General features: G+C 37.9%; 1 protein-coding gene across 2 annotated transcripts; it reads left to right on the plus strand.

The window, feature by feature from the left end:
• The first annotated feature begins 31,829 nt into the window (after positions 1 to 31,829).
• On the plus strand, positions 31,830 to 35,623 carry LOC145063208 (uncharacterized). Of its 2 annotated transcripts, XM_079010797.1 has the most exons (5): positions 31,830 to 32,122; positions 32,537 to 33,779; positions 33,857 to 33,917; positions 34,645 to 34,868; positions 35,408 to 35,623. In XM_079010797.1, the coding sequence occupies exons 1-5, from the start codon at positions 32,005 to 32,007 to the stop codon at positions 35,460 to 35,462; spliced, it is 1,701 nt and encodes a 566-aa protein (XP_078866923.1). In that variant the 5' UTR covers positions 31,830 to 32,004; the 3' UTR covers positions 35,463 to 35,623. The 2 variants fall into 2 exon arrangements, with proteins under 2 accessions (XP_078866923.1, XP_078866924.1); XM_079010798.1 differs by lacking the exon at positions 35,408 to 35,623 and having other exon boundaries at positions 34,703 to 34,860.
• Positions 35,624 to 72,089: the final 36,466 nt, after the last annotated feature.

The following is a 72,089-nucleotide window of genomic DNA, read 5'->3' on the forward strand; positions in this document are numbered from 1 at the left end:
GTTTTGTCTTATTATTATTCAAGGAATTTTCATATGCCATTTTTTATGCCATGAGCGATGTTTAGAGGGTTTAGGATGTGTCGGTTTGGACTTTTGTCTGTTTGCAATGTCAGTTAGTGGTAGTTCAAATCCTTAGTGGGGGAGAGCTTGTCACACCCCCGAACCAGACGACGGAAACGTCTGTAGGCTCGCGTGACTCAAATTGAATATCATCACAATGAATATACATGAAACATAACATAAACTTCACCATGCATTAATACATTACAACTGACATTGTTCACATCAAGTACATTGTTTAAGCATTACATATCCATAGCATAAATTGTTTGAAAGTTTTAAAAAGCATAACACCCTAACATACTAGGTATTACTCCTCAGCTTACCTGTTACTTGAGAATACAAGTTATTTTGAAAAACGTCAACATATGGAATGTTGGTGAGTTCATAAGCAGGGTTGTTTTGAAAATGTTTTGTGTAGTTTATAAAAGCCAGAAAATCTGATATTTTCTGAAAAGAAAATTATTTATACCAAAGTGTGAAGATCCGTAGTTTTATGCGTGAGTGATTTCGAAGCGTGTATAAACGAGAAGTTTTGCATTATAGTTATTCAAAAGTACAAGTGAATGATGTTGATTTCCTCAAAAAAAACCCAATGTTTTCCGATAATATAATATAATATAATTGTTTCGAATTGTTATACCATCATAACGAATGATTATGATTTTCCTTGATTACTCGGATAGTATTGGATTTATTTATGCGAGTCGTTATAACCATGCATGATAATGACTAGTTTGTCTGTCTTGGCGTTCTAACGAACACCAGAATTGATCTTAAGATTTTGTCACCCTATACTGGCCGAGTCTAACTATAGCGAACAGCTGAGGTGTGGGGGAGTCACCCCTGTATACATCTATACACAAACTTCCGCTCTCCCCCCAGGAGACTTTGATTATAACTACAGACTACAAATGACCCATAAAGGTGCTACCCGTTATTACTCACTGAATCCAACATGAATTTGATTACCATTTATTAACGATATGTATTTGTTTACTTGAATTGATGGTAAGCCTAACAAACGAAAAGAAGAGGATTACAAGGTCCTGCTAATTCCGTGTATTAATTAAGGCTATTGGGTATACGAAGGACACATTGTCCCATTTTACATTTGATTCATTTGGACCTTACTAGCAATGATAATGGGCCACTGAGGCCCAATAGCACGTGAAAGCCATTGAGGGTCCCTTAAGAATGTAATTGGGTCACAGGAGGCCCAATAAACATTTATTATTATCGTTGGGCCCAAAAGTTATGTTAATAGGTCATGCAGGCCCAATAAGCATGATTAGAAACTTTCAAGCCCAAAGATTTGAATATTTACTTGTTTTAGGTATAGTATAATTGTCGGAAACTTTGATTGAACGATTGTTAAATTCATAACGGCACGAGGCTGGTCGGTTGTTTATAACGATATTTGGAAATATATGTATATTCATCATTCTATTTTCATAAGTAGTAATTTGGTATTTTTGACCCAAATATCTTAATAATAAAATAACTGACTCAAAATATTGGTTTGACCTTTTCAGCCTTTCTTTAATAAAAATGACAATTTTAGTCCCTTATAAAAAAAGACATTTTAGGCCCTTGAACAATTTTCTTGACATTGTGACCCATAGACTTGTTTAAGTAATGTCTTTAGCTCAAAATTTACTCTTTGGCAGTTTCAGCCCCTTCAGTAAATAGTTTTTCAGTTAATGTCCAAACTTTTCACAACTTTTACAATTTTGACCCAAACTTCAAAAACTTTACATTTTTTTATCCTTTTTGGAGAAAAATCATTTTTAATCCCTGTAACAGTTTTTCTTACGCTTTTTACCCCCTGTTTTGAGAAATTTACCATGTCAATCCCTTGAAAACCATATTTTCGCAATTTTTGGGCCTATGGGCCGAAAAGCCTAAAAATTGGCCCATTAAGCTACAAATTACATTTCTAGTCTTTTAAAGAGCATAATATTCATAAAAACATTTATTTTAACTATTTTGACTCTTTTGGTCCTTAAGAAAACCGTAAATGATAATTTTTAACCCAACTTTTGTTTATTTGACAAATATAGTCCAAAAATGAGTTTTATGTTGCAATATGTTTATTATAACCTTAGAGGGTAATTTTTCTTGATTGTTTAGTGCAATATAACTTAGATCATGTTTATTTTCCTTCTTGTGCCATAGATCATGAGATTTCTTTCCTTTTTGTTACATATTTACCACATAAACACATAAAATCACACATACATACATGAAAGCACACATAACATACGCATACACATAGATCTACACATTTTACTTGTATTTTCCCCCATAAAACTTGTGAAAACCGAAAAGAGAGGGGCATGAACTCACCTTTGCTTGTTGTTTTCGATTTGAAGAAGAAGGGGAAGAGTTTGATGCTATTTTTCGGCCCTAACAAGCTTTCTTGGGTTGATTTCGAACTTAAGAAGCTTCTAAGGAGTAGATCATGAAAATTGTGTGAGTTAGGAAGAAGTTTTGATGAAATAAAGAGACTAGGTTATGGATCTAAACAATAACTTACCAATGATGATGATTATTATGGAATAACCTTCTTGAAAATCCCTAACTCTCGAAAATTTTGAAGGAGAAGTGAAGAAGTTGTTGTGAGTTCTTGAGAGAAGCTTAAGTAAATTGTGTGTGTGTGTGTTTTTCCTTTAGCCAAGAGATAAGAAGAAGAGGAGGAGAAGAGAGAGAGAGAGAGAGAGAGAGAGAGAGAGAGACAGAGAGAGAGAGATGAAAGGATGGATGCATGGAAGTATGTGAGATTTGCATGGAATTCCCATAGGTAATAAGGAGGTGGCTAATCATCCTTAATCCCCTAATTTCTTTTTTTTTTCTTCTTTCTACTTAGGCCGAGAGAGAGAGAAGAAAGAAGAGGATTTGGGCCTTTTATGCTTAAGTCTCATAATGTGAAGCCCAAGTTAATGGTTTTTGGCCCATTGAGCTCGTATGATGGCTTACGACCCAATTTGTCAAAAAGAATGGGTTTTATGGCCCATTTAGGTTAATTAGATTTGTTATGACCCAATAAGGGTATTTTATTTCATTCTAGGCCCATTATGGCCCAAAATGTTAAAATAAATGAAAGTGGGTCCAATTAGAGCCCATTTAAGAGTTCTAAGCCCAAAATAGTCAAATTGGAAGCTTATTGGTCAATTAGGCCCAAAAAGAAAGTCCTAGTCCAAAATGGACTTAAACCGGGATTTTTAGGGTTTCCAACTTTTGTTGACTATTTGAATGTTTGTATAGGGTATTTGATGGAATTTTGTTGTCATTGAACAAACACCATACATGTTTACAAGGTTTAGCTACAATGTCATTCTTTGTTAAGTGTTTACAACGTATCAGAATCCATAGTTGTGACATCATCCCCCCGTTAGAGGGAATTTCGTCCCGAAATTCTTTTTAAAGCTAGATTCGAGAATGCGAGAATATGTGAGGGTACTTCTGCTTCATCTGGTCTTCGCATTCCCATGTGAATTCTGGTCCACGTTTTGCGTTCCACCGAACTTTCACAATCGGAATGCAACTTTACTTAGTACGCTTCACTTCCCTGTCCATGAGTTCGACTGGTTCTTCGATGAACAGGAGATTCTCGTTGATTTTGATTTCTTCTAATGGAATGACGACAGTTTCGTCGGATAAGCACTTCTTTAAATTGGAAACATAGAACACGGGGTGTACACTGCTGAGCTCAGTAGGTAGCTACAGTCTATAAGCCACTAGACCAATTCGGGCAAGAATCTCGAAGGGTCCAATGTATCGTGGGTTCAGTTTTCCCCGTTTCCCTAAACGAATCACCCCTTTCTAGGGAGAGAATTTTAACAACACCCGATCCCCGAATTGAAATTCCAAGGGCTTTCACCGTTTATCAGCGTAGCTATTCTGTCGGTCTCATGATGCTTGTAGTCGAGCTCTGATTTGAATTATCTTCTCTGTCGTTTCGCGTATGATTTCTGGTCCTGTTAATGCATTTTCTGGTGTCTTTCCTCTTGCTAGCTGAGTGTCACCTACCTCATCCCAACACAACGGTGATCTACATTTACACCCATACAATGCCTCGAAAGGAGCAACTTTGATGCTTGAGTGGTGACTGTTGTTGTACGAGAATTCGATCAAAGGCAAGTGGGTATCCCACGACCTTCCAAAATCTATCACACATGCGCGAAGAATATCTTTTAGTGTTTGAATTGTTCGCTCGCTTTGACCATCCGTTTATGGGTGGTAGGCAGTGCTCATGTCAAGTTGTGTTCCCATAGCTTTCTGAAGCAATTGCCAAAAGCGTGAAGTAAACCTACTATCTCTATCTGAGATGATAGATATTAGCACTCCGTGGAGTCTCACGATTTCCTTGATATAGGTCCTTTTCAATCGTTCCATCTTGTATGACTCTTTTATTGGCAGGAAATGAGCGGATTTTGTCAACCTGTCAACTATTACCCATATGGTATCCAAACCATCAGTCGTCTTGGGTATTTTGGTCACAAAGTCCATAGTAATCCTTTCCCATTTCCACTCAGGAATTACTGGTTGTTGTAGTAATCCCAAGGGCTTCTGAGATTCCACCTTTACTTTAGCACACGTGAGGCACTTGCTAACGTAAGTGGCAATTTCTGCCTTCATGTTAGGCCACCAATAATGTTGCTTGATATCCAAGTACATCTTATCTGAACCCGGATGGATGGAGTATCGTGTCTTATGGGCTTCATTCATGACTACTTCTCTGAATCCCCCAAGTTTAGGGATCCAAATGCGGTTCATGAAATAATATGCTCCGTCCTCCTTCAATTCGAAATTCTTTTCCATTCCACGTAACGCTTCGCTTGTTTTGTTTTCTGCCTTCATGGCATCGAACTGGGTTGCTCTGATTTGCGAGTTCAGGTGGGATTGAATGGTTATGGAGAGAGTCTTCACATGACGATTCGAGTATTCTTTTCGACTCAAGGCATCAGCTATCACGTTAGCCTTACCTGGGTGGTACTTGATTTCGCACTCATAATTGTTTAGCAGTTCAACCCATATTCGTTGCCTCATGTTCAACTCTTTTTGATTTAAAATGTGTTGGAGACTCTTGTGATCCGTGAAAATGGTGCACTTTGTACCGTAAAGGTAGTGCCTCCAAATCTTCAAGGCGAAGACCAAAGCTCCCAATTCAAGATCATGGGTGGTATAATTCACCTCATGTGTCTTTAGTTGTCGGGACGCATAAGCTATCACCTTCCCACGCTGCATAAGCACACAGCCTAAACCCTGATTCGACGCATCACATTAAACTACGAAGTCCTCTATTCCCTCTGGTAGTGATAGTACCGGTGCACTGCAGAGTGCTTGCTTCAGAGTTCGGAATGCAATTTCTTGCTTATCTGTCCATTCAAAGGGTACACCCTTTTGCGTAAGCAAGGTAAGTGGCTTGGCTGTTTTGGAGAAGTTCTGAATGAACCTCCTGTAATATCCTGCGAGACCTAAAAATTGATGAATTTCTGTGGGTGTCGTTGGGATCGCCCATCCTTCAATAGCTTTGACCTTAGAAGGATCCATATTTATCCCTTCTTGACTAACAACATGACCCAAAAAGTTCACACTACGGAACCAGAACTCACACTTAGAGAGTTTTGCGTATAGCCTTTCGGTTCTTAGGGTTTCTAAGATTTGCCGGAGATGTCGGCCATGCTCCTCTTCACTTCGAGAATAGACTAGAATATCGTCGATGAAAACGATGACAAATTTGTCGAGGAATGGTCGGCAGATTCGATTCATTAGGTCCATGAATGCGACAGGGGCATTCATTAGACCGAAGGGCATTACGACAAATTCATAATGTCCATAACGAATTCGGAAAGCGGTTTTAGGGATATCCTCTTCCCGGACTTTGAGTTGGTGGTATCCAGATCGCAGATCTATCTTAGAGAAATAGCTTGCTCCTTGGAGTTGGTCAAATAGATCGTCGATTCGCGGAAGTAGATAGCGATTTTTTATAGTGAGCTTATTTAGTTTCCTGTAGTCAATAGACATCCTAAAGGTACCGTCTTTCTTCCTAACAAAGAGAACCGAAGCTCCCCAGGGTGAGAAACTAGGTCAGATGAATCCTTTATCCAAAAGTTCGTTGAGTTGGTTGGACAGCTCTTGCATCTCCGCAGGAGCCAATCTGTAGGGCGATTTGAAGATGGGTGTAGCTCCTGGCACGAGGTCAATTCGGAACTCGACTTGTCTTTCTGGGGGTATCCCCGGAAGATCTTCGGGAAAGACATGCGGAAACTCGCAAACCGCTGGGATGTCTCGAATATTGACCTCTTCTTTGGACTTATCCACAATATGAGCCAGAAACATCATGTCCTTCTTTCATAGGTACTTCTGTGCCTTAATGCATGAGATAAGGCGAAGGTTCGTGTTGGGTTTGTCTTTGTAAATAATTAGGGTTTCGCGATTTGGGAGGTGAAGGCGAACAACCTTCTCATGACACATAATTTCAGCATGGTGGGGGCTTAACCAGTCCATGTTGATGATCACATCAAAACTCCTAATGGATATGTGCATTAAGTTTATTTGAAAGACGTGTTGGTTCGAGGTCAAGGTACATCCGATGTAGATTTCCCCAGTGGATTCTTTTTTCCTATTAGCCATTTCCACCATAAAGGTTTCATTGAGCTTCTGGGGTTGTTGTTTTAACAAGTGTTTGATTCTATTACTCACAAAGCTTTGTTCTGCCCCAGTATCAAATAGGACGCATGCATAAGCGTGGTTTAGGAGAAACATATCGGTGACAACGGCGGGATCCTGAACCGCTTCTCCTTGACCCATGGTCAACACTCTCCTTGTTCCTCCATTCCCAGGGTTGTTGATGTTGGGGCAGTTTCGACGGAAATGCCCAGTCTTTCTGCATCCATAGCAGGTGTGACTTGGTCCCGCATTGTTGCCGCTGTTGTTGGTGTTGTTGTTGTTGTTGTTTCCTTGCTGTTGGTTCTGGGGAGGATAGGTCCTGCAATATTTTTCCGTGTGACCCTTTCGATTGCAACTGGTACAATGCATCTCTCTGCATTCGCCATTATGATGGAGACTGCACTTGTTGCACTTTGGGAGATTCCTGGAATACTGCCTAGGGGCACTTGGAGTAGCTGAGACTGGAGCATGTGGTGTGGAGGGAACTTGGGTGGTTGCTACATTGACTGTCACTGTTTTTGTTCTTTGACGACTCTGAGCCTTGTCTCCCTTTTCTCGTGTGATTCTTTCCTTTCTTGTTGTCACTCTCCTTCATGCCTTCAATTTCCCCTGGCTTTTCGCCCTTCTAGTTGTTGTGGTCATACAGTTTCTTTGCCAACCTCTTGGCACTGTCGAAGGTTTCAGGATTTGCAGCTATCACATTTCCTTGAATTGGGGAGGTTAATCCCCAGATGAATCGTTCGATTTTATTTCCTTCTGAAGTAATCATGTCAGGGCACAACAGTCATAGTTCGCTGAACGTTGATATGTATACATCAATGTCGGAGTTTCGGACGATGATATTTCATAACTCTTGCTCCATTTTCTGAATTTCGCCTCGCGGGCTATACTCGGCCATCAGCATTTCTTTCAACTCCACTTATGGCATGGCGTTGGCTATGGGGAGAGTCATGGCTTCTACGTGTCCATTCCACTAAGTGAGAGCTTGGTCAACGAATGTGTAAGCGGCAAACTTCACTTTCATCTCCTCGGGGCATTCGCATATCTCAATATCGATTCCACCTTTTCGATCCATCTTTTTAGGGTTATCATTCCACCTGTTCCATTAAAGGTTCATGGCTTGATGTTGGTGAAATCTTTGTAAGAGCATGTCTTGGTAGGTCCTTGATTTATTCTGTTGTTCGACTCGAATTGTTGGATCAGAATGTTACACCAGTTAAAGATCAAGGCTAGAGCACCATTAGAGAAAAAGCACAGGAGAAGGGAGTGATCAAAATCGTCCAAACCATCATCGCAATGATGACAAGAAGTATTTGAAATATTAACCTTTCTTTTAACAAGGGTCACAGTCGTAGGGATCCTGCCCAAACAAGCTCTCCAAAAGAATCAAATAACATTAAACGGGGCCACGCGAATCCAAACAAGCTCTCCACGATGTGTGACACTTCTCATTTTATGAGTTTATGACTTGTGAGGTTGGACATATAAGATTAATTTAGGAAGGGTTAAAAACATATTACATTGAATCTACTCTTTTATGATTAAAATGAAAATATTTTGGTAATGACTAAAATGAAAATATTTTCATAATAACTAACGATATTTTGATTATGACTACAATCATGATATTTTGGTTTTAAGTAAATGGTGGATAATGTGACAACCATAAATTTTGATCAAGCAAAGTTATACAAAGTCAACACAACTAGCATTAAGATTTCAAGGCAAAAGCTAGGTTTCCTAATGTACGACTTGAAATTATAATACAATATATATATATATATATATATATATATATATATATATATATATATCTTTAAACACTCTCTATCTCAAATCTCTCCCAAATCTCTCTCTATATCTCAATTATCTCCCAAATATCTCCCAAATCCCCCTTGATAACAAAAAAATAACACTTCTCAACCCGGAATCTCCTGATCTCGGAACCTTCTGACTCCGGAACTTTTGATTGACTTCGGAACCCTCTCTTGCTATTCTGGAAACCTCCCTGACTTCGGACCATCTCAAAACCGGAATCCTTTGCATCTCGGAAGGTTGTACTCCGGAAACGACTCACTTCGGAAGATCAAGCGACTCCAGAAGATTTTGCACCGGACAATCTCGCAGTCTCGGAAGGATGCCCACTCCAGACCTGCTGACTGACTCCGAACCCCTCGCCACTTCGGACTTCTCTCCGGAATTTTGACCATTTCAGACTTTTCTTCATTTTAAGGGATTTTGACGTCGGGATTTCCATCAAACTCATATTTGTCACATCTTAGACCCTCTAAACTCATATTTTAAGCACATCTTGAAGCTTTATTATATAAAACACACATTTACTTAAAATAATATCTAAAGATCATTAAAATATTTTATAGCAAGTGGGTCTTCATCTTTTCCAAGACACCTTTATGTCACATCTCAAAACCCCATTGGTCATTCCTTGTCCCCTCATAACTCCTCCCATCCACTTGCTTCACTCCCTCTTTATAACCCATGACTCACCAGTTTGTTCTTCATTTTCACCATTTCTTCCACTAATTCACATTTACTCTCCAAGAATAACTCTCACTCTCTCTCTATCAAGGATTATCCCAAGATTGTTCTTGGAATCTTTTGGTAAGTATTTCCTTCAAACTCTAATGATTCTACATACTTCTAAACAAATCTTGAACCTCTTACCCATATATTTACGTAATAATGTCCGTAGGACCATCAAATCTCCAAGTTTCTTTCAAGTGTTCTTGACTTCAAACTCCTCATCCACAACCTTACACTCATTAGGAAAACACATAAGGTGAGTTCATACCTCTAAATTTTTCGAGACTTTTTCCATGTTTCTAGGGTGTGTGTGTGGGTGGGGGGGGGGGGGGATACAAGTAAACACAAGAAAACTTACGTCAAAATACAAATGTTTAAACTTGTGAACTTTTACATGCAAAGATTTGATAAAAACCTAAAGCTATGAAAAACGAGTACAGATACGTTATATTATTCTTATAATATATATATATATATATATATATATATATATATATATATATATATATATATAGGCTTAGGTTATTCTATTCAAAGTAATTATTGTGTTATTGTATGCATGAATGTGGGTCAATCAAAATTACTTATTTTAAGAAAGTGATTAATATATATTATTGAATTAAATATAATTGAAAAATATCATCTTAATTAATTACAAGTGTAATTTAGTCAATTAATATAGATTTAATAAAGGAAAATTGCATTTTTTAGGGATCATAGATTCTATTAATTTTAAAAATCCGATTGTACGAATTATAATTCTTTTAATTCGGACATTCTGATAGAATATGTTTATGAGTATATTCAAAAATAAAAATATTCTTGAACCATAAATAATACAAATATTCTTGAACATATTTCTTCATCATGACTTTAAAAACTTGTTGTAGAATAACAAATTCTTGAACAATCAATTGACGAATAAAAACAAAAAATACATTAGTTCTTATAGAATACGGGTAACAATTGTTAAGAATTATATTTATTGTTAAATAATAAAACTAAAAAAACTTTCAAAACGGGAAAGAAAACATCAAATCTGTAACATCCCTGTTTCTAGGCTAGACATTAATGATGATGTAACAGTCTAGGTTAACCTTTGTAACCCGTTTTGAAATAATAAAGATGTATTATTTGAGTATTATGTGTTTTGTGTTTAATTGTGTGACGTAAATGAATTAAGGATAAAAATAAGCGTCAAAATGAAATGTTAGATAATCCCGATATCTATGAAGGATGTGGTAGTGGTCGTGACGAGGTTTCCGAATATATAAAGAATGCTGAAATCCGAGTTATAATGAAGAAGTTATGACATGTCGAAGTTTCGCGACAGAACCGACACGACGCTGAATGACGTAAAATACGAATTTAAGATATAGCGATATCTAGCCATAGTGATCTAAACAAAATTCGTAGAATATGTTAAATCGAGAGCGTACATAAGAAGAACGTCAAAATCTGACTTCGTATGAGGAAGTTATGATTTTTCAAAGTTTCGACTTAGCAGTATGCAGCCCAAATCTCGAGATAGAGACTATGATGCATGGAAACGCCCAAAGAGGAGCCGTTCCCGTATATGAAACGGTTAGGAAACGGAAACGCTGGTGAAACGCCGGGAAACGTTTCCGGCAAAGTATCCGCTATTCTAGAAACGTTTCGTGTATGTTTCCTTCACGTTTTTTTTTGCATGGGCTTTTAATGCGCTAATGGGTAATGGGCTGTAGTCCTATATCGCATGCTATCTTGCTATTACCCTACAATTAGCCGATTAAAATTTACAAGCCTAATTTCTAAAGTCTAAAACGATGGCTTCGCTGCTGCCTACTGTCTCGGTGTCTCCTTGGTGATTGATAATTAGTTACTTTTGAAACATTTAGTATTTTGGAGTTTAAACTTTACATATTTTGGAATTTTTTTAATATATATATATATATATATATATATATATATATATATATATATATATATATATATATATATGTTTTTTCATATTTTTATATTGTCGTATCTGTGCCATATTCGTATCTTGAATTTTTGAGTTTTGCCGTTTCCCGTATCCATTTCCCGTTGCCGTATCCGTTTCTGTGCAACTTAGGATAGAGATCAAGTGATATTTGGCCGGAACAATCTAAACAAGAATCGAAAATATCTTCGATAGTAGTCCAACGATAAAAAGACAAACGAAAACAGAGTTCAGATGAAGGAGTTATGAATTTCGAACGGAGTTTTCCTGTCTCGGCCTACTAAAAATAATATATTAATAATAAATTAAAATTAAAATCAAAATTATCCAACAAAGTCTAAACGAGAGTTGTAGAGCATAATCTCACCTACGCGTGGATATAAAAAACGTCGAAAACGGAGCTCGTATGCGAAAGTTATAAATTTATGAAGTTCGGGGCGCAAACCCCAAAGCTGTGTCAGAGTTCACGACGTGAAAAATAGTGTTCACGACGTGAACTGACTTCTGACGCCTTCTGGAGCCTGACAGACGCAAGTTGCGATGACGCACCTGATGACGATTGAACTCACAACGTGAATATTTGAGATTCACGACGTGAATCCAGAAAATTAGCCCTATAAATAGAAATCGAAGGGCATCCGATTTAGATTGCTACTTTATCACTCTCTCACTCCCGATACTCTCTCTAAGCCCTATTTTAACCCCCCGAAACCTCGGTATCATTCCCGAGGCCTGAAGCCCGGATATCCCGATAAGAAAAGAGTTTCCGAGTCGAAGCTCTACCCTTGAGAAGTCCGGTGTGTGAAGTGATCTCGGTTTCACCAAAGAATACTACTCTTAGAGCCATAGTGTTGTCCGATCATCTTCTGGTCAAGTGAGTGTATATGTCGTTTATGCTTTCTGGTCTGTATCGGAACATGACATCCCGAGGTTTTGTTATATAATGAAAATACATTTCTTTATGAAATGCTTGGGTAAATATTATTTTATCATATTTTGTTTTTGGGAACAAATTCCGCAACTCTTTTTAAATCGATGGATTTACTCTTAAATTATTTTAAAAGCATAAATGAAACCGGTTTTTTCTGGCCGTGATTTTGGGGATGTCACAAAATCTAACAACGTCACTAATACATTCAAAAACAATAATGTTGCTTAGAATCACTTTCAATTTTGTGGTCTGTTCTTCAAGCATCAACTTCTGTGAGAACAAAACAAAATTGTAGTTTAAATTCCAATAATGCATTAGCAAATGAAAAATAAAAAACCAAATTCCTTTGGAAAAAGATGTGGACTTGTGAATTGCACCAAAACCAACAAACAAGAATTATAGAACATGCATAAATCAGTGAGAAAATATCCATACTCCATTCCAACAGAATTGGAATTCATGATTCCTTTTATCATCTCCATGACTCCATTCCAACAGAATTGGAATTTATGATTCCATTCCAACAGAATTGGAATTCACGATTCCTTTTATCTTCTTCATGTCAATCTCAAGAATTGTACCACACATTTATGTTTTCTTTCCGTTAGATCACAATGTACTCCATATCTATTAAAATTCACAACTATACAATAAGATCATCAAGAGAATTGATTTTTTTTATCTATTTAACTATTAAAACCCAACCAAAAGAAACATACCCAATCCAAGAAGAGATCATCACCATTGTTCTTCCTTCTCTTTTCTGTCAAATGAATCAACCAAAGCCTTCCCTGTTCTTCTCCTTTGTTTTCCTGCCAAAGAACCAGTAGAGATGGGTAAATCAAGAGAGGAACAACCCTCTCTTGGTCATCCTTGCTCATCACCGATTTCATAAGCAAAAGCCACTGATTCCTTGCTTCCATTACCACTAAAAATTAAACAAAAAAAGATGAAGAACGAAAGGGCTGCAAAAACAGCCTCCTGCTCACCTGTTTCACTGCAAATCCCCATTTCCCTTTCTGTTTCAATGATCAGTAGCCCCATTTTCATGTTCTCTTCCTTGTAAAAACAACAAACCAACACACCCATCTTTTCCCTCTATTGATTTCTGTCTAAAAAAAAGCAAAAAAAAAAAAACATAAACAAACCTCAAAAAAGCAGACGGAAATGCCGACTGCCACCACCCTAGACGACACACTGCCGCCCTACAACTCCCATTTGCACCCACCAAAGGCCACCATAGCTTTGTTGCTTCTTCCTTCGGTCTAGCCAAACCCTATAGGTCCTCCCTTTTCCCCTCGTTTTCTTCCTTCTCTGCTGTTTCCATCGACCGCATCGTCGCTCACCGTCGAAGGAAACCCACCACTCGTCGATCACCGTCGATCACCGGCGTTGATCGTCGCTGCTACGGTGCCTCCGTCGCCGCTACCGATTTGGTAATGGCATCTTCAACGACGGGAGTGGGGTCCTTCAATATATTCTTCATTGTCTCCATGAAATTAGGTCAGTAGCCGATTGGATGGTTGGCGCGAAGGAGTCTTCAACCGGTGATGAAGATTGATCCTACACCGTTGATGAAGATTGATCAGATCAGTCGTAGGCCTTATATAAAAGGGGGAATTAGGTTTAAATTAACGTAACTAGCAAAATTATAGGGAGTATTTGTGGAAGTTATTTGTCAAATTACCTAGTTACCCTTACTGGTTTATTTAATTATTGTTTTTTCTATTAATTTTTGATTGGTCCATAATCATGCATACAATAATACAATACTTAGTTAGAATACATGAATCTCTCTCTCTCTCTCTCTCTCTCTATATATATATATATATATATATATATATATATATATGTATATATTAGGAACAAATACTATAATGAGTTATTTAAATATAGTTTATGAACTTTTAACATTTTTGTAACCCGTTGAGTAAAGTGTATAATTATATAAAAATACATATATAATTATTTTACGCCGTTTTTATTATCCCGGAAAAAGGGATAGTTACATATACAAACGTTTTCATTACAAAAACATGTAAACCCGTTGAATAAATTTGAGACATTGTCTTCACCGTACCTATCAAGGTATACGTGAAAGTCTTGTTTTATAACAAGAGAGTGTGATACTTGTGTATAGATCTATACGAGACTAATGATCCCGCACCCTAACTGTTAGCTATAGTTAGATCAGCAAGTTATGGGTGACAAATGTCATAAACACTTCGATGCCCGAAGAACGTCGCAGGATACAATTCATTTTTAGCACGGTTATGACACTCACATGGGGAAATGATGATACGTTTATTTTACACGAAAACACATTTCTTCAAACGGTGTTATATACGAATAAAACTACATATTACTATTTTAAGTATGGAAAATACCGGTACATTTCGGTCTTGAAACATTTAAGACTACAACTCATTTTATGGAAAATATCTGATTTTCTGGAAACAAACACAATTATTTTATACGGAAAGGCTTAAAATTATTCATACAAACTCTTGTGAACTCACCAACTAAATTGTTGACATGTTTTCAAACAACTTGTATTCTCAGAGAATTTGTAAAACAAGTAACCACCAACTTTTGAGGATGAGGCGCTAAGAAGTCAAACAAATCTCTTTGTCATCATATTGTAATTGACTTTTGAACATGTAACACTTACAACGATGTAACTTTTTTAATTATATATATGATGGTCTTGTTTGCTTTGGTCATTATCATCCACTCCCGGACGTTTCCGTCATCCTGGTCCAAGGGTGTGACAGATAATGGCTATGACGTTTAACTTTTCTACATTACCGACTATGAAGGACTAAGGATTTTAAGAGTTTTCAATGAATTAAAGACTATTCTTTTATGTCTGATTAATGACTTAATTTTATTAAAGTATTTTGAAAATGATTTTCGGGATTTCTCATTAGTCAAAGGAATGTGCCAATCCATTGTGTGCATGTAACACTGTAAATTTCAAGACAAAATTTTCATGTTAAATAATCATTTTATTCTTAGAACACTTGTTTAAAATCTCATTCATAACCGAATTACAAAACATAGCTCCATTTTCACTTGCATAGAAAACCAGGATCCTCCAAAATATGACTCTTGCTCTGGTGTGTACAATCAAGCCGGTGCTGTACCGTGATACTGAAAGAAACCTGAAAACAACATAACACAAAACACTGTAAGCACGAAGCTTAGTGAGTTCCCCAAAATACCACACACATAACACATATAAGCCACTCGAGGCTATAACTCTATGGTTCCGTGCACCCAAACTCTGTGAACCCTCAGGTTCTAACTCTGTGAACCTTCCGGTTCTAACTCTAGGAACCCTTCGGTTCCAACTCTGCAAACATGCACAGCATAAATCACATAGAAATAATGCAGTACAACACATAACATACATAGCATACAAATACTCTGTCACATAACTCTGGTTACCTACTCAAGGAAAAGTATAGTGAGAAGACTCACCTGGCAAGCAGAAAGCAAATATCTCCATACTCGGATCTCGAACTCGCCACCGCCTAACACGTAAGACAAAACTCTCATGACTATAACTCTCGAGACTAGAATCAATCCTCTCAATGCACCCTCTTAAGGGTAGAAGACTATTTTACCCCTCTCTTGGCCCAAAGGCCACATCGCTGACCAAACCCTAAAAGTCAACGGTCAACCCTTGGTCAAAATCAAAGTCCTCAGTCAAAGTCAACCCCTGACTGACCCTACTCGCCGAGTCAACTCTATGACTCGCCGAGTTTCTATAATCAGAACTTCACTCAATCCGCGACCTAACTTGCCGAGTCACTCCGAGACTCGCCGAGTCCAACAACTCTGAGTCCACTCGCACACAACTCACCGAGTCATCCCTTGACTCACCGATTCTCGACTCAACCAGGGAATATCGGGACTCTTCGACAAGACTCGCCGAGTCCAAGAACAGACTCGCCGAGTCCAAGACTATCATCAACCTACTCGCCGAGTTGTTCATACAACTCGCCGAGTTCCAGGCCATCTTCATCCAACTCGTCGAGTACACCCATGTGACTCGCCGAGTACCACCGGTCTGAATCCATTCAGAAGCATTCCAGGGCATGCAATTGCTCCAAAACATAGATCTAGCCTCCTACCACTCATCCATCACGTAAAGTGGCAAACTTTACGTGAATCCAAAGAGATCTAGGCCATTTGCACATTGGGCTAGGGTTTGGGACATGAAAGCTTCACTAAACACTCCAACACAGGGACTTTCATGCTCTCTGATTCTTCTCCCTTCCAGATCTGAGGTAGCAACCTCAGATCTAACCTCTAGACTTCCCATTACATCCATAGGCAAGTTCCAACAAACCCCAAAATGAAGAAACACATAATAACAGCCCAAGAACGAGATATTACCTCCAAGAGATGCCCCAACTGCAATGTAATTCGAATCCAAGCAAAGTCCCTTGCTCCAAGCCTTCAATCTCCCAAAATTCCTTCAACAATTACTTCTCCAAGCTCCAATCCACTCAATAATGGTGCTTCTCCGCGATTTAGGGTTTTCTGGGGCTCAAGGGGTGATAAGGAGGCTGGGAGGAAAACATAATGTTCTTTATATAGGGCTCAACCCCGAGAATTAGGGTTTTCTCCAATCAGCGCCTACTCGCCGAGACCTCCTCACTGACTCGCCGAGTCGGCTACTTAGCACGCGACCCAGTCGCGACTCTACTCGCCGAGTCCATCCATGGACTCGCCGAGTCACTCTTTCACAACTTACTCTTTTAGCCCTTCAACTCTACTCTTGATATTTCGGGATGTTACAGTGCAAATGTGTGAAATCCCGATATTACTTACAATGATTCATAATTTCTAACCTATATTTTGTTCAAGTGATAGTACTAAATGGAAACTCTAGAGGAGGACTTGAATTTTAGAAGACCACTATTGTTGTAGTGGCTTTATTTGAACTTGTGTAATGATATTGTACTAATCCACCATCTTACTAATTAACCGTTAATTGCTAAACTTTCGAATGATTTTAAAGACTATGGATGGTACATACTTTTTTTTTTCGCAAATGATGATTTTGAAAAGATAAAATGATTTTAAATTTATTTTTTAACATAAAACAGGGGTGTTTCATATATGTTTCAATACGAAGATTGAAATCCTTAAACAACATGATTCTTATCACGTGACTAGCTTCCTACATCCTCCTCCTAATAGTCTTTTTATACCTTGTAGGCTAAGTTTATAGTAAGGACCAATTCAAGACCGTATAAGTAAAAGTATATGATGCGCATCAAAACCGTGACAATTTACTTTGCTCGAAAAAACTTCTCCATTTTGAATTTATTAATTTAACATAACACGCAAATTATTGTATAATTTGAGCAAACATTCAGTTTGTAGTGAAATTGCTTCACTCGGTAAAATGCATCCAGTTCTCCATTATTCCAACCCATCTTTCTCATAAATTTTATCGAACATGTCATTTGCATGGTTGTAACTAGATTGTTGTTACTTCTTCTTGACATATTCAAGGGCTTTGTCCAAACCCAATTTCATTTTTGTGGGTTGTTGTATTTTTGTGGGTTGTTGTAAGCACTTGAACCAAGAAAAATCATAAATTTTGTTAATTTAATAAGTGCATGCATATTGAGAGAGAGAGAGAGAGAGAGAGAGAGAGAGAGAGAGAGAGAGAGAGAGAGAGAGAGAGAGAGAGAGAGAGAGAGAGAGAGAGAGAGAGAGAGAGAGAGAGAGAGAGAGAGAGAGAGAGAGAGAGAGAGAGGGGAGTCATGAGGTGTGGATAATTTAGGTTGCGTTTAGTTGCGGAAAAATGGGCTGTTTTCCGGAATTTTTTTCAAAAAAAAAATAAGAGTTTTGAAAATATGTTCAGTTTGTTTATTTTTCTAAATTTTTCATAGAAAATGAAAAATTTTCGTTTTCTAAAATTACAAGAAGTTAGAAACTTTTGAAAAACCAATAATCATTGTTTTCCACATTTTTTTAATTCCAAATTTTTTTAAAAATATGAACACACACCCACTCCCACCTATACTTACCCATACATTAACACCCCCAACCACCACACCCCTACCTACCCATATTCACACCCACCCACTCCCAAGCCCACCCTACAAACACATACACCGCCTACCATCACCATCATAACACACTACCCCATCACCAACATCATCACCACCACCGCCGCCATCACCACCACTGCCACAATTTCCGTCGCCACCACCATCGTCTGTCATCACCACCGCCGCCACAACTACCACCACCACCACTGCCCCTACCCCCACCTTATCACCGCTACCATTTTCTAAAAATGAAAACGATAGAAATATACAAATCTAAACACGTTTTCTAATTTCTAACAATGAAAAGACAAAATTTCAAGAATGGTCCCTGTGATATGTCCAAAATTGCTACTTTGGGCCAAACGGGTTTTGACTAGCACTAATAGTCCAAAAGTTTTCATTTTGTTGCGGTTTTAGTCCGAAACAGTTTAAAAAATTTTAAATGACGAATTTGCCCTTCTCCATTTGTTTTTTTGCTTTTCTTTTTGTTATTTAATTATTTTCTAACTAAATAAATAAATAAAATAAAATCTCTCTCTCTCTCTCTCTCTCTCTCTCTCTCTCTCTCTCCATTTGGGTTTATCTATCCAAGAACATCTTCATAAACTAAAGAAGACTCAAAAACATCTTCATGAACTCAAGAACATCTATTGACACTACCACCATTCGACCATCGTCTGCCACCAGAACAGTCTACCACCACCGCCGTATGTCAGCTGCATCTCCACCTAAATTTTTTATACCACTTCATATCCATATAAAAATCATCCTAGAAAAAAAAACCATACACAAACACACTCATAACCTTACACCACCCAATGTCACTTCAATCACCCAAGACCTCCCTTATTCCTCCATTATCACCATCCTTAACAGTTGGAAGAGCGAGAGCGAGAGAGAGAGAGAGAGAGAGAGAGAGAATAAGGGTTTGTCATCAATTCAGAAAGGAGAAAAATGAGAGCTATCATCGAGTATAGAAGAAGGATAAGGAGGGTACGACTTTGGGTGACTGTGTTTGTCAAAGGAATTCTAATAATCGAAGGGGGAAGGGTCCGATTTCTAATTTGATACTACTGTTCAGTTCGTTGATGAAGAAAGGAGGTTGTCGACCACCACCAATGCATCCCCTCTCCGCCTCCCTTCGGTCGTGTAGCACCACCAAACACCTATCCCATCACCCACCATCGCCTCATTCGTAAGCGCCTCCTCCAAACACTATTCCTCTGTCACCTGATCTATTCCGATTCTTCATAAATTCGTGTTAGACAAAATTGTCAAAATGGTCCCTATGGTATGCAAAATTTTGGGGTTTTAGTCCAAACCCCATGTTTTTTGGATCCTTGGTCCTTTTGGAGTGGTTTGTATCTGGAATTGGTCCCTAGACTTAACTGCCGTTAAATAGGATCTGTTAACCCCCTTATGTGCCTCACAAGTGAGGGTAGATTCATCATTTCATATGTAAGGGACCATTTTTGTTGGAATAGTGTCTAAGGCTGCAACTATATTAGGCAAGTATTTGACCCGGTTGTGCATGGTCCTTTTGGGTTGCCTTCACCATAGCAACTTGATAGGATGATTTATTAAGAGAGAGTAAATGTTATTAGTATATTATGAGAATAATATAAAGAATAATATATTGTTATTTGATTAATATAAGTCATAGAATTAATTGGAATTATTTTGGTGACTTAAAGAAATTAATTAAATAAGAGGGTATAAACTGTCAATTGTTTGATAGTTAAACTTTAGACTGTAAATCCATATAGATATATGATGGACGGATTCTAGAAGCTAGGATAGCTTCAAATCGTCCAAGGAGATATCTATGGAATGGATTTGGATAGCCTTAAGAGAAGATTATCCAATTAGGGTTTAGGTTGTAACCCTTAAGGAGTCTACAAGTATAAATAGACCCCATGGCTAAGGGAAATCGGCACTTCATCTAAAGCATAGAAACCCTGGCCGATTTCCTCCCCTCTCCTCTCTCCTAAATCATCCTCCTTGCTATTTGGTGTTTGTAAGCCATTAGAGAAGTGACAATTGTGACTCTAGAAGCTCCAAGACAACAAGATCAACAAGGAATTCAAAGGTATGATTCTAGATCTATTTTATCATTGTTCTTATTCTTAAATAGTCATTAGAAGTCTTGGATTCAAAGCATGTTTAATTAGAAAGCCTAGATCAAAGCATTAGGGTTTTGCATGCGCACATAGGAAAGTTCTTATGGCTAAAACCCATCAGTGGTATCAGAGCCTAGCTTGGTTTTCATTAAATTGTTGCTTAATTGTCTGAAACATAACTGAAAAATTCGATTTTTGTGTTTCTGAGTCATGGACTCGGCGAGTCCCTTTGTGCACCCGGCGAGTCGAAGCGTTAGGAATGGCCAGATTCGGGATTTCTTCATGATTATCTTATGGAAACTTACCTTAATCATATTAGATCAACCCTAATCCGATTTTATGATATATATGACTATAATCTTGATCTAATTAAAGATATTTATCAACTAATAAAATATTTAATTTCCTTATATGATAATTAATTAATTATTTTGATTATTTTGGTAATTATCTTGCAAGAAATTTTGAATAAATCAAATATAGATAATTAGGAAATTAATTGTTAATTGGAATTATTTGTTATTTGATCCTCCATGTTTTAAATGTTTAAAACTTGTCCTCAAGTTTTGAAATTTATATTTTGTGATTAAAAGTTTTAATTTAGACTATTTAAATTTCAAACCTTGTTTTTTTAAAAGGTTTAAAATACAACCCTATACTAATATGATATTACTAGAATAATATATATATGTATAACTAAAATGCTAGTCTTACCGTTAGTAGGCCTCATTCACGAAGTCGATCTATAAGGTGGGTATAAGGTTGCGGTCTATAAAATGGCGCTTAATGGGTGTACACTCACACCCACCGCTTGCTTGATCGGTGGAGGATCGTTAGCCGAACGGGTAGGATAGGGCAACCTCATCCTCTCATTAAAAGTATAATAAGTAATACAAAGTAACTACACATTTTTAAAATTTCCCAATCTTAGTTACTTTAGGAAAAGTGAATTGATGCAATCCCATGAAATTACACTTTGCACCCTTGTTGAGAAGTTAGTGGAGCGTGTGTGGTTTACCGGCACACTAATTGGTTCTAAGCAAAGGTGGAAAAGGGTGATTCATTGTTTATCATAGTTCGATGGAGCGTGTGTGGTTTACCGGCACATCGAATAGGTGATCGTTACAATGAAGGCACCATGTGAATTTGCATGGTAATTCACACCCGCTTTGTGATCCTCGGTATCCCAGTCACAAACAAGAGGGGCATATCGAGATTTAAACATGCCATTGAATAGTTTCAATGAATCTCATCCGAACCTAGGAATTCTCAATACATTTAGGTCTAATAGTTAGGTTTTGTGGTGGAGAATTAGTGAATCGTCATTCACTTACCTTCAATTTATTTGCATGTTAGATTACGGCATCCCTTTTCTAGTATGTAAATGTTATTGTTGGATCCTAGCCCTAATTTTTCTTATTGGGTGATAATTAGGGATTCTTATTCTAATCTATCTTTGTCCTTTCTATTTGTAGATGTCGAACGCTAACAACGTTGCTGCTAGTTCTTTCACGTTGATGAGCCTTTGCCAAAAGGTCACCTTCGATGGAACGAACTTTAGCGAATGGATAAGATACATTCGCACCATTGCTCGCTATGAGGATAAGGAGTATGTCCTCGATGAGAAGCTCGAGAAGATCAACCCTGAAATCGCTACTCCGGCTGAAATCACTGCTTTTGAAACTCATGAGCGAGATGCAACGAAGGTACATTGCATCATGATTGCCACCATGAACTCCGAATTCCAAAAGTCCTACGAGGACATGTACCTGTACGAGATGCATTAAGACTTATTGGAGAGATACCACCAGAACGCGAGACAAGAGCGTTATGAGATTTTCACCAACATGATTTCCGCTAAGATGGGTCATGGAGAATCTCTTACCGTGCACCTGCAAAAGATGTAAAGGTATGTCGACCGCCTTCGCAAGTTAAATGTTGACTTTGGGGAAGACTTGGCGATTGATATGGTGCTTCACTCTTTGCCTCCAATGTACAACCAATTTAGGATGACCTACCACATGAACAAAGAGGAGGTCACCCTAAGCAAACTCCAAGGTCTCTTGAGGGTTGCTGAGAGCAACTTCAAAGACAAGTCTGTTGCACCAACTCCCAATCCACCTACTGCTCCTGTCTTGGCTATTGGTCAAGGAAAGGGAAAGAAGAGGAAGGCTTCGTCTAAGAACTATCGCAAGGTTAAAGCCCGAGATGGTGCCTCTTCTAGTGGGACCAAAGTTGATCCCGCTAAGCCCTGCCCTAACCCGAAGGAGGCAGAGTGCCACCACTACCACAAGATAGGACATTGGAAGAGAAGTTGCCCGGAATACCTGCAAGCCATCAAGGAAGGAAAGATCAAGCCATCTTTCGCAGGTATATATACAATTAAATCTAACGATTCTAATCATGCTATTTCTTGGGTTCTTGATACCGGTTGTGGTTACCACATTTGTTCTAATGTGCAGGGACTAAAAAGAAGTAGGGATGTGGAGCAAGGAAGAATAAATCTAATCATGGGGAATAGAAGATCGTCGCCTGTGACCAAGATTGGAGTGTATTCTTTAGTGCTTAGGAATAATTTATGTTTAGATTTGAACAATTGTTGCTATTCGCCAGAAATGGCTAGAAACATCATTTCATTTCATGGTTTATATAGACAAGGATTTAGATTTTCTTTTAATAATGAGAATGGTTCTATTTTGTCTTATCTAAATGGTGTCTTTTACTTGGAAGCTATACCATGTAATGGAATTTATGAAACCGTTATGATTGTTGATAACTTAGGAAATGATGTTTTGAATATAGATTCTTCCACTAATATGGATAAAGCATCCTTGTGGCATTGTCGTCTTGGACATGTCAACAAGAAACGCATAGCCCAACTCCAAAAGGATGGAGTGTTGGAGTCATTCGACCTTAGGGAAGATGACATGTGCGAGTCTTGTTTACATGGAAAGATGACTAAATCACCCTTCACGAGTACGTGTGAAAGGGGTGAGGGTCTATTGGACCTAATACATACCGATGTATGTGGACCGTTTAGATCAACCACGAAGGATGGGAACCGCTTCTACGTGACTTTTACCGATGACTATAGTAGATATGGGTATATCTATTTAATCAAGCAAAAGTCAGAAACTTTTGAAAAGTTCAAAGAGTTCAAGAATGAAGTGGAGAATCAATTGGGCAGGAAAATCAAGATGCTTCGATCCGATCGAGGAGGAGAGTACCTAAGTCTTGAATTCCATGATTATCTCAAGGAGTGTGGAATAGTTTCGCAATTGACGCCTCCTAGGACACCGCAGTTGATTGGTGTGGCAGAAAGGCGTAATCGAACCTTATTGGATATGGTTCGCTCTATGATGAGTCGTGCTTCACTACCTATCTCTTTTTGGGGGTATGCCTTAGAGACTGCCGCCCATATCCTTAACCGAGTCCCTACTAAGAAGGTTGCCAAAACACCTCACGAGATGTGGACAGGGAAAGCTCCCTCGTTAGCACATATCAAGGTTTCGGGTTGCGAGGCTTTCGTAAGACGAGATACTCACGACAAGCTCGAACCTCGAAGTGAGCGATGTATTTTCATCGGCTACCTGCAGACATCCTTTGGATATCTCTTCTATAGACCGAAGGACAATGTTGTCTTTGTTGCGAGGAGAGGAGTTTTCCGAGAGCGAGAACTCATAGGCCAAGGAGACAGTGGGAGGCAAATTGAGCTTGAAGAGATTCAAGAGTCGATAGATGAAGGAACCTCTACCGCTGGCACTCAACCCGAGGAGGAAACTCCGGTTGAACCGATTGATGAGTCCTTACCTCTTAGACGTTCCGATAGAGTTAGAGTTCATCCCCAGTTTTATGGTTTTCATATTACTACCGAAGGGGACACGTATATTAGTGATGGTACACTAATAAATCTTGATGAACCTAATAGCTATAAGGAAGCCATGGAAGGCCCGGAGTCTACGAAGTGGAAAGAGGCAATGGATAGCGAGATCCAATCCATGTATGACAACCAAGTTTGGAATTTGGTTGATTATGTGCCCGGACGTAAGACCGTTGGGTGCAAATGGATCTTCAAGAAGAAGACAGACGTGGATGGAAACGTACACACATATAAAGCACGATTGGTTGCGAAGGGCTTTACTCAAACTCCCAGAGTTGACTATGATGAGACCTTCTCACCAGTTGCGAAGATAAAATCTATTAGAGTGATGCTAGCAATTTCCGCATTTCATGATTATGAGATTTGGCAAATGGATGTCAAGACCGCTTTCCTTAACGGAAAGTTGGCTGAGGATGTTTACATGGCTCAGCCAGAGGGGTTTGTGGATCCGAAGCATCCGAATAGAGTGTGTAAGCTTGAGAAGTCCATTAATGGACTTAAGCAAGCGTCTCGCAGATGGAATCTTTGCTTCGATGAGAAAGTCAAAGAGTTTGGATTTGTACGAAGCGAAGATGAGTCTTGTGTATATGTCAAAGCCAGTGGGAGTATAGTAAGCTTCCTCGTTCTATATGTCGATGACATATTACTCATAGGAAACGACATCCCGACTCTGCAGGAGGTTAAGTCCTGGCTCGAGAAGTGCTTCGCTATGAAGGACCTCGGAGAGGCTTCTTACATTTTGGGAATAAGGATAGTAAGAGAAAGAAGTAAGAGACTAATTGGACTTAGTCAGAATACTTACTTAGAGAAGGTACTAAAACGTTTTAGTATGGAAAATTCGAAGAAGGGAGAATTACCGATACAAAGTAATGCCAAGTTGAGTAAGACTCCATGTCCGAGTACCGAAGCTGAAATAGCATAAATGAGCCGAGTAACATACGCTTCCGCAGTTGGCTCAATCATGTACGCTATGACTTGTACTCGCCCTGATGTAGCCTTCGCTTTGAGCATGGTTAGCAGATATCAAGGGAACCCTGGCAGAGCCCATTGGATTGCGGTGAAGAATATCCTTAAGTACCTTCGGAGGACGAAGGAATGGTTCTTAGTCCTCGGAGGGAGTGATGACTTGAAGGTGCGAGGGTATAGTGACGCCAGCTTTCAGACCGACAGGGACAACTACCGTTCACAGTCGGGCTGGGTCTTTACCCTAAATGGAGGAGCAGTCACATGGAAAAGTTCCAAGCAGGAAACCGTAGCTGATTCAACGTGCGAATCAGAGTACATTGCAGCGAGCGAAGCGTCGAAGGAGGCAATATGGCTTAAAAACTTCATCGGTGATCTTGGAGTTGTACCTGCCATAAAGGAGCCCATGGAGATTTTCTGTGATAACGAAGGAGCGGTTGCCTTGACCAAGGAACCGAGGGATCATGGTATATCAAGACATATCGACAGAAAATATCACTTCATTAGACATCGTGTAGAAGAAGGACAACTCATAGTGAAGAGGATATCATCAGAAGATAACCCAACAGATCCGCTTACGAAGGGACTGAGTAAGGTTAAGCACTTGCAGCATGCTAGGAGTATTGGGCTGAAGGATGATATTAGCATAGATTAGATAGTGTTAGAAACGTGTAATAAATAAATGTAATTAACATTTGATGATTAAATAAAGGAGTTTTATTTATGAGTAATGTTACTATCTTATGTTAATTATTTAAATATTGTTTCACTTTGCATGTTTTGACTTCCAAAATAATTGAATTTATTAGGAATAATCGAATTGTTCAAATTGTCCACAATTGTTCATATGTTGGAAGTAGATATGAATGAAGATTGTCATGAATTGGTGTATAGATTGTCTAAATGGTGTTAGACATAGCAAAGGGTTGCTGCAACATTCATGAGTGCTTATGAACTAGTTTTGAGCATTGGAACAAACCCGCGCTTGCTGGAATCACCTTATGGAATATGATATAAAAGGGTGATCGCAAGACGATAATATCATATAGTCTTAAAACCTAGATATATGGTTTGTTACTTGTTGATTGATTGTACATTGATAATGCGAAAACGCATCAGTAACTCGGTGTTATAAAACGCATTGTTGTGTATAGTTGGTTAATGAATAAGTAAATGCATATAAGTCAAAGTTTATCTGTAACTTTTATCTAAGAAGGTAAAAGCGATATCTCGGCCGCTCGATGATTTGATTTGACTTATGTGCCGGGCCCGATCAGAACTGAAATGATGTGTTCGATTAAGTTCTATGTCAAATAAATCAGAGATCGAGAAACCTAAGTGCTTGACTAACCATTCCATAGGATCGTCAGCATGATATCTAACAGAGGACTGTACGATCCCTTATCTAAAGGACAAGATTGATTAGATCAAAGTTTGACAGCGTCTTTGAGAGCTACGATTGCAAACCGAATTGTACTTGTGCATATAGTTACTAGACTTATCCAAGTGGGAGACTGTTGGAATAGTGTCTAAGGCTGCAACTATATTAGGCAAGTATTTGACCCGGTTGTGCATGGTCTTTTTGGGTTGCCTTCACCATAGCAACTTGATAGGATGATTCATTAAGAGAGAGTAAATGTTATTTGTATATTATGAGAATAATATAAAGAATAATATATTATTATTTGATTAATATAAGTCATAGAATTAATTGGAATTATTTTGGTGACTTAAAGAGATTAATTAAATAAGAGGGTATAAACTGTCAATTGTTTGATAGTTAAACTTTAGACTGTAAATCCATATAGATATATGATGGACGGATTCTAGAAGCTAAGATAGCTTCAAATCGTCCAAGGAGATATCTATGGAATGGATTTGGATAGCCTTAAGAGAAGATTATCCAATTAGGGTTTAGGTTGTAACCCTTAAGGAGTCTACAAGTATAAATAGACCCCATGGCTAAGGGAAATTGGCACTTCATCTAAAGCATAGAAACCCTGGCCGATTTCCTCCCCTCTCCTCTCTCCTAAATCATCCTCCTTGCTATTTGGTGTTTGTAAGCCATTAGAGGAGTGACAATTGTGACTCTAGAAGCTCCAAGACAACAAGATCAACAAGGAATTCAAAGGTATGATTCTAGATCTGTTTTATCATTGTTCTTATTCTTAAATAGTCATTAGAAGTCTTGGATTCAAAGCATGTTTAATTAGAAAGCCTAGATCCAAGCATTAGGGTTTTGCATGCGCACATAGGAAAGTTCTTATGGATAAAACCCATCAATTTTTGCATAATCCATTTTTTGGCCCCTCTTTCTTTATCTCGAATTTCTTCCTGGAAATTAAAGCACACGCACACAACTTCATCATCTTCTTCTTTGCTCTCATTTCTTATCCTCACTATCCTTGCACAGTTAGTTAATAAACACAGTTACATAAAGCCAAGTATCTGGGAATCGAAAAAGAAAATAAAGCCCCCAGGTTTTCAAATCTTCCTCCCAATCTAGAAAAAAAAACCCAAAATTTTCATAAAAGTCAAATTTAGATAAAAAAAAACATACAAAAATCCATGTATCTGGGATGGTTGACGACTTAAAGCTAGTCCCCCTGCACAAGATCGTATCTCTCAAACCGTTGTGAATTTACACCCAAATGCAGGTTTCCGGCGATGGGGTAATTATGGAATGTCTCTCTCTCTAAGAACTATTATGGCCTCTCGATTATGTCACCATGTTCATATTCAATCTAAACAAACTCGAAACTAATATGCATGTTAATTTTTGGGGAAATTGTTTTGATTTTGGCTGATAATCTGCTTCTATGAGTACATTTATAAGTTTAATGGAGGATGATGGATTGATTATGCCAAATTGGGGGTATTATGAACCTTCATCCCTACCACTTCAACCTCCTAAATTAGGACTATTAAAGATGCGAGGGCTGATTTTGGAATCCATTACAGATAATGCTGATACGATGGCTGGTTCATCCCAATGACATGATTTTGAAGTCTTTGATTAATCCAAGTTGCAGTAAGATGCTCGAACGAGGTGTTGTTGGGAATCTTTGGCCGATTTCTCTTCAAATCCACCCCTCGATCTACAATATGGTGACGAAGAACGTCAGAGCTAAGTAGCAAAATGAGATCGTGAAGCTGTTTGGGATCACGATGTATTGTGGTTTGACCTGGCAGCTCCGTCTTTGATAGTTGTGTTTATTTTTCTTAGTGGCTTGGTTATAGTTTAATTAGTTTTGTGTTTGTTAAGAGAGGGAGAGAGGGGGGGGAGGGAGGGGGGAGGTAAAGGTTAAATCAGCTAAAAAATGGATTATGCAAAAATGGTCCCTTACATATGAAATTACGAATTTACCCTAACGCGTGAGGCACATGAGGGGGCTTAATAGATACTACTTAACGGGAGTTAAGTCCAAGGACCAAAACCATATACAAACCACTCCAAAAGGACCACGGATCCAAAAAACTCGTGGTTTGGACTAAAACCCCAAAATTTTGCATACCATGGGGACCATTTTTGCAATTTTGTCTTCCTGTTCCAAATAGATGATTCGAGGAGCTTCACAAATTAGGGTTTCAGCCGTCACCTTTCTAGTTTCTAGGGTTTTAGATGTCGTTTAGGGTTTCAGAAGAAAATCTCACGATGAACAGATATGGGTAACACCTTACATCGATGATAGAACTTAATCTCTGTCACCGCTTTTTTTTCCCTTTCCCAATCTGTTGATACTCTCCGTTTCCTTCTTCTTCGAGCTTCATCTCCATTCTCAATGCTCGATTTTTCCGGCGACGTTGTGTAGATTACTACCGGTGGTGGTTGACATATTGACGAGGGAGTGGAGGGGTGCAAAAGTCACCAACATTTGTGTTTAATGTGTTGGATATAACGTCTAAGTCCATAACTTTATTTGGTATGTACTTGACCCGACCCCGACATGGTCCATTTGGGTTGCATGGCATTGCAATACTTGGATAGACAAAATGAGAGAAAGTACACTTGTGATTATTAATATATTATAAGTTCTAATATATTAATAATAGTATTATTTAACTAGTATTGATCAAGTATTAATCTAGTATTAATTTGGTGATCAAAGTGAGACTAATTAAATATATAGGGTTGATTATGACAATCATCAATTCTTTTATGGTGGATTAATGATCCATGGTTTATGGGTTTGCTTACAACCATATGGAGCTCCATGGATAGTCCATGGGAGTTACAAACCCATGGGTCATGAGAAATGAAGAGTCATGACAATTAGGGTTTACATTTGTAACTCCTAATTATGACACACTATAAAAGAAACCCTATAGCATGCAAAATCGGCACTAGAGTGTTTCTAGAGAGGGCATAACCGATTTTCAAGTGTAAAAAGTATTCTCTCAAGTTATTCCAAGTTTTGCAGTGTTGTGTGAAGCATTTGAGGCACAACATTTAGGGTGCTAGGCTCACAAAGTCTTGAAGGAATCCAAGCAACAACAATGTATGTATTTCTACTAGTTTTATGTTTTATATATTCCCCATGCCATGTTAGTTAGGAAATAACCTTGAAAAAGAAATTTGCATGTATATAGAGAAAACATAGATTCAAGGTTATTAGGGTTGCATGTACACTTAAGAAGTGTTAGAATGCTCAAAACTCATCATAATGGATGTGGAACGATGATACGCCACTAATCGAAGACGGTGATGTGAGAGAGAGAGAGAGAGAGAGAGAGAGAGAGAGATTTCTTTTTTTATTTATGTAAAAAAAATAAAATACAAAGAGTAAAATCGTTATTTTATAAAAAATGACACCAAAATGGACCAAAGTGGCAACAAAATGAAAACCTTTGGACCATGAGTGCTAGTCCAAACTTGTTTGACCCAAAGTGACAATTTCGACCTAACCACAGGGACCATTTTTGCAATTTATGAAAAATAAATAAGTTGTAACTAAATAGTTTCTAAATTTTACAATGAAAACTAAAAACGAAAAACGAAAAGTAAAAAATAACAACTGTTTTTCTGTGACTTACCGTAACCTTAATTATTTTGTAGACAAAATTGCAAGAATGGTCCCTATGGTTAGGTGGAAATTGCCACTTTGGGCCAAACATGTTTTGACTAGCACTAATGGTCTAAAAGTTTCAATTTTGTTGTGAGTTTGGTCCAAAACGATTTAAAATGACGAATTTGCCCCTTTCTATTTTGTTTTTTGCTTTTCTTTTTGTTATTTAATTATTTTCCAAACAAAAAAATAAAAAATAAAAAGAAGAAAGGAATCTCTCTCTCTCTCTCTCTCTCTCTCTCTCTCTCTCTCCAGTTTAAAGAATGCCACCGTCCTCACCCCTCCCCCAACCTTCACTCCCGTTGGGAAGCTTGAACACTACCGCCGGAAAAAGATAAAGGACACCATATTGAAGCTCTGGCAGCAAAACCCTAACCCTAAAAGTTTCAGGTGGCGGCATACAGATCGAAACTAAGGTTTCTAGCAGCGTCGGCCTCTAAAAACCCTAAGATTTAAAGAAAAGAGAATGGCGATAACCTCTAAAAACCATAAGGTCTCCTTCTTTCCTTCTTCAAACTCGATTGAAGCTCACCCGAGGGTCATTTGGCGTTCTTTCCTTCTTCAAACTCGATTAAAGCTCACCTGAGGGTAATTTGACGGAGCTAGGAGAGTCGAGAGACGGTGGGGATGTTTGGAAATGGTGGTGAAGAGGGGTGGCAGTAGGTGTTTTCAGGGGTTGCTGATGGTTTGGTCTTCATCGTTGTGCTTTGGTCTGTAAAGATGAAGCTCTTTGATTCTCAGGAGGGGGCGGATCTGAAACCCCCATTTACAAACCTTCGTTTCAGAGTTAGAACAACAATTAGGGTTCTCCCCTCTCTATCTCACAGAAGCGCGTCTGAAAACCATTGGATCTTTCTGAGATACAGATTAATAGGCAAAGTTGCTTTTGATAATGGAGATTACAATTAGGGTTTCTTTTTTCTGCATATCCTTAAGAAGAAGAGGACGATGAAGATATGGGGTCTGCAATGAAGAGAGAGAGAGAGAGACGGATGGGAGAGAGAGAGAGAGAGAGAGAGAGAGGGATTTTTTTCTTTTTCTTTTAATTATGAAACTATTTAAATAAATAAATAAACTAAAAAAAATAAAAACAAAGGGCAAAATGGTCATTATAAAAGAATTGAAAGTAAATTGGACCAAAGTGACAAGAAAATGAATACCTATGGACCATGAGTGCTAGTCCAAACCTGTTTGGCCCAAAGTGGCAAATTCAACCTAACCACAGGGACCATTCTTGCAATTTTGTCTATTTTGTATGGTTGCCGACCATCATCGTAACAAAATAGAACCACAAGGCAGACACAGTTAATATAACTGGACTGAAAGTGAACAATCATACAAGCAGAGGACAATTTATGTAGATAACTTTTTCTAAATTTGTTTGGAAAACTTTTACTTCAAATACCCAGATTTTGTAATCTTTTCAAAGTTGAGGATCATTTTTAATAATTGTGTACCACACTCCCCCACTTCCAGCTGAAAAGCATAACATTTTAGCTCTATTTTTTATTTTATTTTTATCGTTTTTACTTTTTCTCCCTGCCTTGGAAATATAATTTTGTGTCTTTCGTGGGCTTCTTTTCTTTTCATCTGCAAATTCTCAGAACAGAATCTTTATTCACTCTCAGAAAAGAATCTTTATTCACTCTTTGTTCAAACATTAAGCACACGCAAATGTGTGTATCGCAATCTTTCTACAGAAATATTTGATCTTTGAGCAAGAAAATGTCTGAAACCCCAGCGGAGGTTTGCTTGGTTCGCTGCCCTAAATGTGAAAGTCTGCTGCCTGAAGTTACTGATTACTCTGTTTATCAGTGTGGTGGTTGTGGCGCTATTCTTCGTGGTATAATTTCTTCACCCCCTCCCCATCTCTCTCTCTCTCTCTCTCTCTCTCTCTCTCTCTCTCTCTCTTAAATAAATAAAGAAACTGGAATGGCGTTTAATGACATGTTATTTTTCGTTCATAGATGTGATTAGGATGTAACGTACATGTTTTTTGTGGAAAGTATATTACGTTTTTTTACAGATAGGGTTTCATAATATACGAACTTTGATTTACACTATGTGTTCTTCATGATTGCTTAATGCATAGGTGATTTTGGGCGAAAATTGTACGTTTCTGTGAAAATTTTGATCTTTTTTTTTTTTTTTTTTCAGTTGCGTTTTCATATTGTATATGGAATTTAGCATGATCTGAGTTTTTTTAGTTTCCCAGCAAACTAATCGTATTGGGTTATATTGTTTTTATTATTAACAGCAAGCCGTAAACCCATCCACTCAGCAAAAGTTTCTAATGAAGAAAACGATGAGGTTTCAAACAATAAGTCTAAAGAATTACAAAATGTCAACTTCTCGAGTCAGAAAACAAAGAATTTAAGTTTAGACTTCAATCAAGATGATCTTAGATGTAACGAGAGCATGCAGATTGATCAAAAGATGGAGAATTTGAACATAAATGGTGAATCGGGAAACTTGGAACCCCAAATAAACACTTCACGAAGACCTTTTCAGTCCTCGATTAACCAAGATGAAATCTTACGGAAATTAGACGAACTTAAGGATCAAATTGTTCAGGCTAAAGAAAAAACTTCATTTTCTAACAATCTTATTAGATCACGACCTCCAATTCCATCCCCATATCAACATCCTTACTTTTCCAGTCAATATGTTAGTAAAGATTCGGATGCTCGTATGCAATTTCACCATCTTTTATGTTCTTGTCTGATTTGCTACACCAATCACCACCGTCCCCGCCCTCCACCACCACTTCACTACCGCCATGACTATCGAAAACCCTACACACAGTGGTCAGGCAACCTTCATCGTCCCCGGAGATGGATTTTAGCTGCCGGAGGGAGGCGGTGCCGCCTGGTAGCTGGCGGCTCTCCGTTTATAGCTTGTTGCAATTGTTTTGAATTGCTTCAAATACCCACGAAAAGCTATGGAAAAACTCTAAAGAAATTGAGATGTGCAACGTGCTCTCAAGTGATCTTGATTTCTGTTGTCGACAAGAAGCTCGTTAGCAACCCTGAGAAGATCGGTGGTAAAATTAACAAAGAAAATATGCATAAATGGCGTGTCAATACCATGGAGTTTTCATCCAATGATTTTGATGTTTCGGGTGATTTTGATTTCAAATGGTTAGATAGAAGTTTATCTTCACCACCTTCCGAATCTTCACTTCAAGATCATTTTGATTATTCAACATCGGTTTCCCGCCAAAGCTCCATGAAAGATGTTGCCACTGAGATCAGAATTTTGTCAAACGAGGGTAGTGTTAACAATGGTACATCTCAAGAATCTTTGGATCAACAAGATGATACAGGAGGACATGAATCTTTCTTGTTGGGTATGATCAAGAAAAGCTTCAAGCTTTCAAGATCTAATGATCATGTTGACCCTGGAAAAGTCAACGTTACGGTCAACGGGCAACCGTTGCCTGATCGGGTGGTCAAGAAAGCTGAAAAGATTTCTGGACCGATACAACCAGGGGATTACTGGTAAGTCCTGCATGAAATTAAAACACACAAATGTTCAACATGTTTTGATGGAGTTGTTGTTTGTTTTGTTGCACCAGGTATGATTCCAGAGCTGGATTCTGGGGCATGATGGGTGGCCCATGTCGTGGCATAATTCCGGTAATTTCTTCTGTGAGTCATTTTTGCAAATTTGTTAGAGGAGTTAGGACTTAATGCATGGGTAAAAATTTAAAGTGTTATTTATCTGACTTTATTTATTAAAACGTTCTTTCATTAAGTCAAAAAGAAACTTAAATATTAGCTTAAGGGTTAATAATCAATTAATCCGGTGTTCCCTCCCTCCTTCAGGTTGAGGGTTCAACTCCCGTCGTGGACATAGTTAGATTTAAGGAGTAGTTTAGATTTGTCGTTTAAAAAAAAAAAATAATCTTGATAGCTATACATTGGCCGAGTCTTTTTGACTTGACCCGTACATATTGACTTAATGGGTTAAACCCCCCAAAAAAATAACGGCTTATTGTTTTAAGACACTAACCCTTTATCCATTTTCTCTTTTTTCCATCCCAACTCCTCACACGTTAAAATTTATAAATACTGAGAATTTTGTTTTTTAAGTAAATTACATTTTTGGTCCATGAGTGCAGCGGACTTTTGCTTAGGTTCCAAAAACTTCTCTTGCAGTTTTGGTCTACATTTGAGATTCTTGTAATGCTTTTGGTTCCGGTTTCAATTAAAATGACTATTTTTGGTCCTGAGTATAGCTGATTTTTGCAATTTTTGTAAAAATATAGTCATTTTTTGGAACAGGGACCAAAGTCCAAAAACATTAAAAAGAAGATAAAGAAGGACCAAAATTGCAACTTAGTTGTTCATTTTGTTTTGGCAGCCATTTATCGAAGAATTCAATTACATGATGCCTGAAAAGTGTGCTGATGGGCATACAGGTGTTTTTGTGAATGGGCGGGAGTTGCATGAAAGGGACTTGGATTTGCTTGCAAGCAGAGGGCTGCCAACCGATACAGATCGATCCTACATAATTGAGATATCTGGGAGAGTGCTTCAGGAAGGATCCGGTAGCGAGCTTCAATGTCTCGGAAAACTTGCCCCTACGTAAGTTTTTGTTTATATATATATATATATATATATATATATATATATATATATATATATATATATATATATATATATATATATATATATATATATATATATATTCCCATTTTACCCTTGGCATAAAATAAGGGGGTGTTTGGATTGGGAAAAAATAGGTTGTTTATTGCTTATTGCTTAATCCCACCGTAATAAGCAAATTTAAGTGTTTTGATAGGAGTCTTTAAAAACCAGCTTATTGCGGTAGGAATAAGCTAAATAAGCTGATTTTAATAAGCAAGGGGGGAATGCTTATTGTTTATTGCTTATTGGTCATTTTACTCATATAAGCTGTTTTGTTTGCCAAACACTTAAAATGCTTATTGTTGATTGTTTATTGCTTATTCTCACCGTAATATGCTAATCCAAACACATTTTAAAAAAATGTTTATTCCCACCGCAATAAGCAAATAAACAAAATAAACAATAAGTTAATAAGCTAAAAACTATTTATCCAAACACCCCTATGTCAAAAGTCAAAATTATCTTTGTGTTGACAGGGTTGAGAACAAAAAGCATGGATTTGGGATGAAACCCCCGAAAATGATGGATTAATGACGGATTTATGGAAGTTCAATTGTTGCACTCCAAGAAAATCTTGAATTCGTGTTATCGTTTCAAATTTACTAATTGTTCATATATTGTTAATTAAATTAATCCTGTTAGCTAGCATGTGCCAATTTTGTCGGATAAATAGGTGATTTATTTTCAAAACATTTCCATCATTAATGACCTTAGTAACAAATGTAACTCATAACTAGTTAACTACCCATCTATGCATTAATCAATTAATTTTTTTTTATTAAAATATTACCTCCAAGTATTAATGCCATGCACTGAAACTCTGGTTTTCTGACTTTTCTCTATCTATAGAAACACTCGAAACAAAATCACCAAATGAGTTAAAATGGCTTAAATGATTGGAAAAGATCTTCAGTCACAACTCACAACTTTGTTTCACACTTTGAGTTCCAAATCTCAAGCTTGATCATCAGCATGGCAATAGTAAACATATTTGTTGGCCATTTTTATGACGAATAAACTTCAACTCATCAATTTGACAATTTAAATACAATTTTGACGGTAAAATATTTCTTTTTTATCAATTTGTTTTTGTGATCAACCAATTTTATTTATATTATTTAATTAATTTTTGTATAACGTGTCCATTTTATTGTTGTTAGAAACTATTGGATCCACACCATCACTATTGTCGTCGTAATTCTATGGTCATTGATGCATACTTCTATTCTTTCACATGTTTGATTCCCACTAAAATTGCAACATAGAAATTCCGTCTTAGCAGTGCTGATATGTAGTAGGTTTTTTTTTTTTTTTTTTTTTTTTTTTTTTTTTTTTTTTTTTTTAATATCATCTTCAACCCATTTCTATTTTCCCCTCAAACATGAAGTAAAAAATAAGGTAAATAGTGTTTTAATCTCCAACTCTATTTCATTTTTTATTTCATTTTTACCTCCAAAAAATATATTCTATTCTTCTAAGTTATATCAATTGCCAAACACACCAATTCTAAGTTATATTAATTAATATAATTTAATATATAACACTGTGTTATCAATATTAAATATTACATTTAAATTATAATTAGTAGATAAAAAAACCAGAAATATATAAATATATAAAAAGAGGGACTAAAATCGACAATTCAATGTTCATCCTCATCGTGGGAAAATGAATAGTATAACACCAAATATGATGCTATACTATTCATTACTCTTAAGATGAAGGAATAAATGAGATAAGATTGGAGAGGAATGGAGGAAGAAATGAAAGAAATAATGAAAAATAAAAGTGAGTTGGAGATACTCTAAGGATATCCTAACATTGAGCTAGTCTAAATTATGTCGTCAACAAAAAACAAACATTATATGGGTCTATAAATTTTGTTTATAATCAAGGTGAAGATGTAACAATTCCTAATGAAGCCCGATTCTAATAGGGAAAACCTTCAGCTCGTTAATTGAAGAATGTTGCTTATGCTTTTTTTTTGAATAATTATAATAGTTATGTACTAAATTTGCATACTTTTTAGGGCATTATGGAAGATTGATTACTATACAATTTAATGGAATATCAAATCATCATTATATTTTTCATATAATTCTATCATTTTTCTCGTAATGTATTTAATTATATAGAGTTCAAAGAAAAATATAATTTTATTTTGACATTTATTTAAGGATTAAAAAATTTTATTTTGCCCATTGAAAAGTTCAATTTATGACCATCGAACTCCAAGGTGTTATCTACTATGATTGAATTTAACTATTGAATGCAAACCAGACATAGTTAAAATATAAATACAAATATAAATAAACAGATAAAAAAATGAAAAACCAAAAAACATAAAAAAAAAAAGAAAAACCAATCTTATTGAACATAAAACCAAAAAATTTAAATTGGCATAAAGGTGCAACTGATTTCCTAGAAAACATTAGAAAACGAAAAACTAAAATATAGTGAATTTTATGATAATTATACAAAATATAATGACTTTTATTCCGTTTGGTTTCATCATATAAAAAACTAAAAACTAAAATTGCATGTATTGATTTTTTGTTGCAGTTTGGCTCGTCCATCAACACCACAACCATCGATGCGGTTATGTAAAAATAAAATGATATTTAATGATTTTTTTTTGCAAGTTTTTTGGTTTTAGGTTGAATAAAATGCATTATAAAGAAGGGGGGAGATGGGTATATATAGCGAGTAATTCCAATTGTGTCTCGTCGAGAATAATAACTTTTGTGAAGATGATTTACGTTTTGACGATGGAAAAACTTAAATTTCAATTTATGTGTGTGTTTACCTATTCTGAGCGTTTCTTAATTATAGTATTTCATTATTCATAATGTTTGAGGAGTAGTTTCTAGCATATACTGTGAGGTAATTATTTATTAATTTGATTATGGGGAGTTATTGTTGGGTTGTATACTAGTGCTAGTGGGTTTATAGAAGAATCAAGAATGTTGTTCTATTTTATTTGGAGGCTTTTCAAATAACTGGAGTTCTGGGCCAGGGCACTAAGTAGCCACGATATATCCTTTAAGATGTAATAAGTTGGAACCATGCATCTTTCTTGAGATGATTGTTACTGTTCATAAGAGATATACTCTGTCTTTGAACTAATGGATATTCATATGTGGCTGAGTACCTCTTTATGAGAAGCTAATAATAGGACGATCCACCAAAACAAATAAAAGGATTAGTGTATATATATATATATATATATATATATATATATATATATATATATATATATATATATATATATATATATATATATATATATATATATATATATATGCGATCTCGTCCTCTGGCAATAGTGGTTGAAGGTATCCTCTGTTTCGGTATGATCTGCGAGATCACAACAGGAAAGAAGGCCGTCAACCGTTCTCCGAGAAGAGGTCCTGGAAAAACGCTCCGACTGTCAAGTCAATGTTTTATCTAAGAGAGTGGTAGAATCTAATAGAGATAACTTATTTTCCCGGGGTGGTGTAGGAGACATTTTATACTGAGGTCTCTTGTTAGTCCGTACATGGGACAAGGGCATCAGACCTGACATGATCTGGCGCTCTGATTGGCCAATCGTGCTCCTCGTTATGTCGGAGCTAGCGATTGACTCAAGTGGTAAATCTCTGAGCTTACTCCTTGTCGTCTGGAGCTGTTAGATTTGTCGTGGAGCAGAGAGTGTCTGTTGCAGGGGCTTGGCTCTACACGTGTCACCTTGGGGTATGCTAGACACTTCCGTTTTTTCGACGACGTGACCGCCTGCCTTGCTTGTTAGTTACATCGACTACGTCAGGGATTTTGAATATCCCTCCCTTTTTCCTCATTATAAACGATCCTCCATTTCCTGTTATCTTTTAACGCGTTTTTTAGCCCTTCCATCCTCTTCTCTAAAAACTTCTTCCACTCTCATGGCCAGCCGTCCCGGTATCGCTCCTTCTACTACCGAGTTTGAAACTCTCCAAGAGGCTTATGGTTTCTCTCCGATTGACGGAGTGGAGTTTCCAGCTTCTAATTAGATGATTGTGTCCCCTCCACATGGGAAAGTCGGCATTTATCCGAAAACCTTTGATGTAGGGATTCAAATTCATTTTACTTGTAACATCTGGAACCCTAAGGTACTAAAATTCATTCATTCATTTATTTTGCATTATGAGGGTCCTTACGACGTGATATATTGGGGATCACGATGTGAGGGACCATTGACCTGTTGTCCCGCATTTTGGAGACTCACAATGTGAGGCACAAGGTCTCACAACTTAAGAGTGGATTAATTGTAGGGTTTTAGTATACTACAACATCCTACGATGCATATACAACCCTAAATGCTTTGGATCTATGTTTTCTCTAATTATACATGCAATATTGCTTCCAAAGCATTAAGCCTACAACTAGCATGGAAATGACATAATCAACATAAAAAGGAATTATAGAATTACCTCTTTGTTATAGCTTGTAGAACTTCTTGAGTTTGGCCTTTAAGAACTTAGTGCTCCAAGTGTCGCACCTCAAATGGAATCACAACACACCTAGAACAAAGGAGACTTTTGAGAGAGTAGTATTTCTTGCACCAAAATCGTCTCATGGAACTCCAAGACTCACTAGTGTATCTAGTCACCAATTTTGGATGCTAAGGGGCTTCTTATATAGTGTGGCAAGATTAGGGTTACACCATGTAAACCCTAATGTGCATGACCTTCCATATTCCTTAGGCTCCATGGGTTTAAACCCCCATGGATCATCCATGGGTTGTAACATTGGTTTAGCCCAACCTAAAGAATCATGGATCATTGGCCCACACCATAAGAATGAATGATTTACCAAATCAATCCCCATATATTTAATTAGTCTCTTTTGATCATAAAATTAATTCCAAATTAATTCTTGATCAATACTAATTAAATAATATGATTTCATATTAATATTTTAGAACTTATAATATATTAACAAATCATAAATAACCTTTTCTCAAAAATCCATCATATCAAATTGTCCTAGTGATATGTAACCCAAATGGACTATGCTACTCTTGGGTCAAGTACATACCAATTATAGGTATGGGCTTAGACACCTAATCCAATAATCTCCCACTTCGATAAGTCTAATAACTATTATTTCAAGTATGACTCCACAACCCGACTAGCAAGCGTAGCTCTTAAAAGCCGCTGTCGAATTCTGACCTAGTCAATGACGTGTCCATTAGACAAGGGATCATATATTCCTCCATTCTAGATATCATATGGACTGAGACATGGATTATAATCATTTTCTTTGTCCATCTGTTGTTTCCCAATTTCTAATTTATGACGACCGACTAATTGAACAAATCAAATCAGTCCAGGCTTGGCCAAGCACTTAGGTTTGTCATCACCAAATCATCGAGGGCCCCACATATACCGTTTTTATCCACATGGGGTAAAAGGAACGGATAAACTTCGACCCAAATTCTTGCTTGTACTTACTCATAAAATTACACACAACAATATGTTTTATAACACCAAGTTACTGGTGCGTTTACATATGTCAATGTGCAACCGACTCGCAACTACAACTCACATGTCTCCGTTTCAAGAATATAAGATATTATCGTCTCACAATCACTCATGATAAAATCCATGAAGTGATTCAGATGAGCGTGGGTTGAATCCAATACGCGAATCTTATTCCAGGAGTACTCATGAACATTGCAGCTAACTTGTGCTATGCCTAAAATATCTTGACAAACTACATACCCATTCATGACAGTCTTGCCTCAACACCTACTTCCAAAGTATGATCGACCGTGGATGGTTTGAATAACCTAGTTATTCGGGAAGTCAAAACATGCAAAGTGATGCACAAGAATAATACTAATCCTATATGGCCCTAAAACTTTTGAGTGCCATATTGATTACTCATTATTCATTATATAATGTTTCGATTTATCAACTTAATACTTGAATAAAAACAATAGCTATGTCATGCTCCAAGCATGCACACTATGTTTGTCTATGGTCCTGACTTTGTGAAATAGATCAATTGAAAACATTTCAATGATGCTCATTTCACAATTCCAAATCGTTATTGCAAGTGTAAGAATTCCAAATTCTTGTCACTGCTAAACTATCATGTAATGCAGCCTTTGTATTGTCATGGTACCAAAAGTCACAGAGACTTGACCAACGATATTACAAAACTTTCCACTGGATATTGATAACAAAACAATTCCAAGGAAGCGAAGTCTTAAATTCAAAGTACATTCCTTTGAACATCCTTCTTGCATAAAAGTTTCTAACTTTCTCATGTATTCTTAATCTCCAACTCCCAATATGGAAACATTCCATATCTTGCCATACGACAACTCATTATTAATAAAATCATGTCTGTTCATAATAATGTCAATATGGTCTATCTATTACTATACTTCCAACTGTCCTTAAGCGACCAATCCTTAGCGAACCTAAGATTGTCCTTAACATTTGTTAACCACTTTAGTCATATCCGGTTCTAGTCCCTTTTCCCTCTTAATGCCCTAGGCATTTGGAAAATTTAGAACATGAGAATATTATAGCATATGCAATCGATCCTGTACTCGAAGCACATGGGATGTGATTCATAATCTCTAACATAAAGACACGATACTTGATCAGTCTTTTGCTATAATATTTCTATTTGCCATGTTCTCACAATTCGAATTATGAAGAGGGATGTTGTAATCATATTCAAATTTTGAGAACGCAATTAACATTTCCATATATAGAATTTCTTTATGTTCCATTCTAACATAACATTCATATATATATATATATATATATATATATATATATATATATATATATATATATATATATATGACTAAATTTGATTAAAACTCAATCTAAGCTTTTAGATTTTGATATGAAGTATAATTTCCTCTCCCTTAATTATAGCAAAACAACTTTCTAAACCCTGTAATTTTGCAATTTGAAACCCTTTGTTTTTCTATAATTAACATTGTTAACTTGCAACACTTATAATAATTATGCTCCCACCAGCATAATAATTACATTCTTATTAACATAATACTTATGCTCCCACTAGCTTTGACATGTACCCAGAAATCAGCTGGGCTTCTAGAAATAAATACTTATTGACTTTCTTACCAAAGTTCAAATTTATGATACGAGATGCTTCGATAAGACTTTATCTAGGCTTCTCAAAACCCTACACCTTTCCTTAGATAGCTCACATGTGTGTCTAAACAATTTTAGAACTTACAACAATAAGTCCCAAATGTTTAGACCTTTTCCATTTCTCACAATTCGAACTACGAAGAGGGATGCTGTAATCATAATCAAATTTGAGAATGCAAATATCACAATTGCTATCTCTTTAAAATCTACTTAGTGAAAGCGTTTCCTCACAATCATTTTCATGAATTGGAGAGAAACCTTATGGCACTTAGATTTTATGGTGTATGTGTTCCTATCCAGGTGAATTTGTCATAACCATAATCACAAGACAATGTTAGTGACAAATCCAAACTCATATGGACTAAACTTGTTCAATCTTAATTTCTTGCCACCTGGCAACACAAGGGCCTACCATTGCTTCCTAGGTTGTTATGAAAACAACTGAGAACTCATAGGACTCACATGCATAGTCAACTTAACCGAAATGGGCACAGAAACAAGAATATGTCAACATGATAGGTTACAAACCTCAAGTCATGTGCTAGTGTTTAACAATAGGTTTACTCTTGATTAGTTCTTGAAACTTTCAATATCTTTAAGACTCCCACTGACCTCTTGACATATAAGATTCACTTTGTCAAGAAACATTCTTGACAAACAAATATTCAAGATTTAGTTGGGTTTCTTATCAAGACAGACACTTCACACAATTGGCCTTAGTTGATCTTTGTTTTATCCAAAACATCACAACTTACCAATTTCAAATGTACAAGAGTAAGAAACATGTTACTCTGCATTTGATGAGTGTTATAAACCTTCCTTAAGATTATGTCACTCAAGTTACAATCTTGGAGTATGACTCTAAGACTCGATTTTGGAACGAAGTATGATTCACCTTTTGATTTAACCATTTCAACAATTCACGGTTCCTCTTCTTAGCCATACAAGTGCACTAAGGTGTCCTTAGAGGATCAATTGTGATATGGTTTTCCATAATCATTAAGATGATCATAAAACACGATACTAAAGTACTCTCCCATCTTTTCAGATTGGAGAAACTTTTATCTTTCTACCTAATTTGATTCTTCTCATTCGTTCTGCCATACATTGAAACTTTTCCAATGTTCAGAATTATACTTAAACTTGTAAGCATAACCATATAAACTTTATTAAATCATGACGAATAGTCTTATTGTTCTTTGTGGTGGACCTGACCAGTGCACACCCAGTGTACCCAATCCCCTAGTCTTTCACTTGACTCACATATACATGTGAACAAAGAATTAGTCTTAATTTCCCAAAGATGAAAGTTCTCATTCATCACACAATACAAGTTGCATCATTCCAAGTTTCTATTCAAGTGAAACTTGGGTGATGAGAATCTTTCCTTATTTGGTAAATTATGACACAGGCACAAACGAAAGAATCAAATCCATTTTCCAATATTGCTATTAATGGAAACATATAAGCAACAATTTTTCACAAATGTCATTGTAAGGAAATTTTAAAAATAAGATAAATTTAAAAAAAATATATTTAAAAAGAATGCGGAAAATTTATCCTTACAATGCAAATACAAGTGAAAATATGTTGTTATCTATTCCTAAGAAATCTATCATGACTCTTAAGCAACAACTCACAAATCTGATCATCGAACCATGTGATCGTAATCCATCTTCGCGACCATATTCAACATACTCTTCCTTTAAGCTTCCTTCCTTTTGCCTGATCTTACAAAAAATCAAAATGCAACCCTGTCATATCATGTATTAAGAATCAACAATTAGGACTTAATAGAGTTAGATAGTGCCCTTACCTGAGCAGAACCATACAATCTAACTAAAGTTCTCAGGTAGTTAGGGCAGCTTCGATTCTAATGTCCCTTTCCTTGGCAATAGAAACATACGGGCTCTTTGGGAATGGTACACAGGACTATCTCAGACTTAGCCTTTCTTTTTACCATATGGTCAAATGACTTGACCATGACCGATCCCTTTCCATTGGGAAGAGAAAACTTTTATGGACTTCCAATGTTACCATTGTCAATGTACATGGGAGTTTGGGGAGTAGATCTTCCAATCAAATTTGCTTTACCATTGCACTAAATCATTGCTGATTCAGCAACAACAAGCAAATATGTTAGATCAATTAGAGTCAAGTCATGATCTCCCATATAGTAGTCCTTAAAGAACCTGCTATATGACTTAGGAAGTGATTGAAGAACCTAGTCAACAGCCAACTTCCTTGAGACTTCGAGAACCAACTCTCCCAGCTTGTCAATATGTAACTTCATCTCCAAGACGTGAGCACATACAGACTTTCCTTCCTGCCAATAAGGCTTTGAGTGACCTTGAGCTTTTCAAGTCTTCAAACTTGTGGGTTAAGGAGAATAATTGGAAGAGGTGGAGGAAGTGAAGTATGATTTCCACTTCCACGATCCAATCGTGGAACATCATCTTCAAGCGGAAATGTTGTTCCAAGAGATTTGGGAAGACCGTAGTTGTCTGAACTAGACATCTACAATGAGAGAAATTAAAATTAGTTGATTTAAGTCCTTAATATAACACCCAAATGAAATATTAAGGCTAGGACCCGACACAATATTTTACAATTCGGAAGAAGGATGCTGTAATCTAATTGCAAAATATTTGAAGGTAGGTAAATGACGATTTACCAATTTCCACCATGAAAAACAAAATTAATTATTAAGTTTTAATTGGTCTGAAATTCCTAGATTCTTTGATATTCATTGAACTTTTCAATGGCATGTTTAAATCTCGATTGTGCCCTTCAAGTTTGTGACTGGGATGTTGAGGATCACAAACAAGGTGTGAATAACCATGCAAATTAGCTTGGTACACCCAATGTTACAACCACCTAATCAATGTGTCGGTTAACCACATTGATTTATGATTAACATCAAGCTACCCTTTTCCATGCACTGTCAGTCCCAGGTTAGTGTGCCGGTTAACAACACACGCTCCACTAACGACTTAACAAGGTGCAAAGTGCAATTTCATGGGTCAGCACCAAATTCACATTTTTTCTAAGTAACTAATCTTGGGAATTTATAAGTGTTTAGTTACTTAGTATTTCATTGCACTTTTAATGAGAATTTAAATGTCCTGTTAAACTCATTCGGCTAACGACCCTCCACCAGTCAAGGAAGCGGTGGGTGAGAGTGGACACCCATTAAACTGCCATTTTATAGGCAGTAACCTTATACCCCCTTATAGACCGGCTTCGTGAATGAGGCCTACTAACAGTAAGACTGACTTTACTCTTTTATATATAAATATTAAACCTATAATATTATAATAGTATAAGGATTGAATTTTAAAGTTTTAAAATTCTAGAGTTTGGAACTAAATTTTTCAAAGTGAGACTTTGCATTTACAAATTCCAAAACTTGAGGGCAAGTTTTAAACTATTCAAAAACTTTTGGTATCCATAACTTATGAGTTTAATATAGGTTTTATGAAAAGACTGTTGACATTCCATAACTTGAGGACAAGTTATGGAGTTCATAAAAACATTTATGTAAAAGACTCTTCAAGTTCCATAACTTGAGTACAAGTTATGGAAGACTTAAAACCATTTTATGATGACATTTAAAAATGAGACTTTCCACTTTCTATAAATTGAGGACAAGTTATGGATTTCATCAAAAACATTTAGATCAAAAATTGTAACTAACAAAATCAAAAAATTGTCTATAATATAATTAAACTCATAAGTTAAAATAATTCATATCAAACAAGTTTCAAGAGATTAGCCTAATCATATAAACTATTACAAATCATGAAACTTTGACAATTATCTTTTTTTGGATGAGAATAATCATTACCATATCAACAAAATTATATTTTATGAACTAAAACATTTTGTGGTAATGATTCTAATCCAAAACAGGCCAAAAAAAAGTCAAAAATCTGCCCACTGGAGCACCAACTCGGCGAGTACATGAACTGGACTTGTCGAGTTGGACTTTTTCGGAGTGGAATCGGCGAGTCCCCCAGTGGACTCGGCGATTTCACTGTCTAGAATGCAGAAAATTCGATTTTTTTTTGCTTTAAAAACAAATAAAACATCAAGTACAGTGGAAAACAATCCTAGGCTCTGATATAACTGAAGAGTTTTAGTATACTACAACATCCTATGGTGCACATACAACCCTAATTGCTTTGGATCTATGTTTTCTCTAATTATACATGCAATATTGTTTCCAAAGCATTAAGCCTACAACTAGCATGGAAATGACATAATCAACATAAAAGGGAGTTATAGAATTACCTATTTGTTATAGCTTGTAGAACTTCTTGAGTTTGGCCTTTAAGAACTTAGTGCTCCAAGTGTCGCACCTCAAATGGAATCACAACACACCTAGAACAAAGGAGACTTTTGAGAGAGTAGTATTTCTTGCACCAAAATCGTCTCATGGAACTCCAAGGCTCACTAGTGTATCTAGTCACCAATTTTCGATGCTAAGGGGCTTCTTATATAGTGTGGCATGATTAGGGTTACACCATGTAAACCCTAATGTGCATGACCTTCCATATTCCTTAGGATCCATGGGTTTAAACCCCCATGGATCATCCATGGGTTGTAACATTGGTTTAGCCCAACCTAAAGAATCATGGATCATTGGCCCACACCATAAGAATGAATGATTTACCAAATCAACCCCCATATATTTAATTAGTCTCTTTTGATCACAAAATTAATTCCAAATTAATTCTTTATCAATACTAATTAAATAATATGATTTCATATTAATATATTAGAACTTATAATATATTAACAAATCATAAATAACCTTTTCTCAAATCCATCCTATCAACATGTCTTGGTGATATGCAACCCAAATGGACCATGCTACTCTCGGGTCAACTACATACCAATTATAGTTATGGGCTTAGCACCTAATCAAACATTAATGACCCTAAACCCTAATTTTTGGGTATTTAAGAGAATGAGAGGCTAGAGTTACTCATCCTCAGCCTCTCTCACCCTCTAAGCTTCTAGAAAACCCTAATCTCTACCCTCTTGAAGCCCTTAGGCATTTTTGAGATCTTTGAAGAATTATTTAGTGGTTTTTGGCTCTTTGAAGTGGAAGGAGACCTTGGTTGAGCAACCTCTTGGCATTTTGGCTCCTACCTTGCAATCTCTTGGAGCTTTTGGACCCTTGTAAGTCTTAAATCTTGGACCTTTCTACCTTTTTCATTCTAGATCTAAGTTATAAGATCCTTTTTGCATGATTGGGTGGGATTGCTTGCATGGGATACATAAAGTTGGCAACTTTATGGATCATTGAGTCATTCTCTATAATATAGTCATTGGATCTAAGTTTTGATGTAGTTTGAGACTCCAAGTTTGAGTCTATATCTCATTTTCCCCACTCTTGTCCTAGTAGGAGTTTGAGTCATGCATTGGACATGCATGAATGAAAAGCTATGATTTTTATCATCCTTTAGGTATAGGAAGACCATCTAGAAAGTCCCTAGTCATGGCTATAAGGAATAAGAGCTTAATGCTTTAAGTTGGTCAGTGCAGATATCACGACATGAGGATTAAGACCGTCGCGTTGTGAGGATGCTGTCCATCCCGACTATTTTGTCCGGATTTGATCATGATGTGACACAGGGTAACGTCGCAACATGACAGGGACTAGAACCTTCTTGATGGGATGAGTTGACTAACTGAGTTAGGACTTGGTCGAGTTGGTGCTCACGATGTGACCATAGGATAGTCACGATGTAAGGACCAGTTGTTGGAGTTTGGACCATTGACTTTGGGCCATGTTGGGCCATAAGATTTTTGGTTTGGGATTTTTGTCTATGTGTTAAGCTTCCTTGGATTTAGGCCCATGATGGGTTTTGGGCTCAATTTGGAAGATTGGGCCATGATTGGACTTTGGGTTGCCATTTAGGATTTGGGCCTTTTGAGTAGATGGGTTGGACCTTGGCTTTGGGCCAAGTTAGAGAAGTGTTAAAATGATCTTTTACCTTGTTATAGGCTAAGCAACTTAGACTCTTGATTTCAGGTCGAGATCCAATTATTGATTGGATATTGTTTTGTGATGATAGCACGGGGATTTTTCTAGACCTATAGACGAAGATTCGTTTGAGTGTTTCAGCAGCTAGAGGTGAGTTTTATCACTTTGGTTTAGCGGTTCGAAGGCACCAATGATGGCTGATGGTTGTTATGTTAGGATGCTAGATGTTTGTGTGACTCTTGCATGTGTTATGTGCTTATATGCTTATTAGGAAAGGCCTGATGACCATTCTGTATGCTATGTATATTTGTGATTATTGCATGTGTGATGTGTTTATGAGTTTACATGTTTTTATGTATTCTGTGTGGGGCCCGATGACTGACAGATCTGTATACCGAGTGGGGCTCGATGCCGGGCGGGGACCATTATGTGATTATTATGTATGGTATGTGGTATTTTGGGGAACTCACTAAGCTTTGTGCTTATGGTTTTTAGTTTATGTTTCAGGTACTTCATGTTCAAAAGGGAAGAGCCCATGATGATTGTAGTGCACACACCACCTCTGATGTTTCATGATTACTCTGATGTTTCATGATGTATTTGTCACACTTTGTTCTACTTTGATTTTATGATGATGTTTGGATTACAGTTTTATTAATTTTTAAACAAAAATTTTTGGTCTTATTTTTGGGACGTTACAAGTTGGTATGAGAGCCTTAATTTGAGGGAATCAGATGTACTCTCAGGTATGTTTGAACTCAAATGAGGTTTGGTAGAATTTTTCAAAAAGAAATGTTTTATAAAAAAGAGTTTCTAATAAAAGAAAAAGGTGTGGTGCATGCAATCAACCGAGCTCAAGTAAGTTTTCCCAAAATACCAATACATGATTTATGATATGCTTTGATTTATGAATCTGTGAACCGCATGCTGGTTAGGGCTAAGGATCTACTCAGGATTTTCATGATAGAATGCTAGGAGATATGCCTTTATATGCTTGTTGTATGAGAATATAGAGTTGCATGCTAGTACTGATGACTCCGTGATATGATGTCTTGATTAGGTTATGATTGATTCTGATTACTCGATGCTCGAATGCTGCTTGCTTTGTGATTTTTAGGACTTCTCACTAAATTTAGATAACTAGTAAGCAAAAATGTTAAGTTACATAATACATAAACTAAATAATTTTAGAAGGTTAGGTTTTAACTCTATTGCATGACTATTGTTTGAGTCCAACCGTTGTAGCATGAGACCTTTCATTCGAAGAATTATCTGGTGTCAGTGATACGTAATTGTATTTGTGAGCTAGTTAGAGGGTTCTGGTAGGAGTTCCTTCTGCAGTTGATGGTGAAGAGTGGTGTTGTGGTTGCCCTAGGAAAACCTAGGAAGAGATTTTGTGATGGGAGCCTTGTCTTGTGAAGGATTATTTATGTGGATAAGGAGCAACTTGGAGGATTCAAAGTGATCATTGAGTAAAGTACGGATATATGTGGAAGGTAGTATGTGCCTGTACTATTGGAAGCACAGGATCTATACTCGAGTCAATGAGAACTGCGATGAAACCATGGAGCTTGTAGAGTATGAGACTCCTTGGTTTATATGGTCTATTTTCAGTATGGTGACTCTTCGAGGCGTACCGGTTGGTTGTTCTGGTGCTAGTGAGGGATCGGGCTCAGGTTCTGGAGCCAGGCAGTTGGATGATCAGATGCGGTAGCTCATTTCGTCTGAGATTACCTGCAACATACTGGAGCAAACTCCTGTGATCTTTGGTATATGATCAAGGAGGGTATCATGGAGGTGTTGGAGGAGCGTTCGGGCTCTTTCCGTTCTGAGATGGTGGCTTTGGTTACGACACGTTCATTGACCTTCTAGGATTTTTGCGCATGTAGGGCTTTGGATTACTACGGGGAGAAGGACCCGATTGCGAGCAGACATTGGTTAGTGGATGTCCCTAATGCCTTCCACACCAGTAGTTGTCCCGATGGGGAAAGGCTAGACTTGCTTCCTGTCTTTTGAAAGACAAAGGTCGAGACTTGTGGGAGGAGGTTGGGTGCTCCGTTGGTGATGAGGTTTTTGATTCGATGACATGGGATGATTTTACGACCAAATTACAAGTTGAGTTTGCACCAATGATTGAGGTGCAACAACTGGCGAGGGAGTTTCAGGACCTTCACCAGACTACTGAGACGGGTGGAGATCACCGCGATGTTCTGTGACGCGGAGTTATTGGTTCTACAGTATGTGGCAGATGAGGAGATGAAGAAGGCGAGGTACCATGAGTTGCTAATGAGTGACATTCGCCAGTTTGTGAGCCGATCCATTTTCAGGAAACTGGAGGATATGATAGTGAGGGCTAGGGAGAGGGAGTTTGATCTTGAGATGGAGAGGAAGAAGAAGCCAAATCAGGCTCAGTTTTTGGGGAGTTTGGGAAAAAGGCCCAACATATTTGATTCTAGATTGAGAGTGCAGCAGGGCTGGAGCCGCTGTGGCAAATGTGGCAAGACACATGATAGGGTGTGCAAGGTGGGTGGTTCTGGCTGCTTCAAGTGCGGCCGAACGGGTCATATTAGCAGGGATTGTACTTATACTACCACCACCTCCTCAGTATCTGATCTGATTTGCTTCCATTACAATTAGATGGGCCATAAGAAGGCAAATTGTCCGATTTTGGAAACAGCGGGACCAGTGGTAGCACCCGCTCCAGCGATGTTGAGGATCACCAATGGCTGCCAAGGCAAGGGGGATGCGCCTGTGGTGAAGAGCAGGGCTTTTCAGTTGACGGCCGAGGAGGATTGCATGGCACCTGATGTGGTGATGGGTATGTATCTTCTCCTTATCTCTTTATTTATATTGAATCGCATGCTTATATTTATTTGTTTTCTTTTAGGATCGTTCCTTGTGAAAGATATTTATTCATTAGTATTGTTTGATTCAGGGGCTACCCGATCCTTTGTATCCCTTGCGCTTAGCAAGAGGTTTGTCGGAGCTCCGAGGGAGCTGGATTGTCCTTTAGACGTTGAGATTGCTGATGATCTATCTGTCCAGGTAACGTGGGTTCATCGGGGTTGCATTATTTTGATGTTCAGTGAGTAGTATCCAATTGATTTGGTTCCCATTCCTTTGCACGAGAACAAGGTTATCATGGGTATGGATTGGCTAAGCCCCAATGGAACAATGATCATTTGTGAGCACCAGTTAGTTTAGATTCGAACCCTAAGTGGGTGAGAGTTAGTGGTCCGGAGAAAGAGAGAGAGAGAGAGAGAGAGAGAGAGAGAGAGAGAGCTCAACATGGGCCAATTTTGTGTTCAATAGTGAGGGTCAGACGCTATCTTCATCAGGGTTGTTCCAAATTCGTCGCCTATGTTGTGATTACCCAGGGTAAGAGTAAGGAGACCGTGAATGATGTGCCGATTATGTGGGAGTACACATATGTGTTTCCGGAGGATTTGTCTGGGGTGTATCCAAAGAGGCAGGTGGAGTTTAGGATTGACCTGGTTCCTAGTGCGGCTCTGATAGCCAAGACACCATATCGGTAAGCTCTTCCAGAGATGCACGAGTTGTCTACACAGCTGTAGGAGTTTTTTAACAAGGGGTTTATTCGACCGAGCAGTTCTACATGGGGAGCACCGATCATATTTGTGAAAAAGAAGGATGGGTCTCATCGGGTGTTTATTGATTATCGAGCGCTGAATAAGCTAAGGGTGAAGCCCGTTATCTACTCCCGAGGATTGATGATTTGTTTAAACAACTTCAGGGTGCATTTTGGTTGTCCAAGATTGATCTACGATCAGGTTAGCATAATATGAGGGTCAAAGAGGAGTATGTGCAGAAGAGGCCTTCCAGACTCATTATAGTCATTACGAGTTCATGGTGATGCCCTCCGGGCTCACCAATGCTCCAGCTGCATTCATGGATCTCATGAACCATGCGTGTAGGCTGATGTTGGATCGGTCTGTGATTGTATTCATTGATGATATCGTGGTCTATTCCAAGACCCAGGAGCTGCATGAGGAGCACTTGAGAGATGTTTTGGAGACTTTGAGGAGGAAGAGACTTTTTGCGAAGTTCTCCAAGTGTGAGTTCTGGTTGCGCGAGGTACAATTTTGGGGCACCTTGTTAACCAGAACGGTATTATAGTCGATCCGGCAAAGGTCAAGGCCGTGATGAGAAGGGAGGTTCTGAGGTCTCCGTATGAGATTCAGAGTTTGCTTGGTTTAGCAGGTTACTATCGGAGATTCATTCAGAATTTCTCCAAGATAGCGGTTCCTCTGACTCGATTGACGAAGAAGACTGTCACTTTCTAGTGGGGCCCTGAGCAACAGGCAAGTTTTCAGACACTGAGACAGAGATTGTGCTGGGCTCCGATTTTAACCCCGCCAGAGGGTGTCAAGGATTTTGTGGTTTATTGTGATGCATCAATCACAGGTCTGGGTACAGTTCTGATGCAGAGGGATCACGTTATTGCTTACTGAGGCAGCTGAAGCCTCATGAGGCAAACTATCAAAAACATGATTTGGAGCTGGGGGCTGTGGTTTTTTTCCCTCAAGATTTGGCGACATTACCTCTATGGGGTCGATTGTACTATTTACATGGATCACAAGAGCCTGAGGTATCTGATGGATCAGCCGAATCTGAATATGAGGTAGCACCGATGGTTGGATGTGTTGAAGGATTATGATTGTGAGATCCTTTGCCAACCGAGGAAGGCCAATGTGGTGCTCGATGCTCTCAGCCGCAAGGCAGTCATGGCTCCGATTAGGGATATTTGTTTGAGGATGACCGTGATTACTCTAATATTGGAGCGGACTCGTAAGGATCAGATCGAGGCTATGAAGGAAGAGCACCAGAAGAGTGAGCGCATTACGGGTCAGATGGCTTCCTTTGATTATGATAGCTATGGGTTGTTGACTCTTCATTGGAGGGTATGAGTTCTGTATTAGGGCGGTGTGCATCAGGTTCTGATTGAGGAGGCGCACAAATCGAGATTCTCTATTCATCCCAGGGCAACAAAGATGTATAGAGATCTTCGTCCAGATTACTGCCGTCTCTGCATGAAGCGGGATGTAGCTTGGTATGTGGGGAGGTGCTTGACTTGCAGGAAAGTGAATGCTGAACATCAATGACGTCATGGAAAGATGAAGCCGTTCGATATTCCTGTTTGAAAATGTGAGGAGATTACCATGGATTTTATTACGAAGTTGCCTCGAACAACGCATGGAGTGGATTCAATTTGGTTCATCGTGGATCGATTGACCAAGAGCACTTATTTTATCCCGATTCAGGAGAGTATCTCTATGGAGAAGTTGATTGAGGTATACATCAGGGAGGTTGTAGCATGACATCAGGTGCCGGTTTCGGTGGTTTCAGATAGGGACGTCTAGTTTACTTCTAGATTATGGAAGTGGTTCCACAACGAGTTGGGTACTCGTCTCCATTTAAGCACTACATTCCATCCACAGACTAACGGGTGGAGTGAGCGGACTATCTAGACCTTGGAGGATATGTTGCGGGCGCGTGTCTTGGATTTTAGTGGGAGTTGGATATGTATCTTCCATTAGTGAAATTTTCGTATAACAGCAACTATCATGCCAACACTGATCGACCTCCTTTTAAGATGCTTTATGGGAAGAAATGCAGGACCCCAATTTGTTGGGGTGAGGTCGGTCAGTGGGTGATAGGGAGTACCGAGGTGGTACTTAAGACCACTGAGTTGATACAACAAATTCAGAGTAGACTCCAGATAACTCGGAGTCGGCAGAAGAGTTATGCCGACAGACGCCGATCAGATATAGAGTTCCAGGTTAGGAATATGGTTCTCCTGAAGGTGTCACCTTGGGAAGGTGTTATCCGATTTAGGAAGAAGGGCAAATTAGGCCCTAAATATATCGGTCATTTAAGGGTTTTGGCTTGGGTGGGCTGGGTTGCTTATCTCTTGGATCTTCCCGAGGAGCTCAACCAGATCCATAGCACGTTCCACGTTTCTCAGTTGCGGAAGTGTTTAGTGGATGATTCTGTAGTGGTATTATTGGAGGAGATTCTGTTGGAATAGTGTCTAAGGCTGCAACTATATTAGGCAAGTATTTGACCCGATTGTGCATGGTCCTTTTGGGTTGCCTTCACCATAGCAACTTGATAGGATGATTTATTAAGAGAGAATAAATATTATTAATATATTATGAGAATAATATAAAGAATAATAATATTGTTATTTGATTAATATAAGTCATAAATTAATTGGTATTAATTTGGTGACTTAAAGAGATTAATTAAATAAGAGGGTATAAACTGTCAATTGTTTGATAGTTAAACTTTAGACTGTAAATCCTTATTGGATAGAGGATGGACGAATTCTAGAAGCTAGGGATAGCTTAAAATCGTCCAAGGTTATCTAAGGAATGGATTTGGATTGCTTTAAGGAAAGATTATCCAACTAGGGTTTAAGTTGTAACCCTTAAGGAGTCTACCAGTATAAATAGACCCTATGGCAAAGGGAAATCGGCATCTCATCTCAAGTAGAGAATCCCTGGCCGAATTTCCTCCCCTCTCCTCTCTCTCAAATCATCCTCCTTGTTATTTGGTGTTTGTAAGCCATTAGAGGAGTGACAATTGTGACTCTAGTGCTCCAAGACAACAAGATCAAACAAGAGATTCAAAGGTATGCTTCTAGATCTGATTTTGTATTGTTTTATACCTAATTAGTCATTAGAAGTCTTGGATTCAAAGCATGTTTAATTAGAAAGCCTAGATCCAAGCATTAGGGTTTTGCATGCGCACATAGGAAAGTTCTTATGGCTAAAACCCATCAGTGGTATCAGAGCCTAGCTTGGTTTCTATTAAATTGTTGCTTGTTTGTTTGAAACTTAACTGCAAAATTCGTTTTTTTTGTGTTTCTGAGTCATGGACTCGGCGAGTTCCATAGTGGACTCGGCGAGTTGGCCAGACTCGGCGAGTCCCTTGGTGCACTCGGTGAGTCCAAGCGTCAGGAAAGGCCAGATTCGGGATTTCTTCATGATTATCTTATGGAAACTTAACTTAATCATATTAGATCAACCCTAATCCGATTTTTTGATATATATGACTATAATCTTGATCTAATTAAAGATATTTATCAACTAATAAATATTTAATTTCCTTATATGATAATTAATTAATTATTTTGATTAAATTGGTAATTATCTTGCAAGAAATCTTGAATAAATCAAATATAGATAATTAGGAAATTAATTGTTAATTAGAATTATTTGTTATTTGATCCTCCATGCTTTTAAATGTTTAAAACTTGTCCTCAAGTTTTGAAATTTATGTTTTATGGTTAAAAGTTTTAATTTAGACAATTTAAATTTCAAACCCTAAGTTTTTAAAAGTTTAAAATACAACCCTATACTAATATAATATTACAAGATTAATATATATATGTAGAACTAAAATGCTAGTCTTACCGTTAGTAGGCCTCATTCACGAAGCCGATCTGTAAGGTGGGTATAAGGTTGCGGCCTATAAAATGGCGCTTAATGGGTGTACACTCACACCCACCGCTTGCTTGATCGGTGGAGGGTCGTTAGCCGAACGGGTAGGATAGGGCAACCTCATCCTCTCATTAAAAGTATAATATGAAATACAAAGTAACTGCACATATTTTTTAAATTTCCCAATCTTAGTTACTTTAGGAAAAGTTAATTGATGCAATCCCATGAAATTACACTTTGCAACCTTGCTACGAAGTTAGTGGAGCGTGTGTGGTTTACCGGCACACTAATTGGTTCTAAGCAAAGGTGGCAAAGGGTGATTCATTGTTTATCATAGTTCGATGGAGTGTGTGTGGTTTACCGGCACATCGAATAGGTGATCGTTACAATGAAGGCACCATGTGAATTTGCATGGTAATTCACACCCGCTTTGTGATCCTCGGTATCCCAATCATAAACAAGAGGGGCATATCGAGATTTAAACATGCCATTGAATAGTTTCAATGAATCTCATCCGAACCTAAGAATTCTCAATACATGTAGGACTTATAGTTAGGTTTTTATGGTGGAGAATTAGTGAACCGTCATTCACTTACCTTCATATTATTTGCATGTTGGATTACGGCATCCCTTTTCTAATATGTAAATATTGTTGTTGGATCCTAGCCCTAATTTTCTTATTGGGTGATAATTAGGGATTCATAATCTAATCTATCTTTGTCCTTTCTAATTGTAAACGTCGAACGCAAACAACGTTGCTGCTAGTTCTTTCACATTGATGAGCCTTTGTCAAAAGGTCACTTTCGATGGGACGAACTTTAGCGAATGGATAAGATACATTCACACCATTGCTCGCTATGAGGATAAGGAGTATGTCCTCGATGAGAAGCTCGAGAAAATTAACCCTGAAATCGCTACTCCGGCTGAAATGACCGCTTTTGAAACTCATGAGCGCGATGCAACGAAGGTACATTGCATCATGATAGCCACCATGAACTCCGAATTCCAAAAGTCCTATGAGGACATGTACCCGTACGAGATGCATCAAGACTTATTGGAGAGATACCACCAAAACGCGAGACAAGAGCGTTATGAGATTTTCACTAACATGATTTCCGCTAAGATGGGTCATGGAGAATCTCTTACCGTGCACCTGCAAAAGATGCAAATGTATGTTGACCGCCTTCGCAAGTTAAATGTTGACTTCGGGGAAGACTTGGCGATCGACATGGTGCTTCACTCTTTGCCTCCGAGCTACAATCAATTTAGGATGACCTACCACATGAACAAAGAGGAGGTCACCCTAAGAAAACTCCAAGGTCTCTTGAGGGTCGCTGAGAGCAACTTCAAAGACAAGTCTGTTGCACCAACTCCCAATCCACCCGCTGCTCCTGTCTTGGCTATTGGTCAAGGGAAGGGAAAGAAGAGGAAGGCTTCGTCTAAGAACTATCGCAAGGTTAAAGCCCGAGATGGTGCCTCTTCTTGTGGGACCAAAGTTGATCATGTTAAGCCCTGCCCTAACCCAAAAGAGGCAGAGTGCCACCACTGCCATAAGATAGGACATTGGAAGAGAAGCTGCCCAGAGTACCTGCAAGCCATCAAGGAAGGAAAGATCAAGCCATCTTTCGCAGGTATATACACAATTAAATCTAACGATTCTAATCATGCTATTTCTTGGGTTCTTGATACTGGTTGTGGTTATCACATTTGTTCTAATGTGCAGGGACTAAGAAGAAGTAGGGATGTGGAGCAAGGAAGGATCAATCTAATCATGGGGAACAGAAGATCGTCACCTGTGACCAAGATTGGAGTGTATTCTTTACTGCTTATGAATAATTTATGTTTAGATTTGAACAATTGTTGCTATTCGCCAGAAATGGCTAGAAACATCATTTCATTTCATGGTTTGTTTAGACAAGGTTTTAGATTTTCTTTTAATAATGAGAATGGTTCTATTTTAGCTTATCTAAATGGTGTCTTTTATTTTGAAGCTATACCATGTAATGGAATATATGAAACTGTTATGATTGTTGATAGCTTAGGAAATGATGTTTTGAACATAGATTCTTCCAATAGTATGGATAGAGCATCCTTGTGGCACTGTCGTCTTGGACATGTCAACAAGAAACGCATAGCCCAACTCCAAAAGGATGGAGTGTTGGAGTCATTCGACCTTAGGGAAGATGACATGTGCGAGTCTTGTTTACTTGGAAAGATGACTAAGTCACCCTTCACAAGTACTTGCGAAAGGGGTGAGGGTCTATTGGACCTAATACATACCGATGTATGTGGACCATTTAGATCAACCACGAAGGATGGGAACCGCTTCTACGTGACTTTTACCGATGACTATAGTAGATATGGGTATATCTATTTAATCAAGCAAAAGTCAGAAACTTTTGAAAAGTTCAAAGAGTTCAAGAATGAAGTGGAGAATCAATTGGGCAGAAAAATCAAGATGCTTCGATCCGATCGAGGAGGAGAGTACCTAAGTCTTGAATTCCACGATTATCTCAAGGAGTGTGGAATAGTTTCACAATTGACGCCTCCTAGGACACCGCAGTTGAATGGTGTGGCAGAAAGGCGTAATCGAACTTTGATGGACATGGTTCGCTCTATGATGAGTCGTGCTTCACTACCTATCTCTTTTTGGGGGTATGCCTTAGAGACTGCCGCCCATATCCTTAACCGAGTCCCTACTAAGAAGGTTGCCAAAACACCTCACTAGATGTGGACAGGGAAAGCTCCCTCGTTAGCACATATCAAGGTTTGGGGTTGCGAGGCTTTCATAAGACGAGATACTCACGACAAGCTCGAACCTCGAAGTGAGCGATGTATTTTCATCGGCTACCTACAAAAATCCTTTGGATATCTCTTCTATAGACCGAAGGACAATGTTGTCTTCGTTGCGAGGAGAGGAGTTTTCCGAGAGCGAGAACTCATAAGCCAAGGAGACAGTGGGAGGCAAATCGAACTTGAAGAGATTCAAGAGTCGATAGATGAAGGAACCTCTACCACTAGCACTCAACCCGAGGAGGAAACTCCGGTTGAACCGATTGACGAATCCTTACCTCTTAGACGTTCCGATAGAGTTAGAGTTCAACCCCAGTTTTATGGTTTTCATATTACTACCGAAGGGGACACGTATATTAGTGATGGTACACTAATAAATCTTGATGAACCTAATAGCTATAAGGAAGCCATGGCAGGCCCGGAGTCTGCAAAATGGAAAGAGGCAATGGATAGCGAGATCCAATCCATGTATGATAACCAAGTTTGGAATTTGGTTGATAATGTGCCCATATGTAAGACCGTTGGGTGCAAATGGATCTTCAAGAAGAAGACCGACGTGGATGGAAACGTACACACATATAAAGTGCGATTGGTCACGAAGGGATTTACTCAAACTCCCGGAGTTGACTATGATGAGACCTTATCACCAGTTGCAAAGATAAAATTGATTAGAGTGATGCTAGCGATTGCCGCATTTCATGATTATGAGATTTGGCAAATGGATGTCAAGACCGCTTTCCTTAATGGAAAGTTGGTTGAGGATGTTTACATGGCTCAGCCAGAGGGGTTTGTGGATCCAAAGCATCCGAATAGAGTGTGTAAGCTTGAGAAGTCCATTTATGGACTTAAGCAAGCGTCTCGCAGATGGAATCTTTGCTTCGATGAGAAAGTCAAAGAGTTTGGATTTGTACGAAGCGAAGATGAATCTTGTGTATATGTCAAAGCCAGTGGGAGTATAGTAAGCTTCCTCGTTCTATATGTCGATGGCATATTACTCATAGGAAACGACATCCCGACTTTGCAGGAAGTTAAGTCCTGGCTCGGGAAGTGCTTCGCTATGAAGGACCTCAGAGAGGCTTCTTACATTTTGGGAATAAGGATAGTAAGAGAGAGAAGTAAGAGACTAATTGGACTTAGTCAGAACACTTACTTAGACAAGGTACTAAAGCGTTTTAGTATGGAAAACTCGAAGAAGGGAGAATTACCGATACAAAGTAATGCCAAGTTGAGTAAGACTCAAAGTCCGAGTACCGAAGCTGAAATAGCAGAAATGAGCCGAGTACCATACGCTTCCGCAGTTGGCTCAATCATGTATGCTATGACTTGTACTCGCCCTGATGTAGCCTTTGCTTTGAGCATGGTTAGTAGATATCAAGGGAACCCTGGCAGAGCCCATTGGATTGCGGTGAAGAATATCCTTAAGTACCTTCGGAGGACGAAGGAATGGTTCCTAATCCTCATAGGGAGTGATGAATTGAAGGTGCGAGGGTATAGTGATGCCAGTTTTCAGACCGACAGGGACAACTTCCGTTCGCAGTCGGGCAGGGTCTTTACCCTGAATGGAGGACCAGTGACTTGGAAAAGATCCAAGCAGGAAACCGTAGCTGATTCAACGTGCGAATCAGAGTACATTGCAGCGAGCGAAGCATCGAAGGAGGCAATATGGATGAAAAACTTCATCGGTGATCTTGGAGTTGTACCTGCCATAAAGGAGCCCATGGAGATTTTTTGTGATAACGAAGGAGCGGTTGCCTTGACCAAGGAACCGAGGGATCATGGTAAATCAAGACATATCAACAGAAAATATCACTTCATTAGACATCGTGTAGAAGAAGGAGAACTCGTAGTGAAGAGGATATCATCAGAAGATAACCCAACAGATCCGCTTACGAAGGGACTGAGTAAGGTTAAGCACTTGCAGCATGCTAGGAGTATTGGGCTGAAGGATGATATTAGCATAGATTAGATAGTAGTAGAAACGTGTAATAGATAAATGTAATTAACATTTGATGATTAAATAAAGGAGTTTTATTTATGAGTAATGTTACTATCTTATGTTAATTGTTTAACTATTGTTTCATTTTGCATGTTTTGACTTCCAGAATAATTGAATTTGTTAAGAATAATCGAATTATTCAAATTGTCCACAATCGTTCATATGTTGGAAGTAGATATGAATGAAGATTGTCGTGAATTGGTGCGTAGATTGTCTAAATGGTATTAGACATAGCAAAAGATTGCTGCGACGTTCATGAGTGCTTATGAACTGGTTTTGAGCATTGGAACAAACCCGTGCTTGCTGGAATCACCTTATGGAATATGATGTAAAAGGGTGATCGCAAGACGATAATATCATATAGTCTTAAAACCTAGATATATGGTTTGTTATTTGTTAATTGATTGTACATTGATAATGCGAAAACGCATCAGTAACTCGGTGTCATTAAACGCATTGTTGTGTATAGTTGGTTAATGAATAAGTAAATGCATATAAGTCGAAGTTTATCTGTAACTTTTATCCTAAGAAGGTAAAAGCGATATCTCGGCCGCTCGATGATTTGATTTGACTTATGTGCCGGGCCTGGTCAGAACTGAATTGATGTGTTCGATTAAGTTCTATGTCAAATAAATCAGAGATCGAGAAACCTAAATGCTTGACTAATCATTCCATAGAATTTTCAGCATGATATCTAACAGAGGACTGTACGATCCATTAACTAAAGGACAAGATTGATTAGATCAGAGTTTGACAGCGTCTTTGAGAGCTATGATTGCAAATCGAATTGTACCTGTGCATATAGTTACTAGACTTATCCAAGTGGGAGACTGTTGGAATAGTGTCTAAGGCTGCAACTATATTAGGCAAGTATTTGACCCGATTGTGCATGGTCCTTTTGGGTTGCCTTCACCATAGCAACTTGATAGGATGATTTATTAAGAGAGAATAAATATTATTAATATATTATGAGAATAATATAAAGAATAATAATATTGTTATTTGATTAATATAAGTTATAAATTAATTGGTATTAATTTGGTGACTTAAAGAGATTAATTAAATAAGAGGGTATAAACTGTCAATTGTTTGATAGTTAAACTTTAGACTGTAAATCCTTATTGGATAGAGGATGGACGAATTCTAGAAGCTAGGGATAGCTTAAAATCGTCCAAGGTTATCTAAGGAATGGATTTGGATTGCTTTAAGGAAAGATTATCCAACTAGGGTTTAAGTTGTAACCCTTAAGGAGTCTACAAGTATAAATAGACCCTATGGCAAAGGGAAATCGGCATCTCATCTCAAGTAGAGAATCCCTGGCCGAATTTCCTCCCCTCTCCTCTCTCTCAAATCATCCTCCTTGCTATTTGGTGTTTGTAAGCCATTAGAGGAGTGACAATTGTGACTCTAGAGCTCCAAGACAACAAGATCAAACAAGAGATTCAAAGGTATGCTTCTAGATCTGATTTTGTATTGTTTTATACCTAATTAGTCATTAGAAGTCTTGGATTCAAAGCATGTTTAATTAGAAAGCCTAGATCCAAGCATTAGGGTTTTGCATGCGCACATAGGAAAGTTCTTATGGCTAAAACCCATCAGTGGTATCAGAGCCTAGCTTGGTTTCTATTAAATTGTTGCTTGTTTGGTTGAAACTTAACTGCAAAATTCGTTTTTTGGTGTAGTTTGAGACTCCATGTTTGAGTCTAGATCTCATTTTCCCCACTCTTCGCCTAGTAAGAGTTTGAGTCATGCGTTTGAAATGCATGAATGAAAAGCTACATTTTTTGTCATCCTTTGGGTAAAGGAAGACCCTCTGAAAAGTCCCAAGTTATGGCTGTAAGGAATAAGAGCTTAATGCTTTAAGTTGGTCAGTGCAGATCTCACAACGTGAGGATTAAGACCGTCGTGTCATGAGGATGTTGTCCATCCCGACTAGTTTTTCCGGATTTGATCACGACGTTAAACAGGGTAAAGTCACGACATGACAAAGACTGGAACCTTCTTGATGGGTTGAGTTGACTCGTTGAATCAGGACTGGGTTGAGTTGGTGCTCACGACATGACCATGGGCTGGTCATGTGACATCCCCAATTTCACGGCCCGAAAAGACCGATTTTTTTATGCTTTATTTGAAAATCATAGTATATTTTTAAAGAAATATATTGCGGAATTTGTTCCCAGAAAAATATGATAAATATATTATTAAAGCATTTTCGAAGAAATGTATTTTGTTCATATTAAAACTTTGGGATGTCATCGTCAATACTGAAACATAAGCATAAACAGACCTTACATTTATTTACACTAGTGCTCTACATCTCTTTTAAGCTCTCAGTGTAAAGTAGCTTTGTATCGATACCTGTGATACAAATAAACTGAGTGGGTCAGGTTGGTAAACCTGGTGAGTACATAGGGATTTCAATCACACAATGTTATATCATATATATATATATATATATATATATATATATATATATATATATATATATATATATATATATATATATATAGAACTCACAAAATATACAATTCCACCATATATAAGCAACTTTACTCTACCCTATCAATCCTCACAACGACACGATCTATACTCTCAGTTCTTAAATTTACCTCTTTACCTAATCCATACTCCTGGATCTAAAAGTTACCTCTTTACCTAATCCATACTCCCGGATCTAAAATCTAACTCTTTACCTAATCCATACTCCCGGATCTAAAATTTACCTCTTTACCTAATCCATACTCCTAGATCGGGTATGTCTGATCCATACTCCTAGATCAATAATTGTGCCTATTCCATACTCTCGGACTAGGGAAAATTAACTATGTCTTAATCCATACTCCCGAATTAATATTAAATAACTTATGCCTTAATCCATACTCCCGGATTAATAACAAATAACTATGTCTTAATCCATACTCTCGGATTAGTAACAAATAACTTATGTCTTAATCCATACTCCCGGATTAATAACAAATAACTTATGTCTTAATCCATACTCTCGGATTAATAACTACTCTCAGACTAAGGACAATAGACTAAGTATAATTCATACTCTCGAAAAACACCTACATGTTACGAGTCTGCTAACGTTCCACTGGACTGTCTAGAATAGTCTGTGGTCGTTGTCTATACTCTACTAGATGACTAGATCATCTTAAACATAGAGACTTCTCATCAATTTTTATTTCAACACACATCACCTAATTCATCTACCCATGTTTTACCCAACATATTTGAAGATATAAAATACATATATAGTTTAAATCAATTAAAACATGTATAAAATTGTTCATCCATCAAAGATAGCAAGTATACATATAATTTGCACACATAGCACATAATATATATTAAATATTTCATATCTATGTGTAAGATGAAAGGGACTATGCACTCACCTGATAAGATGGTGATTGGACAACACTTCGTCCCTTAAAACAATATTTTTTGATGAAACTGGGAGGTTTGCTAAAAAACCGGGCTTCATGCGGGCAGAGTTTCGACTCGAAAAACTCTTTTTCTTGGAGACTTCGGGGCTCCGGGCTTTCTTCGGGTGTTAGCGGGTTCCCTAGGCTTTGGGGGGTGTTAGGATAGTTTTAGAGAGAATAAAGGGTGTAAAAGTGTAAGATTTGTAAACAAAATCTGGACAACTTCGCTTTCTATTAATAGTATCCGAAATCTGAATTATGCTGCTCGTAAACTTCATGTACGCGGGGCGTACTGCCTTATGATGCTCTACGCTGGGTGTACCATGATACGTGGCTTCGGCCGTGTCAAGTGTGCGAGATACATGTTGCATGCGAGGGAGTAGGCGACGTGGCCAATCTCGGACCGTGTACATGACTACGCTGAGCGTACTCCGATTTTTCAAACTTCAAAAATTCGTAACATTCGCATACAAGCTCCGTTTTTGACGTTTTTTATATCCACGTGTAGGTGAGACTGTGCTCTACAACTCTCGTTTAGACTCTGTCGGCTAATTTTGATTTTATTTTTAAAGTTATATTTTTAACAGGCCGGGATAGGAAAAATCCATAAAAAATTTATAACTTCTTCATCCGACGTTCGTTTTCGTCTGTCTTTTTACCGTTAAACTACTATCGATGAGATCTTCGATTCTCGTTTAGGTTATGTTGCCTAAAAATCGCTCGATCTATAATTCGAATTCCAGGCTGCATACTGCTACGCCAAATATTAGAAAATTCATAACTTCCTCATACGAAGTCAGATTTGGACATTCTTTTTATGAAAGCTCTCGGTTTAATGTATACTATGAATTTAATTTATATCACTATGTCTAAAAAGCAATTTATCGTAAATTCACTTTTTACGTCACACAGCGTAATGCCGGTTCTGTCGTGAAACTTCGACAGGTCATAACTTCTTTGTTATAACTCGGATTTTGGTATTCTTTATATCTCTGGAATCCTTGTTTCGACCAATACAACTTTATTCATAGATATCCGCTTTATCTAACATTTTAATTTCGACACTTATTTTTATCCTTACTTTATTATATCATCATAATTAAATATAAGACACATAAATTCACATAATTCATTCTTATTACTTCAAAACGAGTTCCAATGGTTGACCTAGACTATTACATCATCTTTGATGCCTAGCCTAGAAACACAGGCGTTACAGGTCATGACGTAAGAACCGGCTGTTGGAGTTTGGTTCGTTGACCTTGGGCTATGCTGGGGCATAATATTTTTGGTTTTGGGGTTTTTGTCTAGAATATTGGCCTTCCATGGATTTAGGCCCATGATGGGTTTTAGGCCCAGTTTGGAAGATTGGGCCATGATTGGACTTTGGGTTGCCATTTAGGATTTGGGCCTTTTGAGTATTTGGGTTGGGCCTTGGCTTTGGGCCAAGTTAGAAAACGGTTAAAATTTTCTTTTACCCTATTATGGGCTAAGCAGCTTAGACTCTTGATTTCGAGTCAAGATCCAATTATTAGTTGGATATTGTTTTGTGATGATAGCACGAGGATTTTTACAGAACAGCAGACAGAGATTCGTTTGAGTGTTTCAACAGCTAGATGTGAGTTTCAATGCTGGCCCATGGTTGTTATGTTAGGATGCTAGATGTCTACATGACTCTTGCGTGTTTTATGTGCTCGTATGCTTATTGGGCAGGGCCCGATGACCATTATGTGTGCTATGTATCTTTGTGATTATTGCATGTGTTATGTGTTTATATGTTTACATGTTTTTATGTATTTTTGACGAGGCCCGATGTCGGGCGAGGCCTTATGACTGACATATATGTATACCGATGAGGGATCGATGTTGGGTCAGGCCCATTATGTGATTATTATGTATGATATATGGTTTTTTGGGGAACTCACTAAGCTTTATGCTTACGGTTTTCAATTTATGTTTCAGGTACTTTTCGTTCGAAAGGGAAGAGCCTAGGATGATTGATGTGCACACACCATCTCGTTCTGCAGTTTATGATTACTCTGATGTTTCATGATGTATTTGTCACACTTTGTTCTGCATTGATTTTATGATGATGTTTGGATTATAGTTTCATTATTTTAAAAACGAAATTTTTTTTTCTTAATATTGGGACGTTACATTACTGATTTTCAAGATGAGCTTCTCCAAAAGCATGGTTGCAGTATCCAGATGCCCAAACCAAATGATATGAACAATATGGTGGCATTCAAGATGATTTGTCATGCTAACAACGTCTTTCCTAATTACTTTGTCTTTAAATTCTTCTTCCGGTTCAGTGCTATCAGAGATAAGTAAACATTTCTATCCGTCGAGGTGGCCATGTTCTCATACTAGAGGGAAAAATCTAAAGAATTAGCAAGACAAGTGGTTGTGAGTCAACCAAGACCGAGGCTACCACGGGTACTATCGGGGAAACCACTTTTCGGATGTTACCCCTAAGTTGTTTTCCCATAACCGGCCCATCACCGATATTTTGAAAGCTCTTCAAGTCGTTCTCGATGACTACACAAAGTACATCCTTGCCAACGATGGTATGAGCCCTAACTTGTGTGCTTGAGGGAAGATGTCGGTCTTCTATACCGTAGTTGATGGTACTATTGCTTGTCCTATTCCCTTCTTCCTCCTCAACCCCCACCGTTTTTTCATTTTGGGTGAACCTGAAGGTGTCGTCATATATTTGTAGGTGTTAAGTCTCCCCTTTCGCTAGACTTCGTCCTTAGGAATCAGTACTAGGGGAAACTTGAGTATCATGAGGGTGACCTTCATAGAACACTCCCTCCACCATGCAGACTTGATCACTTGGATGTGTCTCTTGCTTTGACAACACAACCCATGGAAGACTCTTCTGCGATCAACGACCACCATCCGTTGAATGTTCGGCCAATTTTTGTGGTGGCTTCCTCTACACCTGTTGATCCTCCTTGTGCTAAAGTGATACAAGATAGCAAATATGATATTATTTCCAACGTCCAGCGTGCTATGGCGAAAAGAAAAGCTATATTGGCTGTAGAGGAGTCATCTTCTGATGTTGAGGGTGCTGACATTGGGAGGTGCATAAAGTAACGACCCAAAATTTCCCATTTTCTTAGTTCAATTTTCTCTGATCTAGAGGGAGTTATGGTGATCGCTGATTATGACATTCAACAGTCTGAAAGGGCATTAAAGGCCGCTTGAGTAACCCATGTTTCCGATGAAGGTTATTCCCGAGCCTAGTGGTAGGAATGTTTCTCCTCAAACGAACCCTATCCCTGCTTCTTTGGAGGGAGTCAATGGGGGAACATACCACATAACTCCTCTGGTAGGGATTTTACATGGTCTTATAGGCCCAAGTGTGGCTCCCTTTGTTCTTGGGTGAACTCTTGATAATGGTTCACGTTTGTCTATGCGTACAAACGCTGTTGAGTTTTCTCGCCACGCTCTCCATCTTGTTTCTATTGTTGAAATGGATGCTATGGGTAGCTGCCCCCTTTCTCACAACATGTCTTATGTTGCAACTCAGACTATGTTTTATCTAGCTGCTGGTTCTCGTCGTATCCATCGTATGAGTGAGATGTCGCTTTGTTAGCGAGCGAAGCTGGGCTCAAGTGGCAGGTTGCAGAGCTTGAGCTCATGGCTTTGAGCAAAGGTATACTCTTCTGATGGCGTAGATGATTTCCTTGGATGAGGTTCGATCAACGTTGGAGAATAAGGTGGTTTCCCTTACTTAGTATAATGAAGGTTTGATGATTCAAAATGAATGCCTAGAGCGTGATGTTGTTGAACGAGACAAACTCGTTGAGGATGTCAGTGAGAAATTAGGGGTGGTGAGTAGGGATCTGGACTGGCTGCTTTGTGTAGGTGTTGTGCGTGTTATGGATAAATTAATTGAGCATCACGAGTTTGCAAGTGGTGTCCACCGTATCTGCCATGCAACGTTTATTGCCGGTGAAGAGGCTAGGCGGGTTGGGTTTAAGGCTGAGATTGATGCTGGGACCTATAACCCAGAGGCAAGCGACTCTCGTTCCATTCATACTATTGGGTTAGACGATGCACTTGTCATATTCGCCACGCTTGACTATGTGTATCTTCTTGGTTTGGGCCGCCTTGACATCGTAGGCTTAAGGAAATTATGTGTGTTTGATGATGCAGATGAGATGGTGAACGAAGGGGGTAATGAGGTTGGGGGTGGTATTGTTACAGTTCTTAATGATGACGCTATGGGGGTGGTCGTGGAGATGATGATGATGATGTAGGAGGCGGTGGTGGTAATGGAGATGGTGGGTAGGTTATCGTTGGAGTTTGATTTTTTTTTATCTCTTTGTGCTACCCTTCAGGGTGAATTTTTTTATGAAGCTTTGTTGGTAGTTGTAGGCCCTGTGCGACATGTTTGATGGTTGTAAGCCCTTCATAGCATGAACTTGTTGTTTGTTTTTTTCTTTGCCTTTTATTGTTTTTGGATGGTGCTTGATGTAGGTATGGGAATGGTTTGGTTTGTCTTCGCTTGTTTTGCCTCTTTAGTTGTTTGGATTTTTCTATTTTGTCTTTGGGGTTGATGCCCTAGGATTTTTTCCCTCGGTATTCATGATATGGGCTTAGCTTCCCCCACATCTTTTGTTTCACCATATCCCTATGTCCGGGCTTGTTGGCCAGTTCTAAGACGGGCTTGACTGTCAGACGTCTTTTGAGACTAATGTTATGACCCTTTTGAGTCTACCTTAATGTATTGTTTGCAAAGAAATACATTGAATATTGTAAAAGAAAGGATACACTAAGTGCTAATCTTTAGTCTGGGTGATCAGCCCAGCTGGTAATGTAGACATAAGGCGTTACAAGGTTGCAACCGTCCATTCTAGGTAGGGGTATTAACTTACAATCATCCCTTCTAAGTAGGGGTTAGCTTACTATCCTCCCTTCTAATAGGGGTTATCTTACAAATGCCCATTCTCAATAGGGATTTCCTTAAAATCATCACTTCTAAGTAGGGGTTCTATTCATTTCTAGTAGAAGAAACGCTTGAGGTTTCTAGCATTCCATGTTCTTGGAATTACTCTTCCTTCCATTGTTTCGAGTGAATAGGACCCGTTTCGATACGCCTCGATGACCCTGTAAGGTCCCTCCCATGTTTTTCCTGGCTTTCCTCTTAGTAAGGCATGGCTTGCTTCATTTCTATGAAAAACATAGTCTCCTACTTTGAGGGCTTGCTAATGCTTTCATTTTTTGTTTGTTTTAGGTATAGACTAGGAAATCCATCAAAGCAATATGCTCTATTGTATCAAACAGTTCTCAAGACAGCAAGACTTGTCATTGCCATCATCACATTGTTGAAAGAACAAACTCGTGCATCAATGTTATCATTTTTTGAAGTCATAAAAATATTATCAGAATTTGACAAACATAACCCTGCTCACATACCATCAAACCCCGCAATTATATAAAGATATGTAGTTGTTCATGGCCAAATTATTTTACAAAAATTTGAAGAGTTCCTTGATGACACAATCAGAAGGTGTGTTTTTATGTTTGCACTTGAAGACAAAATGGAAAAAAGACATCACACCAAATGGTTAGTGAAGAAAAAGGCGATTTTAACAAAAGAAGAAAACATAAATCCAAGAGCATCCATAGGTCCTATAGTTTCAAAAAGAAAGGCAATGCCTGCTACAACAAGAAGGGTGATTAACATGATTTGGGGTGAGTATTACTCGAATTACTCACCAAAAGAAGTGAAGGAGGGCGATTTGGTAAAATTTTAAAATATAATTTAAAAGTAAAAGTGTTTTATGTGTTTTCTTCTAGTTAAGACAAGGGAACTATGAACATGAAGCTTGAGTTACTCACCTAATGCCTCTAAATCTTGACCTTCCATTAAAGATTTTTGCCTATAAATTTTGTCACTTATAAGTCATTTAGAATCAAAGGAAGTGCGGATATACATACACACACATATATATCCATATTGAAACCTACAGTTGGAATAGAGGAGTGCCTCTCATTGTAAATAGTTGATTGATAGAAGCTTCCCATAGCTCAACTTCAGAATTCTTGAAGCCGACAATAATGTGTCATCCATCTGAGGTCGACTTAACGCTTGTAAAAGGGCCACTATGACCATTGTTTCTTAAAATTTCAAACGGGGTCACCTTTCAGAAGATTTATTTTTATCTACATCTATAAACCGACCAAAAAGACGAAAACCCACCAACCATTACAACAAAAAAGCACCAAGGAACAAAATTTGTCTAATTTACCATATTGTGAATGTGTAACGCATACCATTGATTCTTTAACCATGCTTTGATTTGTTTCAGCTTAATGTTAGAAAGAATTGGTCACTCACGAATGCCAACCTGATCATGCTCCATTTGTCAGCTCAATGTGAAGTTATGCTAACTCTCACGACTATTTCCATTGCCACCGCCATTAACAGCAGCACCACCAAAAACAAGAAAAAGTATTTTTTTTATTACGTTTTTGTTTTGTAAATAAAAAATTCACTAATAAATAAGTAAATGATCATATAGTAAAGTGTTATATATATATATATATATATATATATATATATATATATATATATATATATATATATATATATATATATATATATATAAGAATGAAGTGCTTACACAACAAGATACCACTAGCAATAATGAGGTCCCACTCTGTATGAGGATTAGGGACAGGACCACCCTGTGAATCTAGTAGATAAATAAAAGTATAAAACATCAAATAACATGTTGTGGTTTTATGTATTTTATACTGATATGAAAACCAAAGTAATCATGAATATAGATTAGAGAATGAACGCTTGATATGAGGAACCATAAGAATACTCCGTTAATCCTGCAATTATGAGCTATATTCTCTTCAATCTCGTGATCATCATTGTCAGAAGTTGTAATGTCTACCTGACACAACTTTTTTTTAAAAAAATGGCCAATGTACATGTTCCCCTGACATCATTTAAAAGATATAATATCAAGATTCAAAGTCAAATATATACCAGAAAACAATTTATTATAACAATCTTTTCATAAACAAGACCATGATGTGACATTAAACTGAAGAAATTGACTTGCCTGCCTAAATCAATGATGTGCTTTGATTCTATTCATGGCTTTTTTTGAACTAACCATTTAACAAATGTAAATGTTCATGGCCATATTAGATTTGCATTCATCTGGTGAAACAAAAATTCCCGAATCATCAATTCCTACATATGCAATCACACATGAATAAAGGCTAGATTCCATTCACAAACAAGCAAAATCCTCAAATTAGTGGAATCATGAATCATATTTGAACACACGTATGATTATAGCCCTAGATCTAGTATTCAAGACATGATATGATTTCTATAGCGAGTTACTGAATTTGATTATATAGACCTATATACGCATATACATGAAATCCCTAAATCATCAATTTGTAAAATGAAAGACATTATTTCCCATCAGTGAACAATTTCAAATTAAGAAGTTCATGTTGCGAAACTCACCATTCCAGGAAACTAATGGCTTCTCTCAACATAGTTCTGATAGTTCTTTGTTGATTCATCATTTGCAAGCAGCGCCAAAAGTTATTCGTCAAGATAAATGATTACATTTGTGTATTGGTGTTTTTGTATTTGATAAAGAGAGAAAGATACATCACTGGAGGTTGTAGCATCCCCATCATGGAAGAGTGAAGATGAAGAAAATAAAGCAATGCCCATGATGATTGTAGAAGTATGTTAAAGCATTTGGAAGTATAGATGCCCTAAAACTTGTTAAACTTCGGCGTTTTTTCACAAAGGGGGGGGGGGGGGTGAACATATGATAAATCTTCAGCGTTTAGAAGTATGTTAAAGCGTTTAAAAGTTAATAAAAAAAACTTTTTCACAAAGGGCGATGAACATAAAAAAAACTGAAATAGTACCTTGTTAAAGTAGAAAGAGAAGTTCCACGATGGAAAAAGATTACGGTGTGGTACACCATGTTGACAGAGATGTTGCCCTAAATTCTAGCCAAGGGGTGAGACTGATCTTTATGCTTCCATCCTTTAATTTGATTGTAATTATAGCCATCAACTTCCTATGCAATGTCCTATTCTTCTATATAATTATGTAACAATTATTTTCAACCAAACCTAAATTGCCTGATTCAAATTCAGAAACTTCCATGGAAATTTCTTGGAAGAGAGACCATGGTCGGATGCGTTGTTAGTGGTGTGGAGATGGAGGTTATGACTGGTGTTGAAAGTTTTTATGGAGCGATCGATTTTGATGCAACAAGTGTTGGGGAAGCTAGGACATCAAATTTTTCTA

The sequence above is a fragment of the Lactuca serriola genome, chromosome 7 (assembly GCF_051521515.1).
Source record: "Lactuca serriola cultivar US96UC23 chromosome 7, Lser_US96UC23_V15, whole genome shotgun sequence".
Taxonomy (NCBI): Eukaryota; Viridiplantae; Streptophyta; class Magnoliopsida; order Asterales; family Asteraceae; genus Lactuca; species Lactuca serriola.

Excerpts from the sequence above, each read along its gene's own strand:
- LOC145063208 (XM_079010797.1), top strand. The coding sequence starts at position 32,005 with ATGTCTGAAACCCCAGCGGAGGTTTGCTTGGTTCGCTGCCCTAAATGT. Across the intron at positions 32,123-32,536 it reads TTGTGGCGCTATTCTTCGTG|CAAGCCGTAAACCCATCCAC; the intron begins GTATAATTTCTT and ends TATTATTAACAG. Across the intron at positions 33,780-33,856 it reads ATACAACCAGGGGATTACTG|GTATGATTCCAGAGCTGGAT; the intron begins GTAAGTCCTGCA and ends TTGTTGCACCAG.